Source organism: Nicotiana sylvestris, chromosome 8 (assembly GCF_000393655.2).
Source record: "Nicotiana sylvestris chromosome 8, ASM39365v2, whole genome shotgun sequence".
In the NCBI taxonomy this organism is placed as follows: domain Eukaryota; kingdom Viridiplantae; phylum Streptophyta; class Magnoliopsida; order Solanales; family Solanaceae; genus Nicotiana; species Nicotiana sylvestris.
In genome coordinates, this window is record NC_091064.1 from 43669583 (window position 1) to 43741671 (window position 72089).

At 39.9% G+C, this 72089-nt stretch overlaps 1 protein-coding gene and 1 long non-coding RNA gene across 2 annotated transcripts; both read left to right on the top strand.

Moving 5' to 3' along the window:
• The first annotated feature begins 9856 nt into the window (after positions 1 to 9856).
• Positions 9857 to 15778, top strand: LOC104242784 (uncharacterized). Its single transcript, XR_715071.2, has 2 exons — positions 9857 to 10473; positions 15538 to 15778. It is a non-coding gene; the product is annotated as an uncharacterized lncRNA (long non-coding RNA).
• A 12357-nt stretch (positions 15779 to 28135) lies between these two features.
• Positions 28136 to 28645, top strand: LOC138874962 (uncharacterized). Its single transcript, XM_070153762.1, has 2 exons — positions 28136 to 28468; positions 28586 to 28645. Exons 1-2 carry the CDS (start codon positions 28136 to 28138, stop codon positions 28643 to 28645), a joined length of 393 nt encoding a protein of 130 aa, XP_070009863.1.
• The last annotated feature ends 43444 nt before the right edge of the window (positions 28646 to 72089 follow it).

Genomic DNA, 72089 nt, shown 5'->3' on the forward strand with positions numbered 1-72089 from the left:
AAACTTCCTCTGAATCCGTGCGAGTCCAACAACGAAATCCATAGTGATATGCTCCCACTTCCACTCAGGAATCTCAATCTTCTAAAGCAAACCACCAGGTTTCTGATGCTCGTACTTTACCTACTGACAATTCAAACACCGAGCTACATATGCAACAATATCCTTCTTCATTCTTCTCCACCAATAATGCTGCCGCAAGTTCTGATACATCTTGGCGGCGCCCGGATGAATGGAATACCGGGAACTATGGACCTCTTCTAGAATCAACTCATGAAGTCCATCCACATTAGGCACACAAACACGACCCTGCATCCTCAAAACTCCATCATCTCCAACTGTAACCTGCTTGGCACCACCATCCACACTGTGTCCCTAAAGACAAGCAAATGAGGGTGATAATACTGCCGATCTCTAATATGCTCAAATAATGAAGATCGAACGATTGTACAAGCTAGAGCACGGCTGGGCTCAGAAACATCCAACCTCACGAACTGATTGGCCAAAGCCTGAACATCCAAAGCAAGTGGTCTCTCACCAACTGGAATATATGCAAGGCTGCCCATATTGGCTGACTTCCTACTCAAAGCATCGGCCACTACATTGGCCTTCCCGGGATGATACAAGATGGTGATATCATAGCCTTTCAATAGCTCCAACCACCTTCTCTGCCTCAAATTTAGCTCCTTCTACTTGAATAATTACTGCAAACTCTTATGATCTGTGAACACTTCACATGACACGCCATACAGATAATGCCTCCAAATCTTCAGCGCGTGAATAATGATTGCTAGTCCAAGTCATGAACTGGATAATTCTTGTCGTGAATCTTCAACTGTCGCGAATCATATGCAATAACCTTGCCATTCTGCATCAACACTACACTAAGTTCAATACGAGATGCGTCACAATATACTGTATATGGCCTTGAACCTGTAGGCAACACCTACACCGACGTTGTAGTTAAAAATGTCTTGAGCTTCTGAAAGCTCGCCTCACACTCGTTTGACCACCTGAACGGGGCACCCTTCTGGATCAACCTGGTCATCGAGGTTGCTATAGATGAAAATCCCTCTACAAACCGATGGTAATAACCCGCCAAACCTAAGAAACTCTAGATCTTTGTAGCTGATGTAGGTCTAGGCCAGTCCTTTACTGCCTCAATCTTCTTAGGATCCACCTAAATACCCTCTGCTGATACGACGTGACACAAGAATGCAACTGAACTCAACCAAAACTCACATTTCGAAAACTTAGCATATAACTGGCTGTCTCTCAGAGTCCGGAGAACGATCCGAAGATGTTGCTCATGCTCCTCTCGGCTGCGGGAGTAGATCAAGATATTATCAATGAAAACAATCACAAAGGAATCCAAATAGGGCTTGAACACCCGGTTCATCAAATCCATAAATGCTGCTGGGGCATTTGTCAACCCAAATGACATCACTAGAAACTCATAATGCCCGTACCGGGTCCGAAAAGCTGTCTTAGGGACATCAGATGCCCTAATCCTCAACTGATGATAGCTAGATCTCAAATCAATCTTCGAAAACACCTTGGCACCCTGAAGTTGATCAAATAAATCATCGATCCTCGGCAATGGATACTTGTTCTTGATGGTGACTTTGTTCAACTGTCGATAGTCTATGAATACCCTCATCGACCCATCCTTCTTCTTTATGAATAACACCGGTGCACCCCAAGGCGAGACACTAGGTCTAATAAAGCCTTTATAAAGCAGATCTTGCAACTGCTCCTTCAATTCCTTCAACTCTGGCGGGGCCATACGGTACGACGGAATAGAAATGGGCTAAGTGCCTAGAGCCAAATCATAGCAAAAGCCAATATTACTGTCGGGTGGCATCCACGACAGGTCTGCAGGAAATACCTTTGGAAACTCCCGAACAACTGGCACAAAATCCATAGAAGGAACCTCAGTACTAGAATCACGAACATAAGCCAAATAAGCCAAACACCCCTTCTTGAACATACACCGAGCCTTCATATAGGAGATAACCCTACTGGTAGAATGACCAGGAGTCCCCCTTCACTCCAATTGAGGCAACCTCGGCAAAGCTAAGGTCACGATCTTGGTGTGACAATCCAATATAACATGATAAGGTGACAACAATCCATCTCCAAAATGACATCGAAATCCATCATATCGATGCATATGAGATCTACACTAGTCTCAAGACCCCCAATAACAACCACACACGAACGATAGACATGATCTACAACAATAGAATCACCCACTGGTGTGGACACATATATAGGAGCACTCAAAGAATCACGAGGCACAACCAAGCACGAAACAAAATAAGATGACACATAGGATTATGTAGACCCTAGATCAAATAGAACTGAAGCATCTCTACTACAAATCAAAACAGTACCTATGATAACTGCATCGGAGGACTCAGCCTCAGGCCTGGCTGGGAAAGCATAACATCGGGGCTGGGCCCCACCACTCTAAACTATATCCCTAGGATAACCCCCTGTTAGTTGGCCTCCACCTCTAGCGGCCTGGCCTTCACCTCTAACGGCCTGACCTCTACCTCTAGAGGGCTGACCCTTACCTCTGGCTCCCTGACCCCTCCCTCTAGATGGCTAGGCAGGCGGTGCCGGAATCATGGCACGAGAACTTTGCTGCTGTGACTGAACACCCACTAATCACGGACAGGTCCTCCGGACATGCCCATACTCACCACACTCAAAACATCCATCTGAATAATGCGGCTGAGGAAACTGAGACTAACCCTAACGGGCCGGCTGACTACGATAATAACTCTAAAGAGGAGGTACTCTGATAGGAGCTGGCGATGCACTATAAGCTGGCTATCCTGAAGGAGGTACATAAGGTCCACGACCCCCTAAAGCTCCATGGGATGTCTGAAGTACTAAATGAAATGACCTGGGATGATGGCCTCTACAAAAAAGTACCTCGACCTCCAAATGAGGCCCCACTGAATCCACCAGAGTGACGAGGCCTCTTGTCAGACCCCTAACCACTCCCTGAGCTAAAATCATCTCAACTCGCCTGGCCATATTAGCTTCATCCTGGAAAGAGATCTCACTCTCTGTCTCCTTAGCCATCTTCAATCTGATAGGCTGGGCAAGTCCCTCAATAAACCTCATCACCCTCTCTCTCTCTCTCTCTTGGTAGGAAGTATAAGAAGAGCATGACGGGACAAGTCAACAAATCTGATCTCATACTGAGTGGAGGTCATTGAACCCTGCTGAAGGCGCTCAAACTACCTCCGATAGTCCTCTCTCTGAGTGATCGGAAGATACTTCTCAAAAAATAGCTGAGAGAACTGGTCCCAAGTGAGAGATGGTGACCCAACTAGTCTGGACAAATAGTAATCCCTCCACCATTTCTTGGCGGAACCTGATAGACGAAAAGTAGCAAAGTCGACCCCATTGGTCTCCACTATCCCCATGTTCCGTAAAACCTCGTGACAACTATCTAAATAATCCTGGGGATCCTTTGAGGATGTACCGCCATAAGTAGTAGTGAAAAGCTTGGTGAACTTGTCCAACCTCCACAAAGTATCAGAAGACATAGCTGATCCATCACCGGTCTGTGCTACAACACCCGGCGGAACTACCCCAACTAGCTGAGCTGCTGGAGTCTGAAACTGGGGAGCCATCTATTCCAGAGTGTGAGTAGCGGGAGTATGTGCTCCTCCCTCAGCTCGAGAGCTGGCTGGAGCTACAGGACGCATACCGACCTGGGTAACACTCTTCATAAGGCCCAATAGACAGACCAAAGCATCCTGAAGTACTAGGGTAGCTATAAACCCCTCTGGAACCTGAGATGGCCCTGCTGGAACGGTCTGGGCCGGAGCCTCCTCAACAAAATCTACCTGAGGCTCTACTGCTGGTGTTGCTGCTCGAGCTCTAGGCTGTGCCCTGCCCCTGCCCCTGCCTCGGCCTCTAGCATGGCCTCAGCCTCGGCCTCTGCCCTTCTTAGGAGCTGCCACTAGGGGCTCGGGCTGCTGATCAGCTGATGAAGCAGTATGCGTTCTCGCCATCTGCGAAAGAACAAAGTAGAGAGTTTAATTAGCATTGAGAGATCAAACCGCATGACAGAGATAAATAGAAGTGAAATTATTCCTAACTCTGTAGCCTCTAGGGGATAAGCACAGACGTCTTTGTACCGATCCCTTAGACTCTACCAAGCTTGTCCGTGAATTGTGAGGCCTAGGCAATCTAGTGTTCTGATACCAACTTGTCACGACCCGAATTTCCCACCTTCGGGACCGTGATGACGCCTAACATTATACTCGCTAGGCAAGCCAACATTATAGAATATTACACATTTTAGCTTTATCCTTTTATAATTAAAATTTAACAAAACAAAATCAGCAAAAATAAAAGCGGAATATAATTTAACTATTTACTCATATACTATTAACGAAAGCCGAAATAGATACCACCCAGAAACTGGTGTCACAACCCACGAACATTCTATGAATACTACAAGTAATGATTCGAAGAAAATACATCTGTCTCGAAGAAAGTAAAAAAGAAATGAAGTAAAGATATGAGGGGACGCTAGGGCCGGAGGACGTCTGCAGGACTACCTTGAGTCTCCTGAATGCAGTATCAGCAACCGACTTCTCGATCAGCCACTACCAGCTCTGAAATTTGCACAGAAAGTGCAGAGTGTAGTATCAGTACAACCGACCCTATGTACAAGTAAGTGTCGAGCCTAACCTCGACGAAGTAGTGACGAGGTTATGGCGGGGCATAACAATATATAACCTGCAAGAGTTTATACTAAGACAGAAAGGAATTGCGGGATGAAATATAACAGTAACTTGCATTAAATAAATACAGAACCCAGGCTTTCTCCCAATACTCAGCTATAACTAATCCTTAAGAGAGTGTTGACAATAATGAATCTCAGCATAAAATGAATACACAAATAACACTTGATGCGGTGCGCATCCCGATCCCACCATATAATCAATAACAATATAAATATTCACCCTTATTGCTCCTTATTGTATCATGCAACCCGATCCCACCAGTCCACCTTTATTACTCCTCAATATAACACCCTTATTCCTCCTGTTGCGATGCGCAACCCGATCCTACCTATCCACCCTTATTACTCCTTGTTGTAACGCGCAACCCGATCCCACCAGACAAACACATTCACCCTTATTCCTACTGTTGCGACGTGCAACCCGATCCCACCTATCAATGCCAATCACAAAATAAGAACAAGTGTTTCACATTTTAGCTCAAACCCTCTACAACATTTATACCTCAAATCATAACCACGAGAGATCTATACAATTATGAAACTTCAACAACTACACCGCGAGACCAGCCACGGTGTACCATGAAGCACCAACAAACCAACTTCAAAAAACAAGGTAATAAAATAAAACTACGAAACAATTAATACTTCAATAGAGAAAACAACAATTAACATGAAGCAATTAGACATGGAAACATTTATGAGCAAATAGCAATTAAGACAGAAAATAATCTATTAGGAAATGGGGAAGGGAACTTGTAAAATGATAATTTGGTGGCGTATAGGTACCCATCACCACACCTATACACCATACACATGGAATTTCACATAGTAATTAAGTCGGGGATCCCTAATCCCTCAAGTCAAAGTTAGACCAAATACTTACCTCAAACCAACGGGTATTTCAAAGCTCAATTACCGCTTTACCTCTCGATTCCACCTCCAATCCAAACGTATCTATTCATAATTAACTTAATAACATCAATTAACGCTAAAGAAATCAATTCCAATGCATAATTATAGATTTCCCAACATTTTTCCCAAAAAGTCAAAAATCGACCCAGGGCCCGCTTGGTCAAAACCCGAATTTCAGACCAAAATCTGATTACCCATTCACCTCGAGCACGGATATACAATTGGTTTGGAATCTAACCTCAATTTGAGGTCTAAATTCCCAATTTTTGAAATTCCTAAATTCTACCCAAAAAATCCAATTCCACATTGAAAATCCCTTGATTCTAGGATGAAATTTTGTAATATGATGAAATAGATTGAAAGAAATGAGTTAAGAATCATTTACCTATGAATTGGGGAAGAACTTGCCCTAGAAAAATCGCCTCTTGAAGTTTAGGTTTTGAAAAATGGAAGAATTAATGAAAAATCCCGTCTAAGCCCCTTTTACTCAGCTGCAGACCTGAGCTTCGCAAATGCGAAATGCGAAGCTCGCAAATGCGAAGAACCATCGCAAATGCGAAGTTCCCCACACTTCTGCTGCCTTCGTAATTGCGAAGGTAATGTTCGCAATTGTGATTAGGGCCCTCCGCAAATGCGACAAAAAGATCGCATTTGCGATCACACCCTTCCCAGACTCTCTTCGCAATTACGAAGATATATTCGCATTTGCAAACTCTGCTGGCCCATGCCTTCTTCGCAATTGCGATAAAGACCTCACAATTGCCATGCTTGTTTTGCTCACATTTGCGAAGCGTGATCTCGCAATGGCGAGATCAGAGGCCTGCAACACAGCTGAAGCATATCGGTTGTTTTTCTATGTTCCAATTCAATCCGTAGCCTATCCAAAACTCATCCGAGCCCTCGGGGTTCCAAACCAAACATGCATACACGTCTTAAAACATCATACAAACTTGCTCGCGCGATCAATTCGCTAAAATAATACCTACAACTACGAATTCAACACCAAAATACATGAAATTTCAAAACTTATATTTTCTCAACCAAAGGTCTGAATCACATTAAATCACTTCCGTTTTTTACCAAATTTTACAGATAAGGTTTAAATATTATAACGGACATGTATCGGGCTCCTTAACCAAAATGCAGGCCCGACACCAACAGGATCAAATCTTTTGAATTATTGCATTTTTAGTCTTATCAATTTCTTTCAAAATATCATTTCTCGGGCTAGGGACCTCGGAATTCGATTCCGGGCATACGCCTAGGTCCCATATTTTACTACGGATCCTCCAAGACCATCAGAACCTGGGTCTGGTTCTGTTTACCCAAAACATTAACCGAAGTTAACTAAAATCAACTTTCAAAGGAAAAAATTATTATTTTCTCGAATTTTCACATAAAGGCTTTCCGGAATCGCGCCTGGACTGCGCACACAAAATTAGGTTTTCAAGGCCTCAGACCACGGAATCAGATTCTAAAACAGAAGATGACCTTTTGGGTCATCACAGGTATGATCCGAAAAAGGGCCAAAAAGTATCCCTGAAGTATCAGAACCGGTATAAAAATGCCTTTCGTCCACCTATTTGAATAAAAATGCCCCCCAGTTATTCTTTTGGCCCAACGTTACCCTTATTATTAATAGAAATTTTTGAAGAAAAATAGAAAAATAAAATTAATATCCATGTGTCACCGTCCAATTGGTTTAACATAATTCCCACCCTTGATATAATTAAACCCACCTGTAATCCAAAATAATATTGACCCGCTCCGATTCTAAAACACCTCTGTGTGTGTCTTCTTCTCCTCATTGCAGCCTGGGCAGAATCAACTAGTGAGTTCATCAAAAATAGAAACAAACACCAATAGGCCCGTCTCACTTGCAAGGTTCCCCTGTGTCATCAACTAGTTGTATGGGAGCCGGTACGTGGGAAGGTACGTGGGCAGGCTCCACCGGTTGTTGACTTGTGGCCTCGTGTCCCCCCTCGTTTCGGGCCGATAAAGTACCTTCTCCATTAAGCCACCTTTCAATCCACGACCCACTCCACGTGGATGAAGTGGATGGTACTCAAAAATAGCAACAAACACGTATAGGCCCATCTCACTTGCGAATTATGAATAGAAAATTCACTTCTTTTACTAGATTTTGCACAGTAATCTGATCCAAAAAATGTAATCCATGATAACAAGTTCAAAAGAGAAAACAAATACTAGTGAAGAAATTATCCAAAATATTGCCAACTATTATTAGTACATCATATAAACCAAGTGTGTGAAATGTACAATTCCACAATACTTGTTACACACAACAGAAAAGCCAGAATATATACATAACAAATTTAAAAATAAAAATACACATTACAGAACTGTAAAAAGAAATCCTCAGAATCTCACGGAAGAATAAAAAAAATAGTGAAGAACCCCCAAAAAATTTTGAGTAAAACACTTATACAATGAAGAACACCCACTACACAAACAAAAAAAATCTAAATTTTTTTAACATAAAGAAGAATGTGATGCTTCACTTCCATCTTCCATAAAAATGATTTTAATAGAGAATTCAAATTTGCATTTGTCTCATGAATTATAGGCATACTAGTTGTATAATAACGCTCAGTGAAACGAAAATGGCAAAGAAGCATAGGTGGAACTTGGGGGGGAGGGAGGGGGGGGGAGAGTTGTAATTTTAAATTAGGACAAGTCAATATTCGTGCGGGTTATGGGTAGGCCAATAGGTTGGTGGCACGTGAATATTAATTTAATTTTTTTTTCTCGAAAATTCTGTTAGTAATAAGGATAATGTGGAGCCAAAAAATAACAGTGGAGGCATTTTTATTCAAATAGGTAGACAGAGAACATATTTATACCAATTCCAATACTTCAGGGATAATTTTAGCCCTTTTTTCATGGTATGATCACGCATTATGTGAGTAAATTCCATCTTACCCCTTAACCTTTTAGGGTTGGAAAATAATATCTCCTTACTTTTTGAATGAAAAAAGGGAACCCTCTTGACCCATAAGTCAAATCCAAAAAAAACCTTGACGGAAGTGGTATTATGACTTGATACATTAGCCAATTTCTATAATTGCTAGACAAAAATAACTTAAACATCAATTAAATTGTTAAACTATCATAAAACCCCAGTAGATACATCTGACAAATAACTCCCAAATATTTGGTGAAACTGAGTCATAAGCTCTATAATGAGTGCACTAAAATTTTTGAAATACAATATTGTTTTGAACAGGAAATAAATAGTAGAACATCTAAAAATAGAAGGTGAATTCGAGGCCTGTGAATGCCGAGCATGTGTACCTTTAAGTCTCTGAAAATAGCTAATCAATCATTGACATCCAGCATGGGCAAATGTACATGGATATGCACAAAAATGTGCAGAAGCATAGTATGAGTGCACCACAACGGTACCCAATAAGTGTTAAGACTAACCTCGATAGAGTAATGACGAGTCCAGGTCAAGACACCTATTAGGATAAGAAAACTGAACAGAATATAGTATAATCTAATAATGGAAAGCGAGGAAGTAAATGCCAGATAGGCAGTTCAACAATGTAAGCTAACAACGGAAATTTAAGCGGTAAAGAAAACAAGTAGTGAACACACGATGAAATAATGAGTAGTCAACACAGACTATTACATGTAAGACAAATGAAGAAAACAACTATAGACATGTGATTTTGACCCTCCCCAAGATTTTTATATTTTAGCATATAAATATTTAATTTAGGCCTAATATCTTTATTTCAACTAATTTTGACGCTTTTACTTTATTTCGTCACAAAAAATGAAAATTACAAAAATATTTTAGTTTACGTATCTTTCATAAATTTAAATAAAAAATATATACAAAAGCAGTACCTTATTTTTATTTTTATATAATCTTGAAAACACAAAAAATAGTTTCATGTTTTAATATAGTTTAGTTTAATCAATTAAGATTAATTTTATATTTTTATATTATAATTGTACATAATTTTAGAAGGAGAAATTAGTGTTGGGCTGGTTTATCCCGTCTTTATGAATTTTGTAGTGTATTTTTAATCTTTGGCCCAATTTCAAAGCTAAATAATACCAAACTCATACCCCTTAACCTAAAAACGTTTCTATATAGCTGAAAGTACACAAATATACATCCTACACTCTAATACCCTAAGACCGGAAATCACGCCTAAGATTCAAAGGCTTCAGCCGTTTTCCCTACCCCCATGTGACTCCATGTTCTTTGATTTTTTTTAATTGAAAGGAAACAGACACACAAATATAAAACGGGATCATCATGATAATGATCTGTTCATTTGCAATTGATTAACCATAAGGCTAAAGCAATTTCCGTGCTCTTGAGATTGAGGTATCAATCAGAAGTTCAGCTTCGAAATGGCATGAACAAACTTTATACTGACGGTAGTGGTAAAAAAAATTGAAATCCGGCTTCTGATAATCGAAATGTACAGCAGAGGGGAAACACAGACGAATGGATAAAGATTGAAAGAGATTAACTCTTTCTTTAGAGTCAAAAACGGACATAAGCTACAAGCTATATTAATCTCCGCGTTTTCTAAATTCTACACCTCAAAACTCCAAGATTCATCCATTTCAGCTGCTTCTCTGCTTTCTTCTTCTCATCACCGTTTCGTTTGTTTTGGGAGTTGTCAGTGATATTTTCCGTTGGGTGTCGTCGATCGTGGCTTCATTTCCGGTTCAAGGTCCCTGTCCGTAGCTTAATTGTTAGGAAGGCGACCTGCAGAGTGTTTTGGCAAGAATCATTTGAGGTCCTTTTCATACTCTTCCCTTCTTCAATTATGTGTGTTCTTATAATTGTTCGGATGGAGTGAAGCGAGTTTGCGCGCATTTGCTTGAGATTATTTGTGTATTTGTTTGAACGATATTCGTATTATGTTCGTGTTCAATTCTCGTTAATTTAAGGACTAAGAAATTTTGCGGTTGTTGAATCATTAATCTATTACCAAATTTAATTAGGATAAAGAAGAAACAGTGAAGTAAGGATTTTAGATTTAATGGGTATGGGATGACTCTTTCTAGTTTTAATCTACGTTAGTCATTCATAAACAATTGGCTTCTCTGTTATCATATATAGTTATTTGTTTTAGATAATTGTAGTTTTATTAATTTCCAAAAAGATATATCATCACACTTAGGTGAAGGTAAATGGCACTTCCGTTGTTTTGAATGTGGGTTGGACATTAGAATAAAAAAATTGAATTTATCATGTTAATTATTCTACTTTATTTGTTTGGATCGATAGTAGCATACTTAGGCCTTTAATTTTCGTAAATGTCGTAGTTTGCTTTAGGCACGTAATTAAATCATCACAACTACGGGTATGGTTCCCATGGCGTTATTGTGATACTTACTCTCAAATTAGTCTAAATATGAATATCCTAGTTCATTTAGTTGGATGCCTTTTCCTTTAATAAAATTGAGGTGTGTCATACAATCACCTAGTCTATGGCCCTCCCATCGATATCTTAATTAGTGTAGAAAATGCCTTGAAATCTCGTAGTCTTGCTTTAGGCGCGTTAATTAAATAAATTATCGTAGCTATGGGTACGGTTCCCGTGACGTAGTTGTGATGCTTAATTTCTAAAATTCGGGGGTACATTTATGTGACCTGACCCCAATTTAATCTTGTTAAATAAATAAACATGTTGTAGATCGTGGGTATTCGCAATGTGTAATCAAATAATTAGTGGTATAACATTTGGATCATTAAAAGCGGTTAGAAAGTTAAAAATGCACGTAGGTTTGAAATGTGTAATTAATCAGATAAATAGGCCAATAATAATAGTTGAACAATCATGCTAAAACCACGGAACCTGGGAATGCCTAACACCTTCTCTCGGGTTAGCAGAATTCCTTACCCGAATTTCTGTGTTCGCGGACTGTAAAACAGAGTCAATCTTTCCTCTATTCGGGATTTGAACTGGTGACTTGGGACACCATAAATTATCCCAAGTGGCGACTCTGATTCTTAAATAAATAATCCCATTTCAATTGTCACTTAAATTGGAAAAGACTCCCTTATACCCTCTCGAGTGGTAAAAAAGGAGGTGTGACAGCTCTGACGACTCTGCTGGGGATAAGAACCCAGAACTTCTGGTTCAGGGTTCAAGAATTCGAGCTTAGAATAACTGTTATATTTGGCTTTTATTTATTATCTGGTTTTATAATATGTTTGGGCCTAATATGCTAAGTGTTGCTTTTTACCGCTTTGATACTATTTGAACTGTATATAAACTACTACTAAACCTTTGTCTTCTCATCTTCGGGGATGTGCACGCTGGCGTGACTCCTCTTCTGTTAGTGTCATACCTTAAATTAGGAAGAGACTCGAACAAGTTACAAAGCCGGATGACCTTTTGGTTCCCGGTACGTAGCCCCCCCTCGGCTCGAGTTGTCCGCTCGTGTACACAAGTCTAGAACAACATACCCAGGTTTTGAACTTAGAATAACTCAGCCTCATGCCGGATCCCTAGTAGGAACGTTTGTTTGCATCATGTGCATCTGACTTCGGGGACTCAATACAGGGGTTGGGTCCGGCTAGGACAGGTGTGTCCAAAAAATAAAAGACTATCCTGATGCATCCTATGTGCTACATGTTGCAATTTTCAAGGGTAAAAGGGTCTTTTGGCAGACCAATGAGGGAAAATGAAAAAAGAAAAAAAAAAGGAAAAAAAAGAGAGGGTTGTCGTGCCTTTTCCCCCCCCTTCTGGACGAAGAGGAGTTTTTGGGTTTCGACATTCATGGGGTATAATGAATCATTTCCTCTTTGGTAATTGGGTATTTTGAAGAGTCGCCGCCTAATGATTTAAGGCGCATTAAGACACCTATAGAGTTCATTTACAACTATGCTTGATAACCAGAGATTGGGTAAGGGCTATAAATTATCCTAAGGAGAAGGTGTTAGGCACCTCTCAGGATCCACTAGTGTGGTTCCTGGTCAGATAGTTTTTATGAATTTGTGCAATTAGCAAGTAAATAAGTAAGGCTCAAGCAAGAGGGCATTTAAGTTAAACACACAAACATTTGAAACAATTATTGAAAGTCAAGGTTTGAAAGAGTTATAGACTAAACATGCTTGTAAAAAATAAAATGGGGGTCCTAGGCTTGTTTATAATATGGATCACCTCAATGCAATACCTAGTATGACACTCCTCAAAAGAGGGTATACACGTGGTGTGAGCACGTGATTTTTGTTTACACGACAATTACTCCAAAAGAAATCGAAAAATAGAACAAAGCGTCTTTGTGCACAATTTTTAGATTTTGCGTGGCATTGTTTGGTAGTTATTTGTAGTTTTTGTCTGTGATTGTTTAGTTTTATCAATTAAAAATACAAAATATATGTCGCGTGTAAATTTAGGATCTTGTTCTACTATTAGGAATTAATTAAATCGTATTTGGTTTTGAATGAATAAAAAATCACAAAAATATTATCTTTGGTAATTTTGTCATTTTATCGTTTAAAGGTTGATTTTTGTTTAATTAATATATGATATTGTGTGTTAATTATTACTAAAAAATCAATTAATGTCTTGTGATATAATTTTAATTTTATATTTTTTATAATTTATTTTTAGGATTTTTTGTAAATTTGGATTTTAGTTAGAAATAGAAAAAGAAAAGAAATGAGTTTAAAATTGGACGAAATCGAATTGGGCCATTTGAATTGGACCCAAAATCAGGCCCAAAGCACTGTTTTGCCCGGTCCAGATCAGCCAACCTCAGAGAACGTCCAAACGGCGTCGTTTTGATCATGCTTGATCTGGGCCGTTGATCTCAGATTGATCAATGGCCAAGATCACGTATCCATACCCACGCTTTAACCCGACCCGTTTCACCCAGAGACCTACCGGTCTCACTTAACCCATACGACGTCGTTTCCATTAAGCTGATCAATCCAGGCCATTGATTTTGAATGATCTAACGGCCCAGATCAAATTTCCCCCTAACTATATAAACCCAATCCCTTACCCCCACGCCCCCCTAAGCCAGACCCTCCTCCCTCATTATCGTCTCTTTCCCAAACACCCTCAAGAACCCTAGCGCCGCCCTTCCGTTCCCTCACCATAAACCCGGCGGCAACAATGTCGGTGACCACCAGATTAACACCCCTAGTGCACCTCGACCCCCTGGACACGGATCTGCAAACCGTTGGTCTCAAATCTTCCCCCATCGTCTTGAATCTTCATTTGAAGATTAGAGCCAAACCCCCAACCTATGCCAAACCACCCCAAATCCATACCAGTTACTCCCCTGATCTCCCTCGTGACCAAACCAAGCTTGGTTTGGTTCGAATCTAACCATAAAAGCTCGGACCCCAAATCAACCACCAAGAACTCTAGAAATCCAGAACCTGGGGTTTTGTCCAATTAAACGAAGGGTTGGGGTTTTAATAGACCTTAATCGAGGTGTTCTTAGTTGAGAACACTTCGATTAATGTCCGTTCAACCCCAAAAGAGGTCCGATTCAGAGTCCAAGACGGGTTCGTCTAACCTTCAATTTCTTAAGGTAATTTCTTTTCCTTGTCAGTTCCATGTTGTTGTCTGTTTGATGTCTGTTTATGTGTTTAAATGTCAGTTTGAGTTGTTTTCATTTTTGTGTCGACTATTCTGTCCACCTCGCCCGGACCTTTTATTTGGTCGAATTTTTCTCTATTCATTGATGAGTGTATGTGTTTAAACTATATAATCGATTGGAATGAGTTTGATCGATTAATTAGTCTCCAGGGCAATTCTTTGTTTTTGACAGTACAATTTGAATCACCTGTTAATACTGTTCGATTCTGATCATTTGCTATTGATTGTATGTGTTGTAATTCGCGTAGTCGATTCGATATATGTTGTCGATTAGTTTCAGTTTGGAATGGTAGTAATCTGACTCATGTTGTTTAATTTTGTTTACTGAGGCATTGTTGAATCAGCTGAGAATTGATTATAACTGTTTGTAGTTTGTTAGTTGAATCAAAAATCATCTAAGGATCGGTTATAACTGCAATTCTTAATGAAGATTTCAGAGTTAAGAAAGTGGACTGCCAGTTGAGTATGGGTTGAACCATTAGAGTAATCTATAGTACAAATACACCCTGGCTGACATCTTTACAGATGAGAAGTCAGATGTAGGATGGGTTTAATAATAAAAAGCTGAAAATGCACATGAGAATAGTAGTGGAACCTGCTGTACAGTAGGATATCCACTGCATTTTTGAATTTCAGAAGATTAAAATAGAGGAGAAACTCCATGCCTAGACAATCCTAAGTGGAAATGACAGCCTTTAGGATTTATTTTAAGCCATGGGCAGCCTGCCTATAAAAGGGAGTTCTTCTCTTCTAATGAGGAAAGGGGACTGAAAGGAAAGGGAGCTTCTGGAGAGAAAAAGAAAAAATACTGCTTGATTGCTTTCTCTTCTTTGAATTTGTTTTCAATTCCCCATTGGAAGTTTAGTTCCTATATCTTTTTAAAAGACCAGAACATAGTTTCTTTGGTTTTCGAAGGAGAAACCCTGTCCAGTACTAGAAGTTTGGACTCATTCGAACCTTAGTAGCAAGTCATTCTACTTGTTCTGTTTCATTTGGGTTTGGCTTGTGGGGTGCTGGATTTATTTTGTTGAGCATATTGGTTTGTTTGGAGTCATCTCTGCAACTCTATTTGGTTCTCGAAACCATTTTGAAATTTGGTTTGGCTCGCCTCTGCTGCTTGGAATTTCTGTCACTAATCTCGATTGATTCAGAGATTTCACTGTGTTGCTGAACCTGTTGTCGCTATACTACTGCTGCTTCTACTGATCTTCAACTTCTTCTCACTTTCCAATTCAGGTACACATTCGAACCAAGCTGTGATGTAATTTTGAGTTGAAAGATTAAAAAATGGAAGTATTCATGCTTTGGCTTTCACATTGGTGCTTATGTAGTTTACCCCGCATATGTGTTTTCAAAAATAGACACTAGTTGATGTGTAATTAATTTAAGTTTACTTTTGTTCGATACCGTTTGGGAAGATAAACTGTATAATGTGATTTGGTTTTGGCTTGTCAATGAACTATCTAGTTCTGCTAAATTTTGTTTAGTCAATAACTTTAATAACGTTACTAGTTTAAATGAAAGCTATAACAACAGAATTAACTAGTTTTAGATCCGTTATCTTACAATTAATAATTAAACAGTCGAGTAGTGGACTAATTTCGATTTCATCTATATTTAGTTTTTTTTTGATTTGTTTTGGGCTGGCATAATTTGGAATTGGCATTAATACAGCTGCGTAGTATAGTTTAATACGATTCAGGTTCATACAATATTAGATACCTTATTCCTAGACCGTGAGCCGTAATTCAATTCGTGTTTAAGGGAATCCATTAATAACTCACGTAGTTTAGTTTAATAGGCATGAGTTGATTTCGAACAAGGTTTGTTAGAGTTCCTTTAAATGTAATAGATTTTCAAAGTGTCGATTAAGTTTAACAACCCTCGAATGTGTTGGTAGTCAAGGTTGGTTCATTTTCAATTAGCTTCTTTTTTTTAGAAAAATAATAATTAGTTCCAATGTTTCAATTCGTCTAATAATGTGGAGCCTAAATTAGTTAAAGAATAATTTGTTTGTTTCAACAATAGAGTTTGTCAATTCCACATTTTATTTGTAATTTCGTTTCCATTTGGTAATGTTCAATTATAGAATAAGGCACGAAATAATCCCCCCGCCTTACAAATTCAAGTACAATTTTCTGTTAATATCCTTTGTAATCTAATAATTAATAAGAGGCCGGTGCCGGCCAAGCATGTAATCTAATTAGCGTATATTTTCCTCTTTCATTTTTAGAGACGAACATAATAGAGAAATGTAGCCACTGTTAGGTTTTATCCTTAAAGAACAAAAATGAGACGAGCCTCGCCAAATAAAAAATGCAAATCGCGGGGCCCTCAATAATTGGTCATAATAAATATTTAGATTTCTTGGGATGGACTGTTTTGTGAATTTCACTGCCTTCCCCAAAGATAATAACGCGTTAGACTCTTCAGGCGTGATTTAATTAAATTACCTTCTTAAATTCGGGTGCGCATTTATGTGACCCAAATCCAAATCTCAACGGAGTCTGAATGTATTAACAACCACGGGCGCATTGATTGCGTCGTGGTCCGAGATGCATTTTCACAACGTTGCAATTCCAGAAAAGACAAATAATAATACAAGCGGTTTAAACTTAATAAAAGCACACAAGTTATAACATGTTAAAATCAGATATTTAGCCATTATAACAATTTAAACGACCGTGCTAGAACCACGGGACTCGAGGGTGCCTAACACCTTCCCTCGGGTCAACAGAATTCCTTACTTAGAATTTCTGGTTCGCAGACTTCATTGGAAAGTCAAAAATTTCCTCGATTTGGGATTCAAGATAAACCGGTGACTTGGGACACCAAAAGCCAAACCTTTCCCAAGTGGCGACTCTGACTTAAATAAATAATCTCATTTCGAATATTGTCACTTAAATTGGAAAAACTCCCTCACGCATTTATCCTTCGGGGTAGGCGCGCAAAAAAGAGGTGTGACAGCTCTGGCGACTCTGCTTGGGAAACGAACCCAGAATCTCTGGTTCAGGGTTCAAGAATTCGAGCTTAGAATAATTGTTATATTTGGCTTTATTATCTGATCTTTATTACATGTTTGGACATAACGTGCTAAATGTTGTCTTTTACCGCTTTGATATTATCTGAACTGTATATAAACCGTGCCGAAACCCTTCTCTTCTTACCTCCGGGGAGGAGCTTGCTGGTCAAGACTCCCTATTCTGTTAGTGTCATACCCTGAAATAAGAAAGAGGCCTGACAAGTTACAAAGCCGGACGATCTCGCGGGTCCCCGGTACGTAGCCCCCTCCTCGACTCGAGTTGTCTGCTCGGGTACACAGTCTAGAACATATACCCAGGATAAACCTAGTATAACAAAACCTCATGCCGGATCCCTAGTAGGAACGCTTATTTGCATCATGTTGCATTTGACATAGGGGACTCAACACAGGGGTTGGGTCCGTCTAGGACAAGCAACCCGAAATGAAAAGACCATCCTGCTGCATCCCATTTGTTTTGCGCATTTATTTGCATCAGATCTGCATGCTGACCGGTTTCTGAAATCAAAAAAAAAAATTTAAAGAAGAAAAGAAAATAGCAGTGTAGGGAGATAACTACTTATTTTAAAAAAAATAAAATCAATGTTTAAGTAGTGTCAAAACCTCGCCGAAATGAAAACAAAATTTGTCTTTTAGTTTGATTTATTAAAAAAAACATATATAATACAAAAAAATATTTCCTTTAAATCACTCTCAAAATCCAATTTTTTTTTTCTTTTGTAGTATCTCTTTCATAAATTCAGACTAATAGTCCAAATACTTCCTTAGAAGATTTTTCGAAATTTCAAAAAAAAAAGAGTGAAAAGAAGTTAAAATTCAAAGAAAAAAATATTTCTTTAGTCGTCGTCTCTTTTCAAAAAATAATTATAAAAAAAAACAAATAAAAAAAAAATCGAAATCCAAAAATATTTTCTCCTTTTCTTTGTAAGTATTTTATTCAAAAAAAAGAGTTAGTTTATTTCCTCTACGCCTGATCGGCCTGAACTACGCCGGTTTGATTCTCACAAGGTGTGAGATACGTAGGCAACCCTCATCGGGTCCAACCTCCCCTTTTTCAAAAATAGCCAAAATGTTAGAATTTTAATTTCATCATAAATGAGTCGGGTGATGCCGTTTTTGGCAAGAATAGCCGAATGTTCCCGAAAGGGACGCCGGAAGGCTAACATAAACAGCCATTTTTGGTCATTTTAAATTTTGACCAAATTGCCCAATGGCCTTAGGATCCTCGTCCCCGAGGCTCTGTGAGGCCGTGTTCCCCATGTCGGGTCACTACTCTGAAAAAAAGAGTCATAAATAAATCAAGTGACTGTTTTGGTCAAAAAAATAGCCAAATGTTCCTGAAAGGGACGACGGAAGGCTTACTTTGCATAAACGGCCACTGTCGATCATCCTTTAGAATTTGGGTCGATTAACCCGCACAACCTTAAAATCTTCATCCCCGAAGTGCTGAAAGGCCGTGTTCGAAAAACGAATCTCTCCTTTTCAAAAAAAAAATAGTCAAACCATTTTTCGAGTCAAATCATTTTTTGTTTAAATCATCTTAATAAATGTGCAGGACACAATGCAAAATGAACGCTTTTCGATAATGACTAAAATCCCTGTCAAGTTGCGGCTATGGTGGAATGATCTAGGTGTTAAAGGGCAAGATGAGGTCAAGAAATATCTGAAAGGTCTCACGGGTTTATTGGAAATCCAGCCTCGGGGAGATATCATAAGAGCTTTGGTCACCTACTGGGACCCGGCACACAATGTCTTCCACTTCTCCGATTTTGAACTCACCCCGACTCTGGAGGAAATAGCCGGGTACATCGGAAATGCTGAAGTCCCATTAAGGCAAAAATACCTGGTTGTCCCAAGAGCTGTCACTGTGCATCGGTTTCTAGATTCATTAAAGATACCCAGGACGGTCCATAACCCAGATTTGGCCGCAGGTTTTTGTAGTCCGCGCTTCATATATGACAGATATGGTCATGTAAGAGGATTCAACAATCCGGTTAACAAGCTATGCAGCAAAGGTAACCGTCAGAAGTGGGATGAGCATAGACGAGTGGTTTTCATGATAACATTTTTGGGCCTTTTGGTGTTTTCGAGGAAAGACGGAAACATTGATCTGAAAATTCCGGGGTCATCAGTACTTTGTTCACTCAGAACGAAAGCACTCTCGCGCCTATGGTAGTATCTGATATCTTTCGAGCTCTCACAGCCTGCAAAGCCAGAGGGAATTTTTTCGAGGGGTGTAATTTGCTGCTACAAATATGGATGACTGAACATCTCTGCCACCGTTCCGAGCTTTTGAGTTATGGTTCCTCGAAGAAGACTTGCATAGAAGAGTTTTACATGAGAATCAAGGGGTCAGTCTACCCGAAGGAGTTACGGCATGGACGTCATTCTTTCGAACCCTCACCGCCAGCCAAATACAATGGACACTGGGATGGTTGCCTGTTGATGAGGTCATATATATGCCGACCGCTAGGACCCACTTTCTATTGATGGGACTTAAGAGCATTCAGCCTTACGCGCCCTATCGGGTTCTGAGACAACTCGGGAGATGCCAGATAGTGCCACACGAGGAAGATCTTAGTGCTCAAGCAATTGAGATTAGCCCTGACGGACAATTTTCTGAAGCAAAAGTCCGCCAGATCTGGAATGAATGCCAATGTTTAAAAGCAGATACTTGCGTGCAGGATCGGGCCAAAGGTGAAGTAGCACCAGGGTACCTTGTGTGGTACAGAAGAGAACTTGAGCATAAAAGGCTGGCTAAAAGACCCCATATCCTGAATTTTGCCGAGTCATCACAGGAGCAATGGGATTGGTTAGCAAAAGAAAAAGGCTATCGGTTTGAAATCAGCAAGCTGAAACAACAAATTGAAGGTCTAAAATATGAGCACAACTTGCAAGTTGCTACTGATCTGGGAGAAAAGAACAGGTTGACCCAGGAAAACGAGACGCTCAGGGCCCAAATCCAGCAGATAAGGATAGCCGCTGACAACCAACAAAGGAGCCGGTCGGATGAGCGACTGATAAAAGGTTTAAAAATGGAAATTGATGAGTGCCGGAGTGAGTCGGAGAATCTTGAGAACACCATAACAGGACTCGAGACACACTGGGAAAAAAGAACATAAGAGCGCAACCGGTACCTGCAGCAGTTGAAAAGGGACCATAAGCAAACCATTGCCAATTTGAAGAGAAAGGTGGCCACTCTTGAGGATAGAGCGTTTAAACAAGCCCGAACCTTTGAAGCTGAAAATAGATGTTGCTATGATTTACTGGCCCAAATGGAAGTAGAAATTCAGCAGTGGCAGAATCAACATCTCCAGGATTCTCGGGTTTTGAAGGCCCGTAATGATCAAATAGAGCGCCTACTCATAGAAAAGAGGCAAACCAAGGATAAGATTAAGACCATTGCCCATGCCATCATTAGGAGGTGTCTGTGATGCGAAGATATGACCCACATTACCTTTTTCTTGGCAGTGATGATTTATGTCAAGCAGACCATGTATGAGCTGGAACAACTTGAAAGGGACCTCGCACCTAAGCCCACGGCGAGGCCGAACGATGCCCCGCGGGTGGCAATTCTTAAAACTTTAATGTATTTATAGGTCGAGTCTGTATTTTCCGTCTTGGCGTCTTTTGTTTGTCTTTTCGCATCCGGGTGTATCAGTAGTTGTTGAGTTTGTATTTATTTCGAGTCTGTTATTCTCCCTTTTTCAAAAATGTTAGTTTGTAATAGATTGTTTTAGTAATAAAAAAAAATGTTTCTTTATTTTTACACTTGTTTGTCTTGAACTAGGTAATGATCTGATTCACGCGGCATCGTGATACGTAGGCAATCCTCATCGGATCCGGTCACGTTTTTAACTTCAAATAATAAAAAAAAATTAATTAAAAAAAATAATAATAATAAAATAAAGGGGAGCATAAAGAGAAGTCGGAATGACGCATGTCATCGATGCAAACATGTTGAAATTCACTTAACTGTATAGGTGCATCACACCCCAACATGAGATTACCTGTCTGCTATTTGTTTCAAACTAACCATTTGCTTACTGCTAAGACCAGGTTTTTAGAAAGGTGGTTTGGTTTGGTGGAGATCTGGCCTCACATACATACTTTACGAGGTCGAAAGGAAGTGTTCAGCTGCCCGTCACTAAGTCGAGAGGAAGTATTCACACTTACTTCACGAGATCAAAGGGAAGTGTAGAGATGTCTTCAGAAATTCCTTTGCCAACAATTCCTGTCTCCGAAGAGAGTTCAATCTCGGCCATCCCAACTTCCGAATCAGCAACTGCTGAAGAAAACAGAATCTTACGGCTTCGCATGTTTGAAATGTTGGATGACTGGAACAATGGAAAAGAGCCGCCGAGTGTAATCCCTGGATTCCCCAAGTTGTTCTCTAGGACAAGTGGGACTTCCAACGTCCCCATAAGTTATCCAACTACCCCATTCGGGTACCCTACCATTTCAACCCACTCCGCTGGATCACCATCTGATTCTTATCTCCGGATGTCAACGACAGATGTGGCTACAAACATATTCACTGCACCGCCCTGTCCAATTGTGGCACAACCCGCTACACACAGGCCTAATTTTGACTCTTCCTCATTCACATTTCAAGCACCATCCTTCTCGCTGGAACCAACTAGGTTTACCACCAGCACTCACCCTCAGCAGCCTCAATACGAGCTTACGCCTGGGCAAGACCAAAATCCCAAAGCTCTTGAACAAGATGAAATGGCAAAAAGAATGAGGAGCCTCGAGCATAGTTTAAAAAATATGCAAGGTTTAAGCGGGTAGAAGAGTGTTTCCTATACTGATCTGTGCATGTTCCCTCACGTGAACCTACCCGTAGGGTTCAAAACACCGAAGTTTGAGAAATATGATGGGCATGGAGATCCCATTGCTCACCTCAAAAGGTATTGCAACCAATTGCGTGGGGCTGGCGGCAAAGAATAATTATTGATAGCATACTTCAGAGAAAGCTTGGTGGGGATAGCCTCAGAATGGTATATGGATCAGGACATATCTCGACGGCACATTTGGGACGATCTTGCTAGAGATTTTGTAAGGCAGTTTCAGTATAATATTGACATCGCGCCAGACAGGAATTCTTTGTCAAACTTGAAGAAGAAACCCTCAGAAAGCTTCAGAGAATATGCTATTAAATGGCGCGAGCAAGCATCAAGGGTAAAACCTCCCATGGATGAAATAGAAATGGTCACTACATTCCTCCAGGCTCAAGAATCAGATTACTTCCAAAACATGATGTCGGCCATAGGAAAGCCTTTCGCAGAAGTGATTAAGATCGGGGAAATGGTAGAGAATGGTTTGAAAACGGGTAGAATCTTGAGTCAGGCAGCCATAAGGGCAACCTCCCAAGCCGTCCAAGGCGGGACCGGAGGAATGACAAGAGGGAAGAAAAAGGAAGAGACGTCCATGGCGGCGTCAGAAGCAAGAGAATATAGTAATCCCAGGCCCGTTTTCCAGGAAAAAACCCGCAACATTACTACCCCCACCAAAATGTGGCCTATGCTCCTCAACCCTACATAGTCATGAATACTCAGCCTTATGTCCTGCCACCACAACAAGCCAAACGGAACCAAGCTCCACCTCCCAGAAATCAGCCTCCTTACCGAAACCACTATAATCCACAACTACCCCAAAATAACTTCTGTCCTCAAGAACCACCCAGAAGACAAACTTTCACACCCATTGGTGAACCGTATTCTACCCTATTCCCAAAACTAGTCCAGATGGGTTTCCTGCAACCAGTCCCTCAGACAAGGCATAATCCAGCATCACCTGCTTACAAATCCGGTGTCAGGTGTACTTATCATTCGGGAGCAGAAGGGCATGATACCAATGATTGTTGGACTTTAAGAAGGGTGGTAGAGAACTTAATAGGACAGGGATTAGTATTAAGGGACAAGGAGGTCCCAAATGTGACCAACAATCCATTGCCCGCTCACAATAATGGGTCGTTGATTGGGATGATCTGTGAGGACAAGGAGTTTGATCCTGCCTTGAAAGCTATAATCGCCATTGTCAACGCAGAGAGAAAGCCTAAAACAGCCCCGAAGCAAGAGAAAGGGGAAAAAAAGACTGACACCGTCAAGACTGAACTCGAAAAGAAGGCAAGGACAAAAACGGAGACGATGTTGCCTTTGGAGAATGAAGTTCTCTATATTCCACGAGGTCGATCAGAGAAGCCACAGAGATTCGAAATAAAAAGGGCAATACCGATGTACGTGTAAAAAGGGGCCTATGTGGTCGGGGGATGATTAAACCGCCTTGGCTGAATGAGCCAGTGGTTATCAGATGCGTGCCACAGAAGCCAGTGATAGACCCGTCTAAAGTATCGTGGAATTATCAACAAACATTGGTTACATACCAAGGCAAAGAAATCACGGGGGAACTTCCAGAAAATACTTTTGTTGGAAAATATTCAGACATTCAAGAAGTGAACAATGCCACACGGAAGAGCGTCCCACCCAAAAAGCCTGTAAGCATTGAAGAGGCAGAGGCTTTTTTCCAAAAGATAAATATGCCTGACTATGAAGTAGTGGATCAGTTGCGCAAATACCCTGAACAAGTGTCTATGCTTTCTTTGCTAATGAAGTCCGCCGAACATCAGAAGATCCTGCTCAAAACCTTGAATGAAGCGCATGTGCTGGCTGAGACTTCAGTTGAGCAACTTGAAAGAATGACGGAAAGGTTCTTCGCGGTTAATCAAGTTTCCTTTAGCAAGAACGATTTGCCTCCGAAGGGAGCAGCTCACAACAAGGCTTTACATCTGACAGTCAAGTGCGAAGACTACTACGTCAAGCGAGTAATGTTGGATGGGGGTTCGGGTGTTGACATTTGCCCGCTCTCCATGCTGCTAAGAATGGAAATTGGGACCGGAAGGATTCGCCCCAATAATGTCTGTGTAAGAGCTTTTGATGGTATCAAGAGGGACACCCTTAGAGAAATAGACCTGATATTGACTATCGGGCCGGTGGATTTCGAAGTAACTTTCCAGGTACTGGATATGGACACATCTTACAATTTTCTCCTCGGAAGACCTTGGATTCATGCTGCGGGGGCTGTACCCTCCACTCTCCACCAAATGGTGAAGTTTGAAGATAAAGATTAGGAAATTGTGGTCCACGGAGAAGACGAACAGTCTATTTATCGGGACCCATCCATCCCTTGTCTTGAAGCAAGAGAAGGGAGTGAGCACACAGTTTATCAGGTTTTTGAAGTTGTGCTGGTGGAGCAGTATGAAGAAGGGAGCTCTTGTCCCCAACCTTTCTTGTCCAACGCTTCAATCATGGTTGCTAAAGAAATGATCCGACAGGCATTCAAACCGGGAAAAGGGCTTGGAAAATCGCTGCAAGGAATAACGGAACCTATCACCTTGCCTTCCACTAAGAAACTCTTTGGGATAGGCTTCCAACCTACCCCAAAAGATGAATATTGGGCAAAGAAGAGAAAAAATGAGGGATGGAAGTTGCCTCGACCATTGCCACATTTATACGAAACTTTCGTCAGACCAAAGTACATTGAAGAAGAAGATGACGAGGCCTTTACGGCCGAAGAGATTGAAGAAATATGTGGGGCAATGAGAGAAATGCTTTACGAAACTCACATGGTTTAGCTGGGAGAAGGCACAAGCACCGCCTAGGTGCTGTATATGGGTCCCAATGCCAAGGTGCAGTATTGGAAGGCTACACCATTCCCAATCAGGCAGGAGTCCGGGTAGACTTGTCCTGCCACCTTTCCTGCATCACGAGTTATCCCAGGGTGTAACTCGGATGTCTTTCTTTAGTTTCCTATTTTAAATTCCTGAAATATAAACCCTGTTATCTTCCCAATTCCAAGGAATAAAATCAGTATTTCATCATTTTTTCTTTATTCTTTCTGATTTTTGCTATTTTTCCTTTATCTTTTCCTTTCAGTTATAATAATGCAACTTTAAATAATATGACATGCTTGCGGACTTCACGCCCAGACCCAAACGAGCTGTTTAATTGTGAAATAATGAACCAAGAACCGAAATATGACGAAGAAGAGGCTTTTAGGGAAATAAATCGAGAATTGGAACACTTTGAGAATAAACCTAAGCCGAATTTGAATGACACCGAACCGGTTAATTTGGGAACTCCTGAAGAAATCCGAGAAACCAAAATAAGCATTCACACAGATGGGAAAACGCGAGATGCAATAATTCAACTCCTCTTTGAATTTAAAGATGTGTTTGCTTGGTCATACGATGACATGCCAGGATTAAGTGTTGATCTAGTGGTGCATAAATTGCCAATTTACCCTGATTGTCCTCCAGTTCAATAGAAGCAGAGGAAGTTCAAGACTGATATCAGTGATAAGATCAAAGAAGAAATCACAAAGCAGTTGAAAATAAGAGTAATTCGGGTAGTCCAGTATACTACGTGGTTGGCTAATGTAGTTCCGGTACCGAAGAAAGATGGGAAGACTCGGGTGTGTGTAGATTATCGAGATTTGAATAGGGCAAGTCCCAAAGACAATTTCCCGTTGCCCAACATCCACATCCTTGTTGATAACTGTGCCAAACATGAGATACAATCCTTCGTAGATTGTTACGCTGGATATCATCAGGTATTGATGGATGTAGAAGATGCCGAGAAAACCGCCTTCACTACACCTTGGGGTACTTACTGTTATCGGGTTATGCCGTTCGGTTTAAAGAATGCCGGGGTAACTTACATGAGAGCCATGACTGCCATTTTTCATGATATGATGCATCAAGAGATAGAGGTGTATGTAGACGACGTGATAGTCAAGTCCAGGACTCAGGACGATCATGTTCGAGACTTGAGGAAATTTTTTGAGAGGCTGAGAAAGTACGACCTGAAGCTGAATCCGGCTAAGTGCGCCTTCGGAGTCCCATCGGGCAAGCTTCTGGGTTTCATAGTAAGCAGGAGAGGTATCAAGTTAGATCCAACAAAGATAAAATCTATTCGAGACCTACCTCCTCCAAGAACGAAGAAAAATGTGATGAGTCTATTGGGCAGGTTAAACTATATCAGTCGATTCATTGCCCAACTGACTAGCACATGTGAGCCCATATTCAAGCTATTGAGGAAAGATGCAGCAATCAAATGGACGGTTGAGTGTCAAGAGGCTTTTGACAAGATCAAAGAATATCTTTCAAATCCTCCAGTTTTGGTCCCACCAGAGCCAGAGAGACCCCTGTTCTTGTATCTGACAGTCTTGGAAAATTCTTTCGGTTGTGTCCTCGGACAACATGACATAACTGAAAAGAAAGAGCAAGCGGTGTATTACTTAAGCAAGAAGTTCACCAGCTATGAGGTCAAGTACACTTTGCTAGAAAGAACGTGTTGTGCTTTGACGTGGGTCGCTCAAAAATTGAGACATTATCTCCAAGCTCATACTACTTACCTTATAACCAGGTTGGATCCTTTGAAGTGCATATTCCAGAAGCCAATGCCTACTGGGAGATTAGCAAAGTGAAAAATCTTGCTTACTGAATTCGACATAGTCTATGTCACTCGCACAACGATAAAAGCCCAGGCATTGGCAAATCACTTGGCTGAAAACCCAGTCGATGAGGAATACCAACCATTGAGTACTTATTTTTCCAGATGAAGAGATAAACACTATAGAAGTAGTCTCAGAAGACGCTCATGCTTGGAAGATGTTCTTTGATGGGGTCGTAAACGCCAAAGGTGTAGGAATTGGGGCAATCTTGATCTCACCCATTGGTCAACATTATCCGGCCACAACTAGGCTTCGTTTATTTTGCACGAACAATACAGCTGAATATGAAGCATGCGTCATGGGCATGAATATGGAGATCGATCAAAATGTTGAAGATTTGTTAATTATGGGGGATTCTGATCTGATTATCCGACAAGCCCAGGGTGAATGGGAAACTCAAGACGTCAAGCTTATTCCTTACCGGCAGCACGTGGAGGATCTTAGCAAGCGATTCAAATCAATAGAGTTCAGGTATATCCCGCGGTGCACAATGAACTAGCCGATGCACTTGCCACCTTAGCTTCAATGTTACCTTACCCAGGCAATGCCCACATCGATCCCTTGGAAATCCAAATCAGGGAAAGACATGGTTACTGTAATGTAATCGAGGCAGGACGAAGTACCCAGCCATGGTACCATGATGTTAAGAGGTTCTTGAAGACATAAGAATACCCCGAACATGCTACTGGAGATCAAAAGAGAACTATTAGGCGGCATGCGAGTGGATTCTTTTTGAGCGGCGAGCTATTGTATTAAAGAACCCCGGATCTCAACTTGTTAAGATGTGTTGACGCCGAAGAAGCAGGAAAAATCATGCATGAAGTACACGTAGGAGTGTATGGACCTCATATGAACGGTTATGTCCTGGCGAAGAAAATCCTTCGAGCTGGGTATTATTGGATAACCATGGAGAAAGACTGTTTCAGTTTCGTCCGGAAATGTCATCAGTGCCAGGTACATGGAGATCTGATTCATGCACCTCCAACAGAGCTACATCCTATGTCGGCGCCGTGGCCTTTCGTCGCCTGGGGTATGGACTTCATTGGTCCGATTGAGCCGAAAGCCTCAAATGGGCACAGATTCATATTGGTCGCTATCGACTACTTCACAAAATGGGTCGAAGCTGTCACTCTCAAATCGGTCACTAAGAAAGCCGTGGTGGATTTCGTACATTCAAATCTTATCTGTCATTTTGGTATTCCTGCAACTATCATCACAGATAATGCGGCAAACCTGAATAGTCATTTGATGGAGGATGTATGCGAACAGTTCAAAATAATGCATAGGAACTCCACTCCTTATCGGCCCAAGGCCAATGGTGCTGTTGAAGCGGCAAACAAAAACATCAAGAATATCTTGAGAAAAACAATCCAGAGTTCCAGACAGTGGAATGAACAATTACCTTTTGCTTTGCTGGGATATCGCACTACAATGCGCACATCAGTAGGCGTAACCCCATACTTGTTGGTTTATGGGACAGAAGCTGTGATACCGGCAGAGGTAGAAATTCCTTTGCTCCGGACCATTGTCGAAGGAGAGATTGAAGATAGTGAGTGGGTTAAGACTCGATTGGAGCAGTTGACCTTAATTGACGAAAAACGAATGGCTGCGGTTTGTCACGGGCAGTTGTACCAACAAAGAATGGCCCGCGCTTACAACAAGAAGGTGCGACCCAGGAATTTCAAAGTAGGTCAACTGGTGTTAAGGCGCATTCTTCCGCATCACCAGGAAGCGAAAGGAAAATTTGCTCCTAATTGGAAAGGCATCAGGAAGATATTACCAAGATGAGCGTTATATCTGGGTGATATTGAAGGAAATGATCCTGAAACAGCTGTGAATGCGGATGCAGTCAAAAGGTACTATGTCTGAGTTTACTTCGGTGATGTCTTGGCACATTTGAGATGATGAAGGCTTTTTATTCCCGCTACCCAAACACTATCAACTCTTTCTACAAACCCTTTGAGTCGGTTACATTTCTTTGGCTACCCTCTTTGGAATCCAAAAGCACCAAAACACAAAAAAAAATAAAAATTGACTTGCCTGAACTACGTCTGACTTGATTCCGAAAGGATATGTAGGCAGCCTCTCTCTGGGGTTCAGTCATACCAAAACAAAAATCCAATTTTCCCTGAAGTTGAAACTGGGGCAGATGTTATAATGTTTCGACCACGGGCCCACCAATTGGTTCCAAAGTTGTAATTTCATCCACAATCCTTTTACCAAAAAAAAAACCCGAGTGCAAGTCCTTCGGATCAATTGCCAAAGGCGGGGGAAACCAAGAAATATCATTGTTGGAAGCTGACGCATCCTAAAACTGAGATAAATAAGATGAGAGAGTCTTGACGGTGAAAACCTTCGGGCACCATGAGGCGACAGGAGTAGAGAAATCGAAAATGAGAGAGCTTGTTTAGTAAAAACTCGCAAAGAGTGCTATCAGGTGACAGTGAGATGAGAAATAAGAGAGGTCGACTAGCGAAAACCCGCAAAGGGTGCTGTCGGCCGAAAAAATGATTCCACCTCAGAAAGTTCGGGCAAGGTTCCCTGGTTTGGAAACATAGATCCGTTTTGGTTCATGAGGAAATGCAAGTTCATGAGGGTCGGGCATCCAGTCCAAAAAGCATGTCATGTCAATTTAAAGTCAACATGTGCCTCAGATAAGTCTTTCTTGTCCCGAAAGGGACGCTTATCTTTTAAATTCGTTTCTCCGCTCTTTGTTTACCTTTCCTTGAATCCCTTTCGTTTTAACCCTAAATTCCAAAATGTGTTGGAAAGAAAAGGTGGTAGGACCGGTTTCACAAAGCTCCATTTAGCAAGAAGTGAAGAAAATACCCCGCTTCAGTGGTGCATCAGTCCAATCCCGACTGATCATGATGTTGATTGCCTTCAAAGTAAAGACACAAAAAAAAATCCCCAACAAAAATCCCCAACGAGTCTGCCCCAGTAAGAATCCCCACTGAGTCTGCCTCAGTTAAAAATCCCCAAGCGGAATGGGATGGAAGAACCAAAGCCTTACACGGGCGAATCATCACAAAATCCGGAAATGCGAGTCTGATCAGTTTGAAAGGGGGTCGCTTGTAAATCCAATCAATGGCGGAGTTTCTCAACAGAAATGAGGCCGGGACCAAGCAATTGGAACGATCAAGGCCACCGAACCAACCACCGTTTTCAAACTAACAATTGTTCTTTGTTTGGAAAATTGAAACAAGTGCAATCCAAAGCAACCGTTGCAAGAAGCAGGTGCCACCCAAAAGGAAAAGAAATGCGTGAGTGCAAGAAACAGCTTTGCAACAAGGAATCAACCCAAAAGGGAAGTTTCCCCAAATTCTCTCCTGCATTTTTACTAAACAAAAATAAAAAAACAACAAAATAATAATTAAAAAAAACACCAAAAAATAAAAATAAAAATAAAAATAAAAACGAAAAGAGAAGTAAGAAGAAAATTCAAAAAAAGGGGTTTAGTTTAGAAGCCCCAAAATCAATCCTTCACCTGTTGCCAACATTAGGGCTCCAATCCCTGAGTTGAGCAGTTTTCTTTAGCCAACATTAGGGCTCCAATCCCTGAGTTGAGCGATTTCCTTTTAGCCGACATTAGGGCTCCAATCCCTGAGTTGAGCGATTTTCTTTTAGCCGACATTAGGGCTCCAATCCCTGAGTTGAGCGAATTTTCCTTTAGCCGACATTAGGGCTCCAATCCCTGAGTTGAGCGATTTTCTTTTAGCCGACATTAGGGCTCCAATCCCTGAGTTGAGCGATTTTCTTTTAGCCGACATTAGGGCTCCAATCCCTGAGTTGAGCGATTTTCTTTTAGCCGACATTAGGGCTCCAATCCCTGAGTTGAGCGATTTTCCTTTAGCCGACATTAGGGCTCCAATCCCTGAGTTGAGCGATTTTCTTTTAGCCGACATTAGGGCTCCAATCCCTGAGTTGAGCGATTTTCTTTTAGCCGACATTAGGGCTCCAATCCCTGAGTTGAGCAGTTTTCATTAGCCGACATTAGGGCTCCAATCCCTGAGTTGAGCATTTTTCTTTTAGCCGACATTAGGGCTCCAATCCCTGAGTTGAGCGATTTTTCTTTAGCCGACATTAGGGCTCCAACCCCTGAGTTGAGCAGTTTTCTTTAGCCGACATTAGGGCTCCAATCCCTGAGTTGAGCAGTTTCCTTTAGCCGACATTAGGGCTGCAATCCCTCAGTTGAGCGATTTTCTTTTAGCCGACATTAGGGCTCCAATCCCTAAGTTGAGCAGTTTTCTTTAGCCGACATTAGGGCTCCAATCCCTGAGTTGAGCGTTTTTCTTTTAGCCGACATTAGGGCTCCAATCCCTGAGTTGAGCGATTTTCCTTTAGCCGACATTAGGGCTCCAATCCCTGAGTTGAGCAGTTTTTCTTTTAGCCGACATTAGGGCTCCAATCCCTGAGTTGAGCAATTTCCTATTAGCCGACATTAGGGCTCCAATCCCTGAGTTGAGCGATTCTTCTTTTAGCCGACTTTAGGGCTCCAATCCCTGAGTTGAGCAGTTTTCTTTAGCCGACATTAGGGCTCCAATCCCTAAGTTGAGCAGTTTCCTTTAGCCGACATTAGGGCTCCAATCCCTGAGTTGAGCAGTTTTCTTTAGCCGACATTAGGGATCCAATCCCTGAGTTGAGCGTTTTTTTTTTAGCCGACATTAGAGCTCCAATCCCTAAGTTGAGCGATTTTCCTTTAGCCGACATTAGGGCTCCAATCCCTGAGTTGAGCAGTTTTTCTTTTAGCCGACATTAGGGCTCCAATCCATGAGTTGAGCAATTTCCTGTTAGCCGACATTAGGGCTCCAATCCCTGAGTTGAGCGATTCTTCTTTTAGCCGACATTAGGGCTCCAATCCCTGAGTTGAGCGATTTTCCTTTAGCCGACATTAGGGCTCCAATCCCTGAGTTGAGCAATTTTCGGTTAGCCGACATTAGGGCTCCAATCCCTGAGTCGAGCGGTTTTCCCTTTTAGCCAATATTAGGGCTCCAACCTCTGAATTGAGCGTTTTTTACCTTTTGCAAACATTAGGGCTCCAATCCCTGAGTTGCGCCTTTTAGACTTGAGGTTTCCAATCCCCTCATCAATTCTGTAGATTTTATGGCAATTAACGCACGAAATTTTCCTAGTGAAACTGGGGCAGAAAATTTCGTTCGTTTGTTTTGTTTGTCTCAGCAGGTCTGACCTCGAGGCGCATGGATCGAGATGACCTACGGAGTGAGTCTCAATCCAGAATAAAGAAAGGAAGAAAAGAACAAAAAGAAGATGTTCCCAGATTAAATTGCGGGTTGCTCAAAATTTGATTAAATTCCTGAGCTCCGCCAATCCCGTCTCACTCAATGCTGCAGAAATAAACAAGCGCCTACAACTTGCGAGCATCAAGATTCGGATCGAAGTCTACAAGCAGAATCAGCTAAGACCCAAGATCAAGTTGCGAAAGTATTATAGATAGGAATCTTGTAACTAGTGCTTGACAGGCATAGGTAGCTAGTTCAATTTCTATTTTCTTTGGTTGTAATAAAGAGGTCGGTAAAGCAGTAGCGGCAACAGCAACAGCAGTAATAGCAAGCATTGCAATCCCATGGTAGTCCCAGCTATCAAAACTTCCCGAACTATATTGACCTGATTTCTGTTTTGCCCAGGATATGTAGGAAATCTTTGAAGCAAAGATTCGGTCAAATCTTTCAAAAATGTGCTTCACACGGAGTATTCCAACGGGCAAAAATCGCTCATATCCGCTCACTTTATCTTTGCACGAAAACCCTTCGTATTTTCGAACAAAGAGGGGCAGCTGTTGACACCTAATTTTTGACCCTATTTGAATTTATTCCCACTTTTCCCACTTATCTCATCAATATCTCACTTTCACTTTCCCTCGCCCCCACACCGGTCCCTTATCCCACTATTCCCATATTCCCATCCCACCTTCTTTTGTCCCCCATTTTTCCTTGTCCCCTCTAACTTTATCCATTTCCAACTCACCCATGTTACACTCCAACAACAAGACAACTTTTACCTCTCCCCCTTTTCCTCATTTCTTAAGCTTCTTCAACACACACACGGTCATAGGCAGCAAGGGGAGCTCCCCAACTCTCTCCTCTACCCATTTGTTTCTCCAAATACACACCCTCTCAAAAACGCGGACAAAATATACCTTCGATATACACTCGATATACCATGGGTATACACGGGCAGAACACCCCCTCCCCAACGGATCTCCTTCTTTCTTTCTTCTCAAACCAGAAAACAATGACCTTTTCACCATCAAGACCAGCCTTGAAGCTCCAGTAATTCAGCCATCAAAAATCCGTTCAAAACACATCAAAACAAGCTTGAAAATAGCTCCATTTTTTAGTCAAAACGACCTCTAAAATAGCAGCAAAAACCTGTTGCAAACAGCCATAAAATCCACCCCTAACACCACCTAAAATGAGCCAAAAGATCTACTGAAATCGGCTAAAAGAAATCGGAACAGATGTGTTTGGATTTTCGTCGCCGGTCGAAGTCGCTAGTCCGGGTTTCCGTTTGAGTCTCCTTCTAGTCCGTATGGTTTTGCTTGGCTTTATTTCGTTTTGGAGTAACGATTGTTGAGCTGTATCCATTTCATGAAGAAGGTTGTCTGCTCAGTCTATTGATAGAATATTCATATCAAAGGTTCATTTCCTCTAAATTCTTGTTTGCATTAGATGAATGTTTCAGTTTTGATTTAGATCTGTTTAAATGTTTCATTATTATTTCTTTTGTTTCTGTTTTGATTTATGTGTGTTTGATTAGAATTAGTTTCTCAAGTCACTAAATAATTAGCTTCTCACCTATGTTGTTAGATTAATATGATTTGAGAAATCCATGTTAGACTTGAACGTAAATAAGTCATTATTTTAAAGGAAGTTCTTTTTTTTTTAAAAAAAACAATTTTTATGTTAGCATTTTATTCCTTAGTTGATGTTATGTTTCTAGTGTTCAATTATTTTAATTTCTTGTTTCATGAAACAATATATGGCTTTAAGTTCAAAATTATTATAGTTATCTAATAAAAACTAAAAAATGGAGCCTTACGCTAAAGAAACTATGGTATATTAGAGCCATTGGATCTTTTAAATTTAAAGTGAGATGAATGAGATTTTGGGCTTTTAGATTTAATAAGTCATAGCAAGGATTAAATACAAACTGGGTAATGAATAAAAATCTACACTATATCACTTTTACCACAATAATTCCATAACTCTCGGCTTTGCAATAATCTCAAAGTAGTTTAGAAAAAATAATTGTATATTCGTAGTTTGCTTTAGGCGCGATTAATAAATTATCGTGGCTATGGGAACGGTTCCCGTGGCATAGTTGCGATACCAAATCTCCTAAATTTGGGTGTGCATTTATGTGACCCAAATCCAAATCTCAATGGAGTCGGAATGTATTAACAACCACGGGTGCATTGATTGCGACGTGGTTCGAGATGCATTTTCACGACGTTGCAATTCTATTAAAAAAATGATAATAATAAAAGCGGTTTAAACTTAATAAAAGCACATAAGTCACAACATGTATTTAAATCAGATATTTAGCCATTATAACAATTTAAGCGACCGTGCTAGAACCACGGGATTCGGGGGTGCCTAACACCTTCCCTCGGGTCAACAGAATTCCTTACTTAGAATTTCTGGTTCGCAGACTTCATTTGGAAAGTCGAATATTTTCCTCGAATTGGGATTCAAGATAAACCGGTGACTTGGGACACCAAAAGCCAAACTTTTCCCAAGTGGCGACTCTGAATTAAATAAATAATCCCATTTCGAATATTGTCACTTAAATTGGAAAAACTCCCTCACGCATTTTACCCTTCAGGGTAGGCGCGCAAAAAGGAGGTATGACACGTGGTATTAGTGCATCGGTCATCATATCTATATCTACCCTTCCCACCCCGTTAAGGTATTAAAGCGCGGATTGGTCTCGACCTTTATTGCATGCTATTACCTATCCTATCCCTATTAGTCCCGGAGGAATTTAGGACTACTATTCCTATAAGAGGGAGGATTTTAGGCTGACTCTTAGGTAAAAAGGCAAAAAGGCTAGTCGACATACAAAAAACACGTAGGACTGCATTTAGAGGGAAACATGTAAGCAGTTATAAGATTCATGTATACCTCCGCAAATAAAGCACATAAATAGCAAGACTTAAACACACTTAAGGTCTGAGTTTTAAAAAATCCTAAAGCAGAGTTTGAGACAGAACTAGACTCCTTATATAACTCAGAAAAGAAGTTCGAATTAGGCCTGCCTGCTGGTTGTAGTAGTTGGTAATTAACAAAGGCAGTTCCAGTTTTATTTAAGTAGTTACCTAAGGCTGACCTAGGCGTAACAACGAAGTCCTCTGAGCATGATATCTATATTGATGCAGTAAAACATTGCTTAATTTTAAACAGGCGATTTGGATCCTATAAGCATGCTCTCTAATGATATGTCTTAACACGAAAAGAGTAGGTTATTTAATCTCATTCAGGCAGGCATGAGTCAAACTGATTTTAACTAAACTGGTTTTAGACCTTATAGGCATGATCTCTAAGGGAAACGATTCTGGATACATACTGTAATGAAAATTGAACTTCAATTGATTTTAACCCTATAGACATGATATCTAATTACAAAGCTGATTTTTTAACCCTATAGGCGTAATATCTAATTATAAAGCTGATTTTTTAACCCTATATGCATGATATCTAATTATAGCCATTTAGATCTTATAGACATGGTATCTAAGTGTGGAAGTAAAACTTGTAGAATTTATTTTAAACCAGAGCAGACCCTATAGGCATGATATCTACCCAATTTACCCCACATGCAACTATCCACCCTTTTCACTAATCAATCCATAACTATTTACACATTATTACAGCCCAAATGATTGAATTACAAAAGAAGTGCAGAAATGAGAAATTACAACCAAAGGAAGGCTAATCTTGACTTCCTCTCTGAGTTATGTAATGAACCACTTCAATGCCAAAATTTCAAAGCCTTTCTTACACCTAGATGTGTCAAAATTCCCTAAGGATCTCAAGGGATCCCGGGCAGTGCCTACACCCAGGTTTGCATAGCTAGACAGAGATGAGTGCAGTGTGGAGGGGCCAGCCCTTATGTGTCCAAGTTCAGATAGAGCACAAGGATCCCAAGGCAAGGCTCACACAAGAGGTCCAGAACCTAGACTCTAAGAATATAGTGGAAGTGCAGAACATAGTTTGAAAGAAATTTATTTAAAACTGGACTGGCAAGTCCATTTTTTGAAGGTAATCAGTAGCAGAAGTGTTTGAAATCAATTAGGTGATGAACAAAAAACTCAAACACACAGAATCAGTAGTCACACAAAGGGGTCAATGGGTTTTGGGAATACATTGTATGAAGCATATGACCCCAGTAGGGGTCAGGTTTGGTCATGCACAGTAATGGTTGATGCTGGCATGCCCACAAACCAGCCAGAGAATACAAACACATAGAGAGGATATGGGGGTTTGGGATTCCTAAGTCAGCAGACACATAACAAGTGACTAACAAAGTACACACATATGGAAGCATTAATTTAAAAGGGAAAGGGAACATATTACAGCATGCTAGTAATGTAACTTAACGGCAAAAAATATGAGCAGAAGTAGAGAAGAATGAGAGAAATTGAAACAATTAGAGGAAGATGTTGTTGTTGAGGCTTAAAAAATAACTAGGACATACCAGTAGGGAAGCAAAGTGCAGAAAGGAAAAGTAAGCAAGATTCCACAGTCTAGCCTTGGCTTTCAGCCGGTTAGACAAAGCAGTATCATAAGTAGTAGTAGAGCAAAGAGAGACAGTTTTGAGTGTAAGTGTGTGTTCTGAACTCAAATTGTTTATGTTTTTGAAAGAGGAGAATGTGAGTATTTATAGTTTTGAAAACAAGTGAAGAATAAGGTAATAAGTAAAGTCTTAAAAAAACATGGAAATAACCACAATCAGAATCAATTAACACAAGTGATTCCCTTTAATTAAGGAATCACTGCTTAACGGATACTGGCAGGTTTAGTTAAGGAAAGGAATCAGTTTGGGACAGATTGATTATTGCCATATAAGGGGGCAGTAAAAGTATGAAGTAAATAATTGAGACTAAGTACAAAAAAATATGCTCAGTTTTGGGAAATGATTCAACAAGATCAAACATCACGGTAAAGGAAAGGAATCAATTAATTTTAAACAAATGAGTAAAAAATTAGGGTTTATAAGGGAACCCTTTGCAATCAGTCGTAAGATTGAGGGAGTCAGAATCAATCAAGAAAGGGTCATGATGCTGCACCTCAACACATAAATGGCAAGGAATGAACATGCATGCAGGGTTAAACATGTTGACAAAAAGAAGCACTACAAACATACAGTAGCAGTAGGGGTAAGCTAGGATTCAGTAGTAAGAAAAATATTCGAAGCACAGTAGTCAAGTAGGTCAAGTAGTCACATAGAACAGTGAAAAAGAACATAGTAACAAGTAAGAGAGTTAGAAGCAAGTAAAGGTCTCACAGTAATAAGTGTGGCAAACCTTGTAAGAAATTAGGGCTTCAACAGTAGCTGGGTTTAAGAGATGATAAGAACTCAGAATCAGATAATTCAAACAAGGAAAAGAGAGTTAGAAACAAAGAACTTAATCAAACAAGTACACATTTAAATAGATAGTTTCAGAACTCGGATAAGACCAAAAGGACCTAGGGTTTTCAACATGCTGAATCAAGTAAAAGGAAAGCATAAACATGTTGTTTGAACATAGTAAAATTGTAAAACAACACCAAAAATCAGAGAAGAGATCTTTAAAAGAAGTTAAGAGAAACCCTAATCGTTGAAAAATGAAGAGTCATTTTGAAAGAAAATCGAAGAACCTTCAAGAAACAGTTAAGAAGTTCGTAATAAGCACAAATCTAAGATAGATCTAAAAGAAAATTAAAAGTCCTTAAAGCTAGGGTTTTAGAGAACCCCAAAAAGGTGAGAAAGACTTTGAAAATTACCGATCTAACCAAAAAAAGTCAAGGATTTGCCTTGAACGACCATGGATGGCCGGAGAAAGACCAGAGATAGAGGTTGAACAAGGACTGGACCAGGTCTCTTTGATATATGGCCATGGAATCACGGAAACAAACACCCCGGAGCCATAGAAAGCCGATACACCTCTCAAATGGACATGAGAGGCCATGAACTAGGTAGGGATTGAGGTGGATTAGGGTGGAATTAGATGGCGGCCGCTAGGGTCTCATGTGAGGTTGCAGAGAGAATTGAGAGGGAAGGGATTCAGAGGCGGCGGGTGGTGGGAAATAAGTTAGGGTAAAGGGCCATTTGGGGTTAAAAATGGAAAGGTGGAACGATGGCCGTTGATCTGAATGATCAACGACCCAGATTTAAAAGGGTAGGTAGGGAATCCGGGTTGGGTTGGTTTAATTGGGTTAGGGGTTGGGTTAAAATTGAATTTGGGCTGGGGAAATTGGGGCCTGATTTGGTTTATAATTGAAAACCAATTTGGGCTAAAATTTAAATAGCCACTTTTCCCCTTTTATTTATAAAAAATAGTAAATAAATTTTTGAAAACAATTTGAAAGCACTAAAATGATTTATAATATATAATTAACAATTTAAAAATATAGGATCCCATTTTATAAACATGAGACAAATTTAAACCTAAAAATGGCTAATATTACAATTGTGTGCAATTAGCTTTAAAAAATACTAAATAAAACTATAATAATATGTAAAAAAAATTAGCCATATTTTAGCATAAATATAAGAATCTAATAAATGAATCATCAAAAATAATAATTTTGGAAATAATTATTGAGATTTTGTGGATAAAAGAGGGAAAAATAAATCAATTTAAACCTTTAAAAATTATGGCAAAATAATAAAATATTTGGACATGCTTATATATGCATATATGCTATTTTGAAGGTTTTGCATATTGAAAATATATAGGGAAAAATTGGGTATCAACATCTGCCCCTCTTTACCCGGGAAGGATGAAGGAGTTTCCGGGTAAAGAAATGATGGACAATTTTGACCTAACGAAACAGTTCGAAGAAGTTAGGCCGCGACCTGGATTTTGAGATGCCTACATATCCCTGGTTTTACAGAAATCAGGCCATATGTAGTTCAGGATCCATTGGCGGAGTATGTCGATGGAGACTTTTTCAAGAACGGACGCAATATACAGGGCGGGGTTAGTGGACGGCTTGTGGAAATGGTTAAGGTTTGATATGGCTCCGAGAACTGGAGCGGGATTGCTCCTGCCGGGATGGTCGTTGCTTACCAGTTTACCTGCAATGAAACAATACAAGCGTATTCTGTGCATAAATTTAAACATGATGCAAATTCCCGCCGGACCATGAATGTTGTCTTTAGATGGTTGAAAAAACGAATGATAGTAGAGTTTTCTTATCTGATAGCAGATTGTGATATTGTGATTACTGAGAGCATGGTGACTGCGGAGCATTACTTGTGTGTGCTGATAGTAAATATTGGCAAGTGCAAATGATTCGTAGAGTCGTATTCTCGAACGATGTTTGTCCCGTGGGCGTATAGTGTGTTTAAAGATTTTGCAATCCTAACGCCTGCATCCAAAGAAAGATCGTGAGTTTTGTAAGGGGGGAAGGTCAGTTCGTATCCCCACTGGCTTTGCTTGACTTGCTGTACTTTGATCTGGTGACACTGTATGTATCATTGGGGTAGCGTTGCTAAACAAAGAAGTTTCGATAGTAAACATGCATGATTTTGTAAAAGTATGACATAAGTGTGTAATAAAAAATAGTTTTTAGATGAACCGACGACTGTGACGTAGCTCAGGACATTGCAACCTTTCCCGCTACAGAATTTTGAGGATCCTCCTCAAAATTCTGCCCCAGTTTGTTGGGTTGATGCTTCTGACTGTTGCTTGCGACAATCGGCTGAAATTACTTCGGAATTTTGAGGGTCCTCCTCAAAATTCTGCCCCAGTTTCCAATTGCGGGGGGAAACGAAAATTTTATTTGTGACCGAACCCATAGGGCTGCCTACGTATCCCCTCTTAAACGGGAATCAGGTCAGGCATAGTTCAATTTACATCATATAAGGAAAGTTTAAAGATTACACATAGTAACGCTTGATTGCATCTGAATTAATCGGCTTTGGACAGACTTCTCCGTCCATTTCTGCAAGTATGAGGGCTCCTCCGGTCAGAACCCAATGAACCATGTATGAACCTTGCCAGTTGGGAGAGAACTTCCCCTTGGCCTCATCTTGATGCGGAAAATTTTTCTTTAACACCAGCTGCCCCGGTGTGAATTGTCTTGGCTTGACTCTTTTGTTGAAGGCTCTGGACATTCTGTTATGATAGAGTTGACCGTGGCAAACTGCATTCATTCTTTTTCCGTCTATAAGGGCTAGTTGTTCATAACAATGTTTTACCCACTCTGCGTCGTCGTGCTCAGCTTCTTGTATGATCCTTAAGGAAGGAATTTCTACCTCAGCAGGAATGACAACCTCTGTACCATAAACCAGCATATAGGGGGTTTCCCCGGTTGATATGCGTACTGTGGTGCAATACCCCAATAGAGCAAATGATAACTTTTCGTGCCACTGCTTATGTTCTCTATTATTTTCCTCAATATCTTCTTGATATTCTTGTTGGCGGCTTGTACAACTCCGTTCATTTGATGCCTGTAGGCTGTGGAATTCTTGCGTCTGATCTTGAAAGTTTCACACATAGCTTTCATCAAGTCGTTGTTGAGGTTGGAGCCATTATCAGTAATGATTGACTCTGGAATTCCGAATCGACAAACAATGCGGTCGCGGACAAAGTCTGCCACAACTTTCTTAATCACTGCTCTGTAAGATGCTGCTTTTACCCACTTGGTGAAATAGTCTATGGCTACTAGGATAAACCTGTGTCCATTGGAAGCGGCAGGTTCGATTGGTCCAATAACATCCATCCCCCAAGCGACGAACGACCATGGTGAGATTGTTGCATTAAGCTCATTTGGAGGTACCTTTATCATGTCTGCATGTATTTGATAGTAGTGGCATTTTTGAACATACCAGATACAGTTCGTTTCCAAAGTTATCCAAAAATAACCAGCCTGGAGTATCTTCTTTGCTAAGACAAAACCGTTCATATGTGGACCACAGGTCCCAACATGAATTTCCTATAGTATCCTGGAAGCTTCCTTTGCGTCAACACACCTTAGTAGTCCCAAATCGGGAGTCCTCCTATACAGGATTCCTCCACTGTGAAAGAAGTTGTTGGCCAATCTCCAAAGTGTGCGTTTTTGAGTAGGATTTGCAATCTCTGGGTACTCTCCTTTTTCCAAATACTCCTTGATATCATGAAACCAAGGCTTTCCGTCTGCTTCTTCTTCAACATGGGCATAATAAGCTGGCTGATCATGGATCTTTACTGGAATGGGATCAATGAAATTCTTGTCTGGATGCTGTATCATATATGACAGGGTAGCCAGTGCATCAGCGAACTCATTCTGGACCCTGGGAACATGCTGGAATTCCATCTTCGTGAACCTCTTTCTCAATTCCTGTACATGATGCAGATACGGGAGTATCTTGGTTGCCCATTCTTCTCGCACCTGATGTATAAGTAGGTCTGAATCTCCAATCACTAGCAACTCTTGAACGTTCATGACAATAACCATTTTGAGTCCTAAGATGCAGGCTTCATACTCGACCATATTGTTGGTGCACAGGAACCTGAGTTTGGCAGACATCAGATAATGCTGACCGATTTCTGATAGTAGGACTGCTCCTATGCCAACTCCTTTGAAATTTGCTGCTCCATCAAAAAAAATTCTCCAACCGTCATAGGATTCTGCAATGTCTTCTCCTATGAATGATACCTCTTCATCAGGAAAATACGTTTTCAGGGGTTCGTATTCTCCATCCATGGGGTTCTCAGTGAGGTGGTCTTCCAGTGCTTGTACCATGACCGCTTTCTGAGTTACATAGACAATGTCAAACTCACTCAACAGGAATTGCCACTTGGCTAGCTTGCCAGTGGGCATGGGCTTCTGAAAGATGTACTTTAAAGGATCCATCCTTGATATGAGATATGTAGTATAGGCACAAAAGTAATGCCTCAACTTCTGAGCTACCCAGGTCAAAGCATAATAGGTGCGCTCCAACAGAGAATATCAGGCCTCGTACGGGCTGAACTTCTTGCTGAGATAATAAATGGCCTTCTCCTTTCTCCATATTTCATCGTGCTGCCCCAGAACGCAGTCGAAAGCTCCATCTAATCATGCAAGGTATAGTAATAAGGGTCTACCTGGCTCGGGCGTGACTAAGGCTGGTGGTGTTGACAAGTGCTCCTTGATTCTGTCGAAGACGTTTTGGCAGTCATCAGTCCATTTGGTAGCAGCTCCTTCTTCAAGATCGTAAAGATTGGCTCACAAATAACCGTAGACTATGCTATGAATCGGCTGATGTAATTGAGCCTTTCCAAGAAGCTCATCACATCTTTCTTGTTCTTTAGCGGTGGAAATTATTGAATAGCTTTGACTTTTGATGGATCCAGTTTTATTCCTCGGCGACTCACAATAAATCGAAGCAAATTTCCAGCAGGAACACTAAATGCACACTTCACGAGATTCAGTTTCAGGTTGTACCTTCGCAATCTATTGAAGAACTTCCTCAAATCTTCCATGTGATCAGTGGCCTTCTTGGACTTGATGATGACATCATCTACGTATACCTAAATCTCCTTGTGTATCATATTATGAAAAATGGTAGTCATGGCTCTCATGTAGGTGGCCCCTATATTCTTCAGGCCGAACAACATCATCTTGTAACAGTACATTCCCCACGGCGTAATGAAAACCGTTTTCTCAGCATCTTCTTCATCCATCCAGATCTGATGATAACCAGCGAAACAATCTACAATTGACTGCAGCTCATGCTTGGTGCAATTGTTAATCAGGATATGTATATTTGGCAAAGGGAAGTCGTCTTTTGGACTGGCCTGGTTGAGATCCTGGTAGTCAACGCAGACTTTGACCTTCCCATCCTTCTTTGGCACTGGTACAATGTTGGCTAACCATATCGGGTATTCTACTACCCTGAGAACCTTAGCTTTGACCTTCTTGGTGGCTTCTTCCTTGATCTTCAGACTCACATCAGGTTTGAACTTTCTGAGCTTTTGCTTTACCGGCGGATATGTTGGATCAGTTGGTAGTTTATGAGCCACAATAGACGTACTCAACCCAGTCATGTCAGCATACGACCGGGCGAATATGTTCTCATATTCCTTTTGAAATTTAGTGCATTCTTCCTTTTCTGATGGAGATAGGTGAACGCTGATTCGTGTTTCCTTGACATTTTCTGCATCTTTCAGGTTAACAATTTCGGTCTTGTCTAGGTTGGACTTAGTCTATTCTCAAAGTTCTCAACTTCTTTGACAATCTCATCTGGTATGTCATCTTCCTCTGAATCAATGTCCGTTTGTTGCATTGTCTCATTGCATGTCACAGTCATTGGGTCATCAAGATAAGTAATAGTAATGTTGTATAAGTAAAGTAATGAGAGAAAATGAGTGTTGATTTATAAGAAAAGTCAAAATGCTTTGATAAATTGCATAACTGTTTCGAACATTGAAGATCTTATTGCGGGAATTGAAAATGCGAAAAGAAAATCATTTAGTAAATAAAACAATAAATGATGCTTGTTTTAACCTTGCTACCTTGAGGCTCATCGGGCTCTGGTTATCCTGATGGTCCAATTGTTGTGGCGTGCCTCTCTGCTCGCAGCCTGTATGCAAGGGCCTTCCTCCCCCTCCTCCTCGAGAACAACACAACAATCCACATCATTGTCTTATAGGAACAAGTTCTTCACCGCTGCAAGTGTTTTTTCTTCGTCTGACCCATAAACAATGTCAGCCTGTTGGAAAATCTGTTCCTGACGCGGTATTGGCTGCTCCAGTGGATAGTAAGGACGCGCCATGGTGGCGACCAGTTGTTGAATTCTTCCCAGGTGTAGTCATATCCCAAACCGAAGGTAGTGCCATGTTTCTTGAGTTTTATAAGCTTAGCGATTCCTTGGAGGTTCTTGCCGAGCCCCTTGATTCCTTTACTTCCTTCAACACCCTGAATCCAGCTAGTCAATTTCTTAAGTTCCTCAGCCTGGTTCCTGATAAGCAGATCCTTTTCATCAGACTCGGGTGTGCTTGAGATAGGTTGGGTGGAGTGTGGCATGGTTTCTACGTAGATAGGGGTGTTATGGTGGTCTGGTGTGTGGGTGTGGAAATGGTCATTTGTGAAATTTTGAGGCTCTGGGATGAGTAGTGGAATGTTGTTTAGGATATGGCTGGTATTGCATTGGGTTTTTGGTGGAACAGTATGATGGTGAGGAGCAGGATGATTCTGTTGCTTTGGGATATTTTGAGGAGGTGTAGGGTTTTGAGTGTTGGGGAAATTGATATCTGGTGTGCTGAGGGAAAATGATAGGCTTGCCAGATTCCGAACCTGATCAAGCTCTTCTTGGAATTTCAGCAGCTTCTATTCAAGTTGGGATACATTCTCCTTAGGAACCTGAGTACCATAGCCATTAGTGGCCTCTAATCGTTCAGTTGGATTCTCCTTCCTGACGTTGTTCAAATCTTCCATCTTGCTTTTGTTCTTGTTTTTAATAGGACTAAAAGGAGGAGTGGGTGGAGGGCCCCTGGATCTCGTGGAATAGGATGATGATGCCAGAGTGCACGAACTAACCTTCGGGGAGGGGAATAATAAAACAAAAAGTAAAAACAAAAGGTAACTAAGTTAGTGAGGATCATAAAAAGTATTGCAATATTTAAACACATAGTGTGGGAATGTAAATCGTGTCCTAATTTGGGGACCTCTTTGTTACTGAGGTAGGACTAGCGACAAGTTGATTTGGAGAACTTAGAATGCTAAATGCCTCATTTTATTGATAAAAACAAGACGAATCCCAAATCGACAGGAAATAAAAAGTCACTAATGGACATTGGCCTTATTACATTTTATAAAGTGAAAATATAAACACCTATCTACTTGGTCCCAGAAGGACCTTCCTCAGGTTGAATGCTCTCATTTATTAAATCCTCCAGTTCGCGAAGGTTCACCAGTAAAAATGCCTTTGCTAAATGTTCTCCTTCATTTCCCTCGGCGTTCTGGCAATTGGTGACTCTCTTCCTCACCTTTCCTTCCAATTCCAACAGGCTGTATTCCAGATACTCCAGCTTTTCGTTGGATTTGGCGGCCCTCTCTTTCCATTCTTTGATTTGGTCATTTGATGGAAGACTCCTCCACCAGTCAAGTAAGAGTGAGGGTGTGCTAGCCATACTGAAGTTGGGGACATCGTGCCTCATTTTCTGCAAAACAAACAAGGTTAGGTCCTTACCCCCACCGAACTCGGCTATTTAATATCAACAATTAGCATGAAGTATTTAGTTCTCCAAATAAATGTACAGCACGTGGTGATATCCATTTGGGTTCAAGAAAACCCGGTGGACTTTGGACAAGGCTATCTTAAAGGATCATTATGTGGACAACATAACTGACCCGGCTAGGTTTGACCATGATGCATGCACAATTTGAACAGAGTAAGGTTTCTATGGGATTTTACACTTGTACCCTTGAGCAGACATCTCAAGGGGAAGGCATGGAACTATCGACTGCACCGCTGATCGACTAGTTTTACCGCAAATATGCCTTTCCGAATTTAGGGGGTAATGATATAGGAAGAGCGCACCCACTCATTATAAGCGTTGCTATAGTATCTGTTTGGCACGAGTAGAGTATAATGTTGAGCATGATTATGCAATAATTAAAAACATGTTGACATGTATTTGCACGTTAAGAAAGCAATAAATACAACAGTTTTATAATTTAAAGCGGCAATAAAGGAAAGAAACAAGGAAGACATGTCAGTTTCGCATTTTAAAAAGAATCTAAATGCTTAAAGAAATTTAAACAAGTAATTGCACATAAAGGAGTTACAAATTCACAAGAACAATCTAAAATGGTAAAAGCCTAAAGATCCCCAGTAAAGTCGCCATGCTGTCGCGCCCCCTTTTTCCCCCTTCCGGACAGAGAGGAGTTTCCTGGTTTCGACATTCATGGGGTGTAATGACTCATTTCCTCTTTGAGAATTGGGTATTTTGAAGAGTCGCCTCCTAATGATTTAAGGCGAATTAGGACACCTATAGAGTTCATTTACAACTATGCTTGATAACCAGAGATGGGTAAGGGCTATAAATTATCCTAAGGGGAAGGTGTTAGGCACCCCTCAGGATCCACTAGTGTGGTTCCCGGCTAGATAGTTTTTATGAATTTGTGCAATTAGCAAGTAAACAAGTAAGGCTCAAGCAAGAGGGTATTTAAGTTAAACACACAAGCGTTTGAAACAATTATTGAAAGGCAAGGTTTGAAAGAGTTATAGACTAAACATGTTTGTAAAAAATAAAAGGGGGTCCTAGTCTTGTTTATAATATGGATCACCTCAATGCAATACCCGGCATGAAACTCCTCAAAAGAGGGGATACACGTGGTATCAGCGCACCGGTCATCATATCCATATCTACCCTTCCCACCCCGTTAAGGTATTAAAGCACGGATTGGCCTCGCCCTCTATTGCATGCTATTACCCGTCCCATTCCTATCAGCCTCGGAGGAATTTAGGACTACTATTCCTATAAGAGGGAGGATTTTAGGCTGACTCTTAGGTAAAAAGGCAAAAAGGCTAGGCAACATACAAAAAACACGTAGGACTGCATTTAGAAGGAAACATGTAAGCAGTTATAAGGCACATGCATACCTCCGCAAATAAAGCACATAAATAGCATGACTTAAACAAACTTAAGGTCTGAGTTTTAAAAAATCCTAAAGCAAAGTTTGAGTCAGAACCAGATTCCTTATATAACTCAAAAAAGAAGTCCGAATCAGGCCTGCCTGCTGGTTGTAGCAGTTGGTAATTAACAAAGGCAGTTCCAGTTTTATTTAAGTAGTTACCTAAGGCTGGCCTAGGCGTAACAACGAAGTCCTATGAGCATAATATCTATATTGATGCAGTAAAACATTGCTTAATTTTACATAGACGATTGGATCCTATAGGCATGCTCTCTAATGATATGGCTTAACACGAAAAGAATAGGTTATTTAATCTGATTCAGGCAGGCATGAGTCAAACTGATTTTAACTAAACTTGTTTTAGACCTTATATGCATGATCTCTAAGGGAAACGATTCTGGATACATACTGTAATGAAAATTAAACTTCAATTGGTTTTAACCTATAGACATGATATCTAATTACAAAGCTGATGTTTAAACCCTATAGGCATGATATGTAATTACAAAGCTAATTTTTTAACCCTATACGCATAATATCTAATTATGGCCATTTAGATCCTATAGGCATGGTATCTAAGTGTGGATGTAAAACTTGCAGAATTTATTTTAAACCAGAGCATACCCTATAAGCATGATATCTACCCAATTTACCCCATATGCAACTACCCACCCTTTTCACTAATCAACCCATAACTGTTTACAAATTATTATAGCCCAAATGATTGAATTACAAAAGAAGTGCAAAAATGAGAAATTACAACCAAAGGAAGCCTGATCTTGACTTCCTCTCTAAGTTATGTAATGAACCACTTCAGTGCCAGAATTTCAAAGCCTTTCTCATACCTGGGTATGTCAAAGTTCACTAAGGATCTCAAGGGATCCTGGGCAGTGCCTACACCCAGGTTTGCATAGCCAGATAGAGATGAGTGCAGTGTGGAAGGGCCAACCCTTATGTGTCCAAGTTCAGAGGGAGCTCAAGGGTCCCAAGGTAAAGCTCACACAAGAGGGCCAGAACCTAGACTCTAAGAATATAGTGGAAGTGCAGGACATAGTTTACAGAAATGTTTGAAATCAGTTGGGGTGATGAACAAAAAACTCAAACACACTGAATCAGTAGTCACACAAAGGGGTCAAGGGGTTTTGGGAATACATTGTATGAAGCATATGACCCCAGTAGGGGTCAGGTTTGGTCATGCACGACAATGGTTGATACTGGCATGCCCACAAACTAGCCAGAGAACACAAACACATAGAGGGGATATGGGGGTTTGGGATTCATATGTCAGTAGACACATAACAAGTGACTAACAAAGTACACACATCAGGAAGCATTAATTTAAAAGGGAAAGGGAACATATTACATCATGCTAGTAATGTAACTTGACTGCAGAAAACATGAGCAGAAGTAGACAAGAATGAGAGAAATTGGAACAACTAGAGAAACATGTTGTTGTTGAGGCTTAAAAAATAACTAGGACATACCAGTAGGGAAGCAAAGTGCATAAAGAAAAAGTAAGCAAGATTCCACAGTCTAGCCTTAGCTTTCAATCGGCTAGACAAAGCAGTAGCACAAGTAGTAGTAGAGAAAAGAGAAAGTTTTGAGTGTAAGTGTGTGTTCTGAACTCAAATTGTTCTTGTTTTTGAAAGAAGAGAGTATGGGTATTTATAGTTTTAAAAACAAGTGAAGAATAAGGTAATAAGTAAAGTCTTAACACAAACATGGAAATAATCATAATCAGAATCAATTAACACAAGTGATTCCGTTTAATTAAGGAATTACTGCTTAACGGATATTGGCAGGTTTACTTAAGGAAAGGAATCAGTTTGGGTCAGATGGTTTATTGCCATATAAGGGGGCAGTAAAAGTATGAAGTAAACAATTGAGACTAAGTACAAAAAATATGCTCAGTTTTGGGAAAGGATTCAGCAAGATCAAACATCATAGTAAAGGAAAGGGAACAATTAATTTTAAACAAATGAGTAAAAAATTAGGGTTTGTAAGGGAACCCTTTGCAATCAGTCGTAAGATTGAGGGAGTCAGAATCAATCAAGAAAGAGTCATGATTCTGCACCTCAATACATAGATAGCAAGGAATGAACAGGTGTGCAGGGTCAATCATGGTGACAAAAAGAAGCAATACAAATATACAGTAGCAGTAGGGGTAAGCTAGGATTCAGTAGTAAGAAAAATATTAGAAGCACAGTAGTCAAGTAAGTCAAGTAGTCACATAGAACAGTGAAGAAGAACATAGTAACAGGTAAGAGAGTCAGAAGCAAATAAAGGTCTCATAGTAACAAGTAAGGCAAACCTTTTAAGAAATTAGGGCTTCAACAGTAGCCGGGTTTAAGAGATGATAAGAACTCAGAATCAGATAAGTCAAACAAGGAAAAGAGAGTTAGAAACAAAGAACTTAATCAAACAAGTACACATTTAAACAAACAGTTTCAGAACTCGGATAAGACCAAAAGGACCTAGGGTTTTCAACATGCTGAATCAAGTAGAAGGAAAGCATAAACAGGTTGTTTGAACATAGTAAAATCGTAAAACAACACCAAAAATCAGAGAAGAGATCTTTAAAAGAAGTAAAGAGAAACCCTAATCGTTGAAAATTGAAGAGTCATTTTGAAAGAAAATCGAAGAACCTTCAAGAAAATACTTAAGAAGTTCGTAATAAGCACAAATCTAAGATAGATCTGAAAGAAAATTAAAAGACCTTAAAGCTAGGGTTTCAGAGAACCCAGAAAAGGTGATAAAGACTTTGAAAGTACCGATCTAACCAGAAAAAGTCAAGGATCTGCTTTAAACGGCCATGGATGGCCGGAGAAAGACCAGAGACAGAGGTTGAGCAAGGACTGGACCAGGTCTCTTTGAGATCTGGTCATGAAATCACGGAAATAAACACCCAGGAGCCATAGGAAGCCGATATACCTCTCAAATGAACATGAGAGGCCATGGATTAGGCAGGGATTGAGGTGGATTAGGGTGGAATTAGATGGCGGCGACTAGGGTTCATGTGAGGTTGCAGAGAGAATTGAGAGGGAAGGGATTCAAAGGCGGCGGGTGGTGGGAAATGAGTTAGGGTAAGGGGTCATTTGGGGTTAAAAATGGAAAGGGGGAACGATGGCCGTTGATCTGAATGATCAACGGCCCGGATTTAAAAAGGGTAGGTAGGGAATCCGGGTTGGATTGGTTTAATTGGGTTAGGGGCGGGTTAAAATTGAATTTGGGCTGGGGAAATTAGGGTCTGATTTGGGTTATAATTTAAAACCAATTTGGGCTAAAATTTAAATAGCCACTTTTCCCTTTTAATCTATAAAAAATAGTAAATAAATTTTTTGAAAACAAATTGAAAGCACTAAAATGATTTATAATATTTAATTAAAAATTTAAAAATATAGGATCCCATTTTATAAACATGATACAAATTTAAACCTAAAAATGGCTAATATTGTAATTGTGTGCAATTGGCTTTAAAAATATTAAATAAAACTGTAAAAATATGTAAAACTTACCTTAGCTATATTTTGGCATAAATATAAGAATCCAATAAATGAATCATCAAAAATAATAATTTTGGAAATAATTATTGAGATTTTGTGGATAATGAGGGAAAAATAAATCAATTTAAATCTTTAAAAATTATGGTAAAATAATAAAACATTGGGACATGCTTATATATGCATATATGCTATTTTGAAGGTATTTTGCATATTAAAAATATATAGAAAAATATTGGGTATCAACAAGGGTGAAGTATGAAAATAAAGCAAGTCGGGTCCAGTTATGTTTTCTGTTACATTTTTGTTAAGAAAAAAAAAGGCATGAAAATTCAAAAAAAGAAGATTTTGCACCTTTTCACCATTTTCCAAAAATAAAAAAAAATGGAAAAGAAAATCCAAAAGAGTTTTACATGTTCCACCATTTTTTTTCAAAACAAGACAAAAATATATTTTCTCTAAATTAGTTGTTTCTTTTCTATTCTCGCCCTTATCCAATCTGTCCGAACTACGCATACTTGATTCTCGTCTTTCGGGGCATGATACGTAGGCAATCCACATAGGGTACGATCTTCCTAGTGAATCTTAGGTCCTTGGCTTCGCGGGGTCTTAGCCAAATCTTGCATTTTTAGCCACATAGGTTAACTTTAGAAAAATAGTCACAACCATGACTTGCATGTGTCTAGTAGGGAATGCTATTGTCTCACATAGTGTTGTCTTCAATTTTCTCATACAGGTATGGATCTACTTACCGGAGTTTGAGCATGACAGAGCCCCAGGACCATTTAGCCAGGATTGCTCATTCATGAGTGGATTAAAAGGAGATTTTCTTTTCTTTTTTATGTTTTGAGTTTTTCTTTTTATGTCGCCGTTTACCTTCTAGTTTTGTACAATTTGGTGACTCTTTTGTTATTGTATTTTCTATTTTGTATTTGAAAAAAGATGTGTTATAAATCAAAAATTCAAAAAAAAAAGATTTTCGTCTTATATTTCTGTTAGATGTTTTCTTTAGAATACCAACTCTAGAAGTTCAAAAAAAATCTTTTGTAGTTTTCCTTAGGAAATTAATATGTAGAACTTAAAATAAAAATTATTTTTATATTTCCTTTAGTACATTAAGACCAAAAATTCAAAAAAAAGAGAGAACTTTCTTTTAGTACCTCTTTAAAAAGTTTTCTTTAAGGTATTAATTTCAAAAATCCAAAAAGATTTTCTTTTGAGGTTATTCTTTGGGAAATTAATGAAAACTGAATAGAAAAAAAAATTCTTTTTATTTTTGCTATAACTTTAGGACATTATACATAAAAGAAAAAAAATAACATACTTTATCTTTAAAATGTTTTTCTTAGGTAATCAAACTGAAATCCAAAAACATTTTTTATCTTGTTCATTTCTCGTTTCGAAATCTTTCTTCAGGGATATCAAATGAAAATTGAAAATATTTTTCTTCAGTTTATTCTTTAGATTTCCTTCCTAAAAAAAAAGTCAAAAAATATTTTTCTCTTCTAGTATTTTTCCTTAGTAGAGTATTTGTTTAAAAAAAAAAAAGAAAAAAAAGTCCGTTAAGCTTGAGTTTATAATAAGTTATAGAACATTAAGTCTAGAAAATTTAAAAAAAGTTTTGCTTCTTTTATTTCTCTTTTCTCATCGGATTAGTCATTAAGAAAGAAAAAAGAAAAGAAAAAGAGAACGTTAGTTTGTTTACTTTGCTCCCGATCTTCCCGAACTAGGCAAAGATCTGATTCATGCGGCATCATGATACGTAGGCAACCTATATAGGGTTCTATCGAATCATTTTTTTTTATTAAAAGAAAAAGGAAAAAGAAAAGAATTTAAAAAAAAAAGAAGAAAAGGAAAAAAAGAGAGTTGAAATTAGGGGATGTGAGAAATGAGAGGAAAGGAAAGAGTGATAATTAGAAAAAAAAAAGAGGAAGGAAAATGAGCAAGCCAAGAAATGCCAGAATAGAAAAGAAAAGAAAAAAGAATATTGAAATGAACAAATTGGGATGATGCCAAGTGACCTTGTGACCCTCGAAGTCATTCTAGAACCGTTAATTGTTGCTAGGTGCATTGCACGCAATGTGATATTTTTAGCTGTCAAATGCCCTAATACTAACAGAATGACCCTATTTTGTTTCTTTTGTTATCTTCATTGAGCAGAAGGGTGGTTGGTTTGTGGTTTTTAAGTAACTCGTCCATATAACACAAGGTCAAAGAGCAAGGTAGCCATGACTAACAAAGGCTTGGACACATGGGTTATTGATCCGGCTAAGGGAATTGTTAAATCAGAATCTGAGTTGAAAGAAGAGGTCTTAAGGTTGAAAGGAAAGATAGCCGAAATATACCAAGCCTGGATTAGTGGGCGTCCTCCACCATCAGTTCCCACTAACTACACTAAAAGCCTTGTCACCATTCTGCCACTGTCACAAGTCCAGGATATCTCCCCACAATCGTTTCACACTCCACACCCCAGAACCACCTTATATCCTGCTCTTTTGACCACTCATATTTTTGTAGCTTATCCACCTGCTACCTTTCCTCGATCCTCTAGCGAGACTGTGCTCAAAGTCCCTGATGCCCAACACTATGCTCTAGAATCAATTTTCAAGGTCTCAGGTCCATACTTTCACGCTCCTCATTTTGAGCCTCCTGGTGAGACTACAAAGTCTGCTAAGACAGTGGAGAAAGATGAGATATCCAGAAAGTTGAAAGGGTTTAAGATGCCAAAGTTTAATTTGTATGATGGACGTGGAGATCCAGTAGCCCATCTGAGGGGTTATTGCAGTGAAATGAGAAGTGTTGGCAGGAAAGATGAGTTGCTGATGGCGCATTTCAGTGAGAGCTTGACTGGGACAGTTTTGGAATGGTATACTCGTCAAGATGTCAATAAGTGGCATGCATGTGATGACATGACTCAATATTTTGTGCGGAACTTTCAGTACAATATAGACATTCTCCCAAACCGCTCCTCCCTATCTCAGATGAAAAAGAAACCCAAGGAAAGTTTTAGGGAATTTTGGTTTAGATGGAACGAACAAGTTGCTCGGGACAGTCCTCCCATTGATAGAAAAGATGTTGCTAGCCTCGTCAACGACAGGATCCAATGTGCATTCCCGCTGAATGCTTTCAGCCTCAATATCAACCCCATGGATATCCTCGTGCTCCAAATATTTCTCACCAATGATACTTCTCTCCACAAAATCCCCAAAGTCATACCTCACCTTCCTAGTACCCTATCCACAATGCACCTCCATATGCTCCACACCCGCAAGACCTGCGATGGCCTGCACCATTTCTGCAAATATCTTACCCGGCTTCTCAAGCATATTAACCACCTACCCGCAAAAGGTTTCAACCGAGGCCAGAGTACAAAATGAGAAGGCTGCAACAAAGGAAAAAGTCTTTCACTCCTATTGGAGAATCATATGCCAGTCTGTTCCAAAGGTTGAGACAATTGGACATGTTGAAGCCGATTCAGATAAAAATGCCAAACCCTCATCCAAAGAATTTTGATTTTTCTCAAAGGTGCGCATATTGCTCTAATGCCCCGAGGCATGACATAGAAAAATGTTGGCATCTGAAAGGAGCAGTCCAGAATCTTATTGATGCAGGTTACATTACCATGCAAAATCCAAATGCAACAAATACTAGCCAAAGCCCATTGCCTATTCATAATGAGACGCATATGGTAGACATGATTTATGTAGAAAAGGAATATGAGAACTCTTCTGAGATCCTCGAAGGGCCACTTGCTGCAAAGCTTTCAGCGCTATTGCTCTTGGTTCCGGAAGTTGGTCCTAAGAACGAGCCGGCCAAAGGGACCCAAAAGCAATTTGCTAAGGACAATGCGATGAAGACTTGTGAAGGTTCTAGTAATGTTGATGCAGAACCCAGTGTCTAGGATGTCGAGCTTGGTAATTGGAAAGACGCTCCTTTCTTGGCTAGCCAGGGAGGAGTCTTGGTGGTTCATTTTGTTGTCATTTCTGTTGTCCGAGTTATTTCAGGGTTGTAATCCTGATATTGTCTTGTGACTCAAACCCTTCTATCCTTTTTATTTTGCCTAGTTCCTTTAGTCTTAGTAACTCATTTAGCGTTATCTAGGTTTGTTCCAGGGTTCTACCCCAGTTTATTTTTCTTGTCTTGTTGTTCAAACCCTTTCACCGTTTGTCTAATGCAATTTTCTATTTTCTGTTATTTCTGATCATTTTTGTTTAGTTCTCTTTTCCTTTTATAGTACTTTTCTGCTGACTCTAGTGACATGACATGCATGTATAATTCTAGGCCTGATCTTAAAAGTTAGCCTAATCATGAAGTAATGAAACAATTTTGAAGATGATAGGGACACTTGAGGGAAATAAGTACATATTTGGACATTTTGAGATCATTTAAAATACGAACTGTGTGAAACTGGGGCATAATTTGGTAAGACAAGAATTCGCTAAAGGAGAGTGCATCCCGGACAATTTGAAGCAAGCAACTTTGAGTTCAAGTGCATCTCATGTTACAAGATAAAGTTAAGAAAATTTTCTCCGAATTGACGGAGGGTATACATTGTGAAAGAGAAATTGCCCAACGAGAGTTCTGTACTTGACAAGGCGCTAAAGAAAAGTGGAAGGCATATTAGTGATATCAATGCCGAAGCCGCAAAAGAAATATTGTGCATGATCTTTAATTTTCATCCTCAAGTTGCATGTGTTGTACTTGGCATTTTCAGGGATTGTGAGGCCTTCTTTCAGCTACCCAAAAACTTATACCATTTGATACTCCTTTGAGCCTGTACTAATTTCTTTGACCTCCCCTCTTTTGGAATCAAGTTAGAGTCATGCGAAAAAAAGGTCTATGTCCCCATAGGTTTATTTTAAAAGGTTCATTCCAAAAGGAAATTCAAAAAAAAAAAAAGAAGAAGAAGAGAAAAATAAAGATAAAAAATGGGGAAAATAAAAAAAGAAGAAAAAAAGAAAAAATAAAAGAAAAGAAAAGAAAAGAAAAGAAAAAAAAAGAAAAAGAAAAATATCAACAACAAAACGTATCTTTGTGAACTACGTTTGACTTGATTCTTGTCACAACAAGATACGTAGGCAGCCTTACGGTTCGGCCATACCAAATAAAATATTTCGTAATATCACGAATTCGAAAGTGGGGTAGTCTTTCTTAGTAACTGCATCAAATGAAAAAAAAGAATCAAATTCCCTTGTTTTAGAAATTGGGGCAAAGTTTTTAGAATGGATTCCAAAAGTTGTGAATAAATTAATCTCGTTGTCTTATTTATTTTGAGCCTTTATGATATCCTTTCTTTGTAACCCTGTCCAAAAGCCACATTACAGTCCAAAAAGACCTCCTAGATAATTTTAGAGAGTGTTGAGTCAGACATGCCATGAGCGTATGATGTTTTTACCATGGCTAATGCCTTGTCATCTGCAGAATAAGAGGAAATAAGAAGAAAAAAATAAAATGAGAGAGTCTTATTGGTGAAAACCTTCACAGGCACCATAAGACGATGGTGAGTTAAGAGAAAGAACAAAATGAGAGAGGCTTGATAGTGAAAACCCTTCGGGCACTACAAGTCGAATAAAGATGATGAATCAGATTGGATAATCAGAGCATTGAAGCCCAGTTTCACGGTTTAGGGGTATAACAAGAGTTGAAACATCAGACTTGCTTGACAGATTAGGCCACTTAATCCAAAGGTGCATGTCATGGTCGTTAGAGTTGGTATCCACATCTGATAAGTTTCTACTTTGTAGTTTTCTTGTTAGGAATCATCTCTTTCCATTGTCCTTTACTCTGTTCCTTTGTCTTGTTTACTTCCTCTTCCTAATTCTGTTTGGTCAGAACAAGTGAGAAATGACTTCAAAATTTTCCACCAGGTTTCCAATTGCACAAAACAGGATCTGGCTAGCACATCAAAGTGGCATGAGTCAGGAAAGAACAGCATACGCATTGAGTTGGTAACAATCAACGTGCTTTGGGATTCATGTGAAATACAAAGGTTTGGTATATGTTAATTCATGAACAATGCAACAGATAGAGGGTGTTGGGTTTGAACGGATCAAAGGTATTTTCTAAGATAAGATTGACGGAGAAATTGGTTAACTAATAACAAGCAAGGTTTTCCAAGTGGAAATCAAAGTTATCATGGCAAGTGAAGAAGCCATAGACCTCAAGGCCAAGGCCAGTGGCATATGTAGGAAAGAATAGTACACGCACTGAGTTGGTAACAATCAACGTGCTTTGGAATTCATGTGGAATACAAAGGTTCGGTAAACGTCAATTCATGTGCAAAATGCAACAGATAGAGGATGTTGGGTTTGAATGGATCAGAGATATTTTTTGTGAAAAGGGTGGCAGAGAAAGTGGTTAGTCCATAAACAAACAAGGCATTTCGAGTTGAAATCAAAGTTATCATGGGAAGTGAAGGAGCAATCGCCCTTAAAGTCAAGGCCACAAACCAACTACCATATTTATAAACTCACAAGTTTTCTTTGTTTGAAACAGGGACGAAAATTGTGTCCAAATCAAAGCTTGGAAGTTTGAAGTTTTTTCAAGTGTCGTGCCCAAATTTTGTCAGCACAAATGCGGTTTGAGAAGGGGAAAGAAAAATTTGTTCGATCTACAGGAACCCTCCATGAGGAAGAGCATGGTTCAAGGGCAAGGAATTTTGTTTGTTCCACAGAGATCCTCCAAGAAGAAAGCATGGCTCAAGTAAGTTCATTCTCAGCTTTTCAGGACCCTCCTGGATAATGGAATTTAATTTAAAATTTTCAGAACCCTCCTGGATAATGAAATTTAATTTAAAGTTTTCAGGACCCTCCTGGATAATGGGATCCAGATTTTAGATTCTTAGGGATATTTGGTAACATGGTTCAATTAACACTCATCGATGTGCCCAACTACCAAACTGGGGCAGGAAATTTTCTTTGTTTTGTCTGTTTTGTTGAAATCAGGCGCCCACCTGGAGAGCAAGGGAGAACAACACGAGTTTCAAGAATAGAAAGCAGTTCGGGGTCAAGCGATCAGGCACCCACCTAGAGAAACAAGGGAGGACAGTTCAAAGAAAAAACAGTTTCAAGAAAAGGACAATTCAGGTTCAAGCAATTTGGCACCTACCTAGAGAAATAAGGGAAGACAGTTTAAAGGAAAAGCAGTCGCAAGAGGAAGTAGTTCGAGTTCAGCAATCAGGCACCCACCTGGAGAATAAAGGGAAGACAGTTCAAGTGCTGGAAATCAGGCACCCACTTGGAGAACAAAGGGAAAGTGGTGGTTTCAGAAGAGTCAGTTCAGGTTGGAAATCAAGTACCCACCTGGAGAACAAAGGGAAGACAGTTCAAGTGTTGGAAATTAGGCACCCACCTGGAGAACAAAGGGAAAGCAACAATTTCAGAGGAGTCAGTTCGAGTTAGAAATCAGGCACCCACCTAGAGAACAAAGGGAAGACAATTCAAGTGTTGGAAATCAGGCACCCACCTGGAGAACAAAGGGAAAGCGGTGGTTTTAGAAGAGTCAGTTCGGGTTGGAAATCAGGCACCCACCTGAAGAGCAAGAGAATACAGTTAAAGTTCTGGCAATCAGGTGCCCACCTGGAGAGCAAGGGAATGCAGTTAATGTTTTGGCAATCAGGCGTCCACCTGGAGAACAAGGGAAGACGACACAAGTTCAAAGGAAAGCGGGTCAAGTTCAGCAATCAGGAGCCCACCTGGAGAACAAAGGGAAAACAGTTCGAGTGTTGGAAATCAAGAGCCCACCTGGAGAACAAAGGGAAAGCAGTTCAAGTGTTGGAAATCAGGAACCCACCTGGAAAACAAAGGGAAAGCAATTCAAGTGTTGGTAATCAGGAGCTCACCTGGAGAACAAAGGGAAAGTAGTTCAAGTGTTGGAAATCAGGAGCCCACCTGGAGAACAATGGGAAAAGCAGTGCAAGTGTTGGAAATCAAGAGCCCACCTGGAGAACAAAGGGAAAGCAATTCAAGTATTGGTAATCAGGCGCCAACCTGGAGAACAAAAGGAAGTAGTTCAAGTTCCGAGGAAAAACAGTTCAAGTTCAGCAATCAGGAAACCACTTGGAGAACAAAGGGAAAACGAGTCAAGAGAAAAGCAGTACAAGTGTTGGAAATTAGGAGCCCACCTGGAGAACAAATGGAAAGCAACAATTTTCAAAGGAATGCAGTTCAAATATTGTCAATCAGGCGCCACCTGGAGAACAAGGGAATTCACTTCAGAATGCAATTCAAGTTAGCAACAAAAGAAGCTTGCGGCAAGAATGCGAGTCAACAATCCGAGATGATCAACGAAAGTCAGTAACAATCCAGAATAAAAAAAAAGAGAAAGAAAAGAAAAAAAGGGAAGTGAATCCAAATGTAGAAGCAGATGAAAGATGTGAACTGTTCAAGTTATGGTTGAAATCACAAGCACTACATGTCCGGTCTTGATTCGGAAAGCTAAAGAAGAACGAGCTAGCACCTGTAGCTAACAAGAGCCAAGGTTTGAATCTAAAGTTTACAAGAAGAACCATTTATGACTCAAGATCAAGCTTCAGAAGACTTATAGATAGGAATCTTGTAACTCATAGTTGACAGGCTTAGCTAGTCTTTTTCATTTTTTGATTTTTGATCTAATAACGGGACCGCGGACTGGAACCTCGGCGTAACGACACCTCAACCGGCTCTCCACCTCGGTATACTCCATCATCTCACTCACCTTTGAACTACACGTGGCCTAATTCCTTTATAGCCAACGATATGTATGCAGCTCAGATACCAGGGCTCGGTCACATTTCCCTTTTCTCTTAGTTTTAGTCTCTCCAAATAAGGGTCGGGTCAAAAAACCTGTCTAGTCGTTCTTTGTCTGAAAATACTTCGTGTTTCCAGTCAAAGAGGGGCAGCTGTAGACATGTGATTTTTGACTCTCCCCAAGATTTTTTATATTTTAGCATGTAAATATTTAATTTAGGTCTAATATCTTTATTTCAACTAATTTTGACGCTTTTACTTTATTTCGTCACAAAAAATAAAAATTACAAAAATATTTTAGTTTACGTATCTTTCATAAATTTAAATAAAAAATATATACAAAAGCAGTACCTTATTTTTATTTTTATATAATCTTGAAAACACAAAAATAGTTTCAGGTTTTAATATAGTCTAGTTTAATCAATTCAGATTAGTTTTATATTTTTATATTATAATTGTATATAATTTTAGAAGGAGGAATTACTGTTAGGTTGGTTTATCCCGTCTTTATGAATTTTGTAGTGTATTTTTAATCTTTGGCCCAATTTCAAGGCCCAATAATACCAAACACATACCCGTTAACCTTAAAACCTTTCTGTATAGCTGAAAATACACAAACATACACCCTACACTCTAATACCCTAAGACCAGAAATCATGCTTAAGATTCAAAGGCTTCAGCCGTTTTCCCTACCCCTTGTGACTCCATCTTCTTTGATTTTTTTTTAATTGAAAGGAAACAGACACACAAATACAAAATGGGATCATCATGATAATGATCTGTTCATTTGCAATTGATTAACCATAAGGCTAAAGCAATTTCCGTGCTCTTGAGATTGAGGTATCAATCAGAAGTTCAGCTCCGAAATGGCATGAACAAACTTTATACTGACGGTAGTGGTAAAAAATTGAAATCCGGCTTCTGATGATCGAAATGTACAGCAAAGGGGAAACACAGATGAAAAAAGGGATAAAGATTGAAAGAGATTAACTCTTTCTTTAGAGTGAAAAACGGACATAAGCTACAAGCTATATTAATCTCCGCGTTTTCTAAATTCTACACCTCAAAACTCCAAGATTCATCCATTTCAGCTGGTGCTCTGCTTTCTTCTTCTCATCATCGTTTTGTTTGTTTTGGGAGTTGAGTCAGTGATAATTTCCGTTGGGTGTCGTTGATCGTGGCTTCATTTTCGGTTCTTATAATTATTCGGATGGAATGAAGCGAGTTTGTGCTCATTTGCTTGAGATTATTTGTGTATTTGTTTAAATGGTATTCGTATTATGTTCATGTTCAATTCTCGTTAATTTAAGGACTAAGAAATTTTGCGGTTGTTGAATCATTAATCTATTACCAAATTTAATTAGGATAAAGAAGAAACAGTGAAGTAAGGATTTTAGATTTAATAGGTATGGGATGGCTCTTTCTAATTTTAATCTACATTAGTCATTCATAAACAATTGGCTTCTCTATTATCATATATAGTTATTTGTTTTAGATAATTGTAGTTTTATTAATTGCCAAAAAGATATATCATCACACTTAGGTGAGGTAATTGGCACTTTCGTTGTTTTGAATGTGGGTTGGGCGTTAGAATAAAAAAATTGAATTTATCATGTTAATTATTCTACTTTATTTGTTTGGATCGATAGTAGCATACTTAGGCCTTTAATTTTCGTAAATGTCGTAGTTTTCTTTAGGCACGTAATTAAATCATCACAACTACGGGTATGGTTCCCATGGTGTTATTGTGATACTTACTCTCAAATTAATCTAAATATGAATCTCCTAGTTCATTTAGTTGGATGCCTTTTCCTTTAATAAAATTGAGGTGTGCCATACAATCACCTAGTCTATGACCCTCCCATCGATATCTTAATTAGTGTAGAAAATGCCTTGAAATCTCGTAATCTTGTTTTAGGCGCGTAAATTAAATAAATTATCATAGTTATGGGTACGGTTCCCGTGACGTAGTTGTGATGCTTAATTTCTAAAATTCGGAGATACATTTATATGACCTGGCCCCAATTTAATCTTGTTAAATAAATAAACATATTGTAGATCGTGGATACGGTTCCCGTGACATGATTCACAACGTGTAATCAAATAATTAGTGGTATAACAATTGGATCATTAAAAGCGGTTAGAAAGTTAAAAATACACGTATGTTTGAAATATGTAATTAATCATATAAATAGGATAATAATAATAGTTGAGCGACCGTGCTAAAACCACGGAACCTGAGAATGCCTAACACCTTCTCTCGGGTTAACAGAATTCCTTACCCGAATTTCTGTGTTTGCGGACTGTAAAATAGAGTCAATCTTTCCTCGATTCGGGATTTGAATCGGTGACTTGGGACACCATAAATTATCCCAAGTGGCGACTTTGATTCTTAAATAAATAATCTCGTTTCGATTGTCACTTAAATTGGAAAAGACTCCCTTATACCCTCTCGGGTGGTAAAAAAGAAGGTGTGACAACAAGAAGAAGTGCTAAACCAACAAGCCTCTTTTAGCGTGGAATGTACAACAGGAATACAACTGAGGTATCGCTTCATATTCATATTTCACAATTTCAATCACAATCTATTTTATATCACCGCATGAGCCTTGCATTTATTTTTGAAAATATTTTACTGAAATGGCTACACATGTTTTAACCCTCTTATCTCACCGCGTGGCTTCAACTAATTCCCTTATTAGCAACACGCATATACATTACCACCTTATCTCACCGCATGCATATCAATCCCTATCCTTATACCAACGCATGTGTATCAATATCACAACACAATAATCAACTCGCACCACATGTGCCCATACTCCACAAAACTTACCAAAATCAATAATACCAATGTTACTACAACGTAGAGCCAATGACTCAAACACAATGTGCACAAAAATCTCAATAACAACAAAATAAATGAAAAATACTAAACAACTAACATCTTCAACCTCAATGTAATAATGACTTCCACAATTTCAACATCAATAACCAAGCAAGAAGATATTTCACGAAATAATAACTTCAAGTAATTTACCAATAAAAGAGTAACAAAACAGTAAGAGAAGTAGTAATTTCAACTAACGCATATGAGAGCAATTACAACTACAAAAGGTAGGACAATTAATAACAACGTTAATTAGAGCACGTGAGAGGAAATTTGACAATGACAGATGTAACATATTATAACAAATCTAATTAAATGCATGGAAGAAGTCTAAAAGTCTAAACTGGTCAATTTACCACATATAGCCCGTATACACACTCGTCACCTTGTGTACATGTCTTTCATATAGTACAATTAGTATAAACAAGCCAAATCCTAAGGGGTAGTTTCTCCCACACAAAGTTAGGCAAGATACTTTCCTCAACTAGGACAAATCAACCCTCAAATATATCTTTTCCCCTAAAAGTTGCCTCCACACAGCCCAATCTAACCAAAGTGACTTAATATCATCAAACAATACAAGGAAAACCAATTACAATTGATAAAGTTATGATCTTTACACATTTCCCCAAAAGTCAACCCTGGACCCGCCCGGTCAAAACTCGGGTGCAAGGGTAGATTCTGAATACTCATAACCCCACGAGTCCATATATATGTTATGTTTTCAAATTCGAGTCCAAATCAACTCTCAAAACTCAAATCTTTATTTTTCAAAACTTTGACAAAAATACCCGGTTTTCCTCCTTCGTTCTCATAAATTTGATGTTAAATCTAATATATAATCATGAAATATAATTGGATATTGATTAGAATCACTTACCCAATGTTTGTATATAAAAATATTCTCTTCAAATCGCCTCTTACCGAGTCTAGGGTTTTAAGATATGAAAAATGAGACCTAAATCCCGACTCCTTGCCCTTTTGATCAGCCGAAGGTATCGGAAATGCAACCATGAGTTCACATTTGCTAACCCTCAAAATTACAGAACGGGAATCGCAATTGCGAACCTTGACAGCCTCTTCATATGGCTCAATTGCGACAAAGGCTTTGCTTCGAAAAAGCAACCAAATGGTCACAAATGCGACCTAACCCAAGCCTACACTGACTTCACAAATGCGAAGGGGGAAGTCGCATTTGCAAAATCTGACCTCCCCTGCCCACTTTGCAATTGCGAGGCTAGTGCTCGCAATTGCGATATCAGAGCATCAGCACACCAAGAGTCCTATTTTCAGTCCAAACCATTTCTAAGCGCGTTTGCAACTCATCCGAGCCCTCGGGGCTCCAAATGATAATTGAGGCGAACTAAACAACATGACGAAATATAGATCTGAGAATATAAATGTACATTAGTACTAGTAGTAATACTTGTAAGAAAAAGGAAAACTTTCAACTACCTACTAACCTTCTACCATAATTCTCGACCTTCACACCCTTCTATGAGAGATTATGTCCTCAGTAAGTTGAAACATCACTGTATCCTTCATAATCACCTCTCCCCAGTAGTTTTTTGGCCTACCTCGACCTCATCTTAAACCCGCTATAGAAGGAGTGTGATGCTTCTCCTCTTAACGTGCCCAAACCATCTCAGCCTTGACTCTCACATCTTGTCCTCCACGGAGGCCATTCCTACTTTGTCCCGAATATGTTCATTCATAATCTTATCTCTCCTGGTACACTCACCCATCCATCTCAACATCCTCATTTCTTCTACTTTCATCTTCTGAATATGAGAGTTCTTGACTGGCCAACACTCATTGTCACGATCCAATTCTCCCTCCGTAAGATGTCGTGACGACACCTAGTCTCTACGACTAGGTAAACATAACAATTGCAAAATAATCAAAAATAAAGACAAAATCAACAACTAAACTTCAACAGATAACTATATAACGGAAAAATGCCGCTCGACATGTACAAGTAAATCAACACTCGAGTATAAACAATATTCCCAACACCCGGTAGTCACAAGTCACAAGCTCTAAGAATTTGTCTAACTATTTTTATACATCGGTAACTAGAAGAAATAAGGTGGAACAATATAAAAGGATAGAGGGGGACTTCGAGGTCTACGGATACTGGCAGATATACCTTGAAGTCTCCGGAGTAGCAACAAGTACGCAACTAATAGCGGGGCTGGTAGGTGGTACCTGGATCTGCACACAAAACATGTGCAAAAGAGTAGCATAAGTACACCACAACGGTACCCAATAAGTGTCAAGACTAACCTCGGTAGAGTAGTGATGAGGTCAGGTCCGGACCCTACTGAAATATTATAATTTAAAGCAAAAAAATATAGCGGTGTAATAAGAGCCCAAAAATTTATCGAGGAGAAACTACAGAAAGATAACAGCACAACACATATGGATAAACAATAGGGGTCGCTCCCGAGATACCGTCTTGTAGTCCCAAAAGTAAATGCTCAACAAGGGGATTTCCCGAGATACCGTCTCGTAGTCCCATAAGTAAATATGCAAGGGGATCTCTAGAGGTACCACCTCGTAGTCCCAAAAGTAAATATGCAGTGGGATGTCCCGAGGACCTGCCTCGTAGTCCCAAAGGTAAATGTGCAGGGGATCTCCTGAGGTACCGCCTCGTAGTCCCAAAAGTAAACAAACAGCTTGAAATCGAAGGAAACAACAATTTACAGCAAGATCTCTGCAGTTTAAGACTCATAAAAATCAAGTAAAAATAGGAAGTTCAACTAAGCATGCTGCACAGATTTCAAATAAGCATTTAAGACATGTAGACATGAGATATTAGGCTAAACAGGATAACTACACATGCTGGTATAACTCAATTAAGATGTAACAGGTTACTACTCAGTAAAAAACCAGATTTTACAACAATTAGCCCGTGTACGCGCTCGTCACCTCGTGTACACGACGCTCACATATCACAGAAGTATCACAACAGTACAAAATCCTAATGGGATTTCCCCTCCCCCCCAAGGTTAGGAAAGTCACTAACCTCGAATCAAGCTCAATCAATCAGTAAGAATACCTTTTTCACGACTTTCCGACTTTGAATGGCCCAAATCTAACCAAAAGAAATTACATACCATAAATATAACTATAAGAAACTAGTCTAATTAATGAAATCAAGATTTTAGAAAGAAATTAGAAATTCGCTCAAAAAACTCGACCCGGGCCCACGTCCCAGAATCGGGTAAAAGTCACAAAATACGAATACCCATTCAATCACGAGTTCACTCATACCAAAATTACTCAAATCTGTACCAAAATCTCAATCAAAACCCAAAAATTTGGTTGAAGAACTTTTCCCACTTTTCCCCAAATTTCTCTACCCAAATCTTAAATTAGAAAATGAAATTAATGACAGATTAGTGGGATATAACCAAAAACAAGTGAATAATCATTACCCAATCGATGCCTTTGAAAATGCCTCAAAATCTCGTCCAAATCCGAGCTCTCTAACTCAAGTTTTGATAGAAATGGCAAAACCCTCGTTTTTGAAATATTTATAACTGCCCAGTGATTCCTCCTTCGTGAACGCAGAAACATCCTCATGTTCGCGAAGCATAAAAATGCTTCAGTCCAAAAAGTCTTCATCCCGAACGTGATGGCCTAATCGCGAATGCGGAGCTTACACAACTTGACCCTATGCAAACGCGGGACCCCCATCACGAATGCGTAGACTAATTACCTAGTGACCCATCTGCCCTTACCTCTGCGCGAATGCGAGGACCAAATCGTGAATGCATAGGCATAAGATATCAGTGCTTCGCGAATGCGGGACATGCATTGCGAATGCGAAGGCTTAATTCTAGCAGCACTCCAACTTCCTCTATGCGAATGCGGGAGAACCTTTGCAAACGCGTAGAAGGAAACCAAACACCAGCAATAGGTGATGCTTTCGCTATAAAACTAAGTCCAATTCTAGTCCGTTAACCATCCAGAATTCACCCGAGGCTCCCGACACCTTAACCAAACATACAAACAAGTACTAAAATACCATACAAATTTAGTCGAGCCTTCGAATCACATCAAACAATGCTAAAAACATGAATCACACTCCAATTCAAATTTAATGAACTTGAAACTTCAAACTTCTACAACCGATGCCGAAACATATCAAATCATGTCTGATTGACCTCAAATTCGGCACACAAGTCATATTCGACATAACAGTTCTACTCAAACTTCCGAAATCGAAATCTGACCATGATATCAAAAAGTCAACTTTCAGTCAAACTTCCAAAAAATTCAACTTTCACCATTTCAAGCCTAATTCAGTTACGGACCTCCAAATCACAATCCGGACACACTCCTAAGTCCAAAATCGCCCAATGGAGCTAACAGAATGGTCGACTAAGAATTGTTACTGTAGGCAAACTCCACAAGTGGAAATAATTGATCCCAAGAACCCTCAAACTCCATCACACAAGCACAGAGCATCTCCTCCAGTATCTGAATAGTGCGCTCGGACTGTCCGTCCATCTAAGGGTGAAATAATGTGCTCAATTCAACCCGAGTACCTAACACCTGCTGTACGGAGCCCCAAAATCACGATGTAAACTGCATACCTGGTTAGATATGATAGATACCGGCACACCATAAAGCCTGACAATCTCGCGGATATAAACTCGAGCCAGTTGCTCGGAAGAATAAGTAGTCATCATAGGAATGAATGAGCTGAATTGGTTAGCCTATCCACAATCATCCAAACAACATCAAACTTCCGCTGAGTCTGTGGAAGCCCAACAACAAAATCAATAGTGATCCGCTCCCATTTCCACTCCAGAATCTCTAGCTTCTAAAGCAATCCACCCAGACGGTGATGCTCATACTTCACCTGTTGGAAATTTAGACATTGAGCTACATATTCCACTATGTCCTTCTTCATCCTCCTCCACGAATAATGCTGCTTCAAGTTCTGATACATCTTTGCGGCACCTGGATGAATAGAGTACTGTGAACTGTGAGCCTCCTGGAGAATCAACTCACGCAATCCATCTACATTGGGCACACATAGCCTGCCTTGCATCCTCAATGCACCAACATCACCAATAGTGACCTCCTTAGCATCACCGTGCTGAACCGTATCCTTAAGGACAATTAGATGGGGGTCATCATACTAACGCTTCCTGATACGATCATAAAGAGAAGACTGGGGGACCACACAAGCCAAACTCAACTCAGCTCAGAAATATCCAATCTAACAAACTGGTTGGCCAAGGACCGAACATCCAATGCCAATGGCGTCTCTGCTACTGATAGATATGCTAAGCTCCCCGAACTCTCCGCCCGATGAATCGAGGCATCGACCACCACATTGGCCTTTCCGGAATGGTATAGAATAGTTATATCATAATCCATATGAAGCTCTAACCACCTCCGTTGACGCAAGTTAAGATCTTTCTATTTGATCAGATGCTACAAACTCTAGTGGTCAGTGTAGATCTCACAAGGGACACCGTGCAAATCGTGCCGCCAAATCTTCAAGGCATGAACAATAGCTGCTAGCTCAAGGTCATGGACAAGATAGTTCTTTTCATGCACCTTCAACTATTTGGACGCGTAGGCAATCACCCTATTGTCCTGCATCAACACCACACCGAGACAAATCCATGACGCATCACAATATACAGTATAAGACCCCGAACCTGTAGGCAATACCAATACCGGGGTTGTAGTCAAAGCTATCTTGAGCTTTTAAAAGCTCTCCTCACACTCCTCTGTCCCCCTGAACGGAGCACCCTTCTGGGTTAGCCTGGTCATAAGTGCAACAATAGATGAGAAACCCTCTACAAATTGATGGTAATACACCACCAAACCAAGAAAACTCTGGATCTCCATAGCTGAGGATGGTCTGGTCCAACTCTGCACTGCTTCCACCTTCTTCAGGTCCACCTTGATCCCCTTACTCGATACTACGTGACCTAAAAATGCCAGCGAATCTAGCCAGAACTCACACTTTGAGAATTTTGCATATAATATCTTTTCTCTCAAGGTCTGAAGCACAATCCTCAGGTGCTGCTCATGATCCTCCCGACTCCGGGAGTACACTAGAATGTCGTCAATAAATACAATGATGAATGAGTCAAGAAAGGGCTAAAATACACAGTGCATCAAATGCATGAATGTTGCTGGGGCACTGGTCAGCCCAAATGACATCACAAGGAACTCGTAGTGACCATACCGAGTCCTGAAGTAGTCTTTGAGATATCTAGCTCCCGAATCTTCAACTGATGATAAACTTAATGTAACTCAATCTTGGAAAACACTCTGGAAGCCTGTAACTAATCAAATAGGTCATCAATACGAGGCAATGGATACATGTTCTTCACTGTAACTTTGTTTAGCTAGCGATATTCAATGCACATACGCATCGAACCATCCTTCTTCTTCACAAACAAAACTGGGGTACCCCAAGGTGACAGACTGGGCCGAATAAAGCCTTTATCAAGCAATTCCTGTATCTGTTCCTTCAACTCAGAATGAGCCATACGATATGGAGGAATAGAGACAGGCTGAGTGCCCGGTAACAAATCAATACCAAAGTCAATATCTCTGTCGTGCGGCATGCCCGAAAGGTCAACTAGAAAAATATCTGGATAATCCCTCACTACTGGAATTGACTCAACTATAGGGATATCAATATTGACATCTCTCACATAAGTTAGATATGCGTCACAACCCGTCTCAACCATTCATTGAGCTTTAAGAAATAAAATAACTCTGCTGGGAGTATAATCTAAGGTACCTCTCCACTCTAACCGCGGTAATCCTGGCATAGCCAACGTCACGGTCATGGTGTGACAATCAAGAATAGCTTAATAGGGCAACAACCAGTCCATGCCGAAAATAATATCAAAGTCTACCATACAGAGAAATAATAAATTAGCTCTGGTCTAAAAAACACTAAGAACAACCAAACACGATCGATACACACATTCAACAATAATAGAATCTCTCACAAATGTAGACATATAAACATGAGAACTCAAAGAATTACGGGATACGCCCAAATACGGAGCAAAATAAGATGACACATAGGAATAGGTGGAGCCTGGATCAAATAAGACCGACACATCTCTATGACAAATCGGAACAATACCTGTAATGACAGAGTCGGAAACAACTGCCTCTATACGAGCAGGAAAGACATAATATCTGGCCTGGCCTCCCACTCTAGGGCGACCTCTACCTGCCCTACCTCCATCTCGAGCTAGCTGAGCAGGTGGAGTAGTAGCTGGTGCTGTAATCATAGCCTGAGGACCCGGTGGGGCACGCAGTGCCTGAGAAGTCTGTGGAGGTGCACCGCTCATAAGTCTAGAGCAGTCACTCACCATATGGCGAGTGTCGCCACACTCAAAACAAGCTCTCGAAGGGCAGGACTGTTATGGCTGGCTTGAGCTAGGTCTGCTGGACTGACCGCTGAAAGCACCCCGTGCAGGAGGTGCACTAGACACTAGTAGTGCATAATAAGGCTCTAGCGGCCTATCAGTGGTGGCGTGCTTATGAGTTGAGTAGTCTGGCTGAGGCAACTTCACTTACTTGGACTTAGTTCTTGGATATGTACGCGAAGTCTTAATTCCAGCAGTACTCCAACTTCCTCTACGGGAACACATAGAAGGAAACTAGACACCAGCAATAGCTGATGCTTTAGCTATAATACTAAGTCCAATTCTAGTCAGTTAACCATCCAGAATTCATCCGAGGCCCCTGGGACCTCAACTAAACATACCAACAAGTACTAAAATACCATATGAACTTAGTCTAGCCTTCGAATCACATCAAACAATACTAAAAACACAAATCACACTCCAATTCAAACTTAATGAACTTTGAAACTTCAAACTTCTACAACCGATGCCAAAACCTATCAAATCACGTCCGATTGACCTCAAATTTTGCACACAAATCATATTAGACATCAAGGATCTACTCCAACTTACGAAATTGAAATCCGACCCCGATATCAAAAAGTTCACTTTCGGTCAAACTTCTCAAAAATTCAACTTTGGCCATTTCAAGCCTAATTCAGCGACGGACCTCCAAATCACAATTCGGACACGCTCCTAAGTCCAAAATCATTCATTGGAGCTAACGGAACCGATAAAATTCTATTCTGGAGCCATTTTCACACAATTCAAACTACGGTCAAATTCCTAGAACTCAAGCTTTCATTTTAGGGACTAAGTGCCCAAAATACTCCGAAACCAAAAATAAAACCTCTCGGCAAGTCAATACGCATAAAATGATATGGGGAAAGAAGTAAATAGAGGATCGGGACTAATACTCTCAAAACGACCGGCCAGTCATTACACTCATCCTCATACAATATAGTTGGTTTAACCGTCACTCTATAGAATTTAGCCATAAGTCTTGGTAGAACATTCTAATCACATAAAACACGGATACAAACCTCTATTTAATCTATCCCTCTCTAATACAATGTCTGATATCCTCTTTAATATCTATATTACCTTAGATTACAGACCCGAGATATTTAAAACTATCTCTCTTGGGGATAACTTGAGTATCAAGCATCATATCCACGTCAGCTTCATGAGTTCCATCACTGAATTTTTCACTTTAAGTATTCTATTTTGGTCATGCTCAACTTGAAACCTTTAGATTTTTAGGTCTATCTCCACATCTCCAGCCTTGGGTTAACCTCACCTCGCGTCTCGTTAATCAATACTATGTCATCGAAAAATAACATGTATTATGGAACCTCCCCTTGGATGTACGACCTTAACACGTCCATCGCCAAGGTAAATAAAAACGGCCTAAGAGCCGCTCCCTAGTATAACCTCATCATAACTGGAAGTGTTCTGAGTCAACTCCTACAGTCCTCACTTGAGTCTTGGCACTACCATATATGTCCTTAATCACCCTAGTATATGCTACCGGAATGCTGCTAACCTCCAAACACCTCCACATAATATCCCTCGAGACCTTATCGTACGTTTTTTCAACATCAATGAACACCAAGTCCTTCTTCCTTTCCTTATACTTCTCCACTAGCCTCCTCACCAGATCAATAGCTTTCATAGTCAAAGGCTCCGGTATGAATCCAGACTAATTCTCGAAAATATACACACTCCTCGTCACACTGACTTCTACCACCCTCTTCTAAAACTATATAGTGTGACTCAATAGCACTATACCCCTATAGTTATTGCAGATATGGATATAGCCTTTGTTCTTGTATAACAGAATCATAGTACTTTACCTCCATTCTTCGAACATTTTTTTTGTCTTAAAAATGATATTAGACAACCTAGTAAGCCACTCCAAACCTGCTTGGCTTGCGTTCTTCCAAAATTCTATAGGATTTCATTTGGCCTAGTCACTCTACCCCTGTTCATCTTATGAATCACCCCCTCAACCTCCTCTATCTTAATAAGTCTACAATACCCAAGTAATATCGACTCTTGGAGTGCTCCAAATCACCGAGCACAATGCTTTTGTTTCCATCCTCGTTCAACAGTTTATGGAGTAGTAAGTCTGCCAGCTCCGTCTAATATGTGCCACTTCTATCAATACGTATTTATTAACCTAGAAAAAATATATGATAGAGTACCACACTAAGTATTTTAGTGGGTGATGGAGAAGAAAGAAATTCATATTAAATATATAAATATCATAAAGAACATGTATGAATGAGTCGTCATTAACATGAAAACTGTAGTAGGAGATACAAATGAGTCTTTTTATAATAGTGGGTTCACCAAGGTTCGATATTGAGCCCCTATTTATTACCCTAGTTATGGATGATCTAACGAATGGAATACAACATAAGGTCATATGACATATGCTATTTGCCGATGATATTGTGTTAGTTGTCGAAACTAGTAAAGGTATCAACCAAAAGCTTAAGCTATATAGAAACACCTCGGAGAGTAAAGGCTTTAGGATAAGTAAAAGTATGACTGAGTCATGTAGTACAAGTTTAGCCATCATGGGAAAAATGAAATTAGTGGTGAGACTAGATGAGATTGCCGTACCAAAATACAAATAATTTAGATAGCTAGGCTTGTTGTTTCAAGAGAATGGAATGGTAAATGGAGATACCCATAGGATTAAAACCGAAAGGTTAAAATAGAGAAATTGGGGTATTATGTGATATAAGAATTCATACTAATATGAAAGGTAAGTTTTATAGAACAACTATAAGACCATCAATGTTATATGGTTGTGAATATTGGGCTGTTAAAGTTCAACATATCCACAAGATTAATATTGCAGAGATGCGGA

Bases quoted from the DNA above. Each gene is read 5' to 3' on its own strand.
- LOC138874962 (XM_070153762.1), top strand. From the start codon at position 28,136: ATGCATAGGAACTCCACTCCTTATCGGCCCAAGGCCAATGGTGCTGTT. The intron at 28,469-28,585 runs GTTTGTCACGGG...CCGCATCACCAG, and splicing joins ACGAAAAACGAATGGCTGCG to GAAGCGAAAGGAAAATTTGC.